General features: G+C 40.4%; 1 protein-coding gene across 2 annotated transcripts; it reads left to right on the top strand.

Moving 5' to 3' along the window:
* Positions 1–26707: 26707 nt before the first annotated feature.
* On the top strand, positions 26708–65433 carry CPT1A (carnitine palmitoyltransferase 1A). 2 transcript variants are annotated; one of them, XM_009102166.4, is made up of 20 exons: positions 26708–26824; positions 39686–39765; positions 39911–40065; positions 41058–41197; positions 41598–41769; positions 44867–44968; positions 45665–45802; positions 46682–46759; positions 47430–47537; positions 48370–48457; positions 50822–51017; positions 51569–51757; positions 52764–52869; positions 54456–54572; positions 55473–55637; positions 56371–56505; positions 57571–57723; positions 58807–58911; positions 60766–60858; positions 62319–65433. In XM_009102166.4, exons 3-20 carry the CDS (start codon positions 39925–39927, stop codon positions 62403–62405), a joined length of 2313 nt encoding a protein of 770 aa, XP_009100414.1. In that variant the 5' UTR covers positions 26708–26824; positions 39686–39765; positions 39911–39924; the 3' UTR covers positions 62406–65433. The 2 variants fall into 2 exon arrangements, with proteins under 2 accessions (XP_009100414.1, XP_018763346.1); XM_018907801.3 differs by lacking the exon at positions 26708–26824 and adding an exon at positions 27295–27423.
* Positions 65434–72089: the final 6656 nt, after the last annotated feature.

Here is a 72089-nt window from a genome sequence, read left to right as displayed (position 1 = left end):
ATACCTGGTGTGATTCACTTGAAGTTAATTTTGGATCACTCAGATTAATTGCTTCGATTTTTATTAAAGATTTGACTGTTATTTACTCTTCTTCCACTTTTTTTAAACAAACATACAAAAACTCCCAATACAAACCCCACAACACTGAAATTAAAATAATCCCTAGGGAACTTGTGATATCAGCAATTGCCAAAGGCAAAGCAGCCGAGCTGAGGCATTTTGACAGTTTCTAGCTTTACTGCAGACTCTTACTTGTTATCAGTGTAAGGTCTGTGATGCAGCAGCTGCACAGCTCTGACTTCATCTGGGTGAACAGTGGTGCAGCAGCTACACCCCAGAGAACATGCTAAATTGAATTCCCTGTATAGCTGAGTGTGAGCTCCCTGTGCTCTTAAGAGATGCAGCTTTACTCAACAATCAGGTCAGATGCCTCTTGCTAAGCAAAGATGAGCTGAGGAAATAATGAGTCTTCTCTGGCCAAGGAATGCTTCTTCCTCAACTTGTTTTCTGTTGCTCAGTTCCTGATGCTTTTAGGCTTTCTAGGAGTCCTTCACAGTTACAGTAATTTCTCTCCAGAAACAAATTTAAACCAACCTGGGATTTCCTTGTCATTTCCTCCACAGTAGCCTAGAAGTACATGCTGAGCACACACAGATAAAGGCACTTCAGCAGTGCCACCAGCATTGCACAGGCAGCCCTTGAACAGAAAAGTACTTTGCTGTGAAGCCAGAGAAGAATGTAGGTCAACATAATAACATTTGACCTACACTTTCCTCTGGTGACAGTAATAGGCTTAAGGACTGTGATCCTGATGCCTTTTGAAAACCTGTTTTGTGCTTGGTAGAAACAGAGTAGAAGCTTAATTAAAAGAGATGAAACTGTGGTAGCAAGACTGCCTAGAAATGACCAGAGGAAGATCACTGATTTACAGGCTATTGCTGAGCTCAGCTTCTCTTCTAGAAAGCACACTGCTATTTTAATGTATGAGCCCAAAGCCAGTTTCTAATATATTTTCTGCAAAAATGTGAAGTAGTTCTGGCACACCTCACCAGAGACAAGACCCTGGTTTAGAAGGACTGCCATCTGGGCCACTGCAGCCACCCCCCATGTTCCCATGGGATAAAACACAGGGTGAGTTTGCCTTTCTGTTCCTATGTTGGCAATTTTAATGCTTTTATTTTCTGGCAATCAGAATATATCAGCATTTATATTTGGGAGCATTTTTTTCTAATACAAAGAGTATGTTAAAGTTTGTGACACCAAAAATATTGTGTAGTTTTTAATTTCTTCTCTGTTTTCCAGCACTTGTTGAAAAGAGAAAAATCACCTTAAAAGGCTGGCACAGGAAAGGTCTGAATTCTGTTTTTTTCCTCCATCCTCAGCTATTCTCTATCATCCTGCCAGGTGTCTTTCCCCACTCACATCAAGCTGTGCTTTTAAGAACAGTTACATCACAAGGGGGTGTACTGGCTCTTATGTTCTTGCATGGTGGTATGACATTCTACCTGCACCATTTTTTTTCTCTAAAAAAAAACCCTGAAGTCTTTCATACACCCTTTGGCTGATCATTTCCCTCCTCAGTGGCATAATACCTTGATCAAGTTCATCATTTACAAGACAAAAAAGCTCCCTGAATTCTTTACTCTGATAAGCTGAAATGAGATATAAAATGTATGAGCACATGAGAAGGTGAGGTCTCAGTGTCAGCACCTTTAAAATGCTCATCAAACACAACAGTACTATAAGGAGCTGTGAAATATTTGAAAAGAATGATCTGAGTCTTTCCAAAACCAAAGCAAAGACAGAAACTGGACCAGATGAGTGCTGTTTCAGGAATGAAACATGTCATCTCCTTTTCATGACAATACAAATATTGCCAAAGATATTTATCAAAATCAGATCCAAGTGTCAAGCTCAATGGACAAAGTATTTCAGGGTTATTCACTATGCCTGTGGATTGGCAGAATAAATACTTCTGCTTTTCTTTCAGATTACCTTTAGATAGAAGAACAAGGAGCAATCTAACATTCTTGATAGAAAAGCAATGTCATGACCTTTTCACTTGGCTGCACATGGAAACACAGATACAGGGGAAGGGTCTGGACTGGCCTGTGGCAGTAGCTCACAGCAGCCCCTGAAACACTGGGCTGGATTCATGCCCAGCCCCACAGGGATGCTCATCTCCTCTAAATCTGTCTCATTGAGGATGTGATGATATTCTGGTTTTCCTGAGGGAGGCTGGAGGCTGTTGGCAGAGGATTAGAAAAAAAAGAAGAAAAAAGTATGCCTGGTTCAGAAAGGGATCAATTCAGCCTTCTGCTTTTCTTGAGCAGCCTCTAAAGTTCCTCTAGAGCTAAAGCCTTATTTTAAAGCTTTTTGGTTATTTCCCTTGGCAGAAGGCCTGTGAGCCTGCACTCCCAGCACTCCCCTTCTCCCCCACAGAAGCCCTCAGACCCTGACTAGCCAGGTGTGTTCAGTCTGCAGGGCTTGTAAAGCTGATCCAATGTCAAGCTCATCTGATTTTCCTTTTAAATAACGAGGTGAAAGAAATCTGTGATTCAAATATCCTCAAGGTATGGGTCTCAAAAGTCAGACCCAGAGCTTCTGCCCACTTCTTGGCCTTGCTACAATGTCACAGTAGCATCTCAGGGCTTAAAACACAGCATGGAGTATATTACATTAGTTCTGTATGTGCATACATATGAAGATATTTATAGCATGGGAATGATTCATGAAAGCAACCACAAATTCCTCTGTAAACATTTAGGAGTTGTAATTAAAGTAATTAGAAGTATTAATTACTTTACAGAAGCCATGTAGGATGCAAGATCCATATTACAGTTATTTTGTCACAATTTCAAGCCCTTTGAATTAATTTTACTCTGGAAATTCCTCCAGCCTATTTGCATCATTTTGCACTCTGAACTCGCTGTCTAGACAGACACTCTTCACTTGACTTGCAGTGCTATCATAAGCCATTTTAAATTACAATTCCATATAAGCAATGCCCAAAATCAAATTTTCTGGATTCAATTGGAACTTATGTAGTGAATAATAGATGACTGGACTAAGAAACTGTGAAATACAGGTCAAGAGAAGGATGCTGTGAGATGTGAAAATAACTGCATGTACTGTTTTCTTTAGACTACTTCCATTCACATCCTTCACAGCCTTTCTTTTGCTATTTACTGTTCTGCAACTGCCCCACTCAAGTGATACAATAAATATCACAGATAATGTATTCAAAATTAATTTAGAATCCTTAAAGATCCTAAAGCAATAATTCCTCAAGTCTTGGATTCCTGTAACTGCTTAAGAATCAAAACTGAGAGAAATTACTAGTTATCCTTAAAAAGCTAAAAATGCAATAACAAAGCCTGAGTTTTGATTCTAGGAACTAAAAAAAATAGTGCTTGTGTCACAAATTGCTTGTTAGCTGCAGTATTTATATCATACCTGGTCTATATTTTATACCAATAACAGTTAAAATATGGTTTTTTGGGGGGGACGTTTATTGCAAATATATACACATTTCTACCCATTTTCCTGGTAACTGCGTTGCTGAGAGAGAAGCTGTTAAAAAATTTGGAATTTGATTTGCTGTAATTTTCTGACAGGGTTACTTGGAAGCTCGTTGTCCAGTGATGTGTGTTGAGAGTAATGCATTTTTCATTTTCTAATCTAACAAAAAAAATATTCCCTATGATGACGTTAACATTATTTTAGATGAAATGAGAGAAAGAACTTGCTGGGATCTTATGAAAAATTGTATAAATTAATATAAGCTCTCTATCTGCCATAAAGTGTAGCTAGGTGGCTTTAACTGAGTACTTTCCCATCTAAGAGTCAAGTTATTTCAGGCTAGGAACACATCACTGCTTTTATTACAGAGTTCTAAATTCTCATAAATTCTCTTTTTTGACCTTTTAAAAAAATTTTCATTGCAGTTTTAAGAGAAAGTTCTTATTTCCAGGTGAAACACTTTCTCTTGAAATGTCTTGCACAAAATGAAGCACAAAAGGCTGTACAATAGAAATCAGAACACAGGGCTTGATGTGCTCTGCAGAAATAAAGAAGGAAGACTGCAGTCAGGAAAAAACAAAGGGATTCATTTTGCTTGAAATATGTGAATTTTTCATTGCACTTTTTCTTGTCAAATATGTTACAGATTCTAATTCTTTCTGGGCATCCACCCTCTCAAAATATTGGAGTGAGCACAGTGTCTGGGAGTGGTTGCAATTTTGCTGTGACTGGTGCAAACTAGTCAAATGCATTTCCTTTTCCCACTTTAATATCAATGACTTGTAATTATGCAACATGACCCAGGAACAGTTTGTGGATGCTGCAAACCTTTGTGGAGAATACTTGTATTTCATCTTACAGAATAGCAGGATGCATGGTTAGTGTTCCAGAAATCAAAGTCAAAACATAAAGCATTGCATTTTTGTATGAGTTTAACAAAAAATGTGGACTCTGCCTTCCTGAGCACTGAAAAAAGCAAAATATAGAGGCCACTTAGATACTACATGGGGAGAAAAAAGGCAAGCAGACAGCAGTCTCTGCAAGCTTTGGCCTCAATCACACACAGTCCAGGCTCATCTTTGCAAACCAGTCGGATTTCCAAAGGGACACAAGCTCTGCTCTCTCCTTTGGTTTTCTACTCAAAGGGGTCAACCTAAATGCTCCAAGGGAGGTTTGAATTCTGACAGGATCTAAAAGGATCCAACATGTTGTTATTCCTGTAACTTGAAGGAGTGATTGGTCTGCTTCTTAAAGAGTAGAGCAGAACTTTTGTTGGATGGTGTTATTGGGCTTACTGCACTGATAATCCACCCCATTAATAGTGTGCTTAATGATGCCCTTGAATGAAAACTCTTTCAATTTATTATTATCAGCCTTGTCTCAGAAGGCTGATAATAAGCTCACTTTTGCTTAAATGAGCTGAGATTCAAAAACTAAGCAATTGCTAGTTCAGTGTAAGTGAAGTAGAAGTGCAGTTGCTGCTGCAGATGCCCTTTCTTGCTCTTCACTCCTGCCAAAGATCAACTGGTGTGCATGCAAGGCTTTGGCAATTCTACCCAGCTCCATTGTGGTGACACGAACAAAGAGTTTCCACTAAGCAGGGAATTTCAGGAGGTCATTTCCCTGTGCCCTAGCAATGAGAATCTAAGAGCATTTTAGCTGCTCAAATCCCTCTGTGGCTCAAGCCTTCTCTGGCTTACAGGAGTATTTGACCAAACTGGAGTTTTATGACTGCTGGAAAAGGATTAAAGGCTTAGGCATGCAAGTCCTGGAGGATCTCGTGGGAGCTGACACTGCCAGTGGCTCCCAGTGGTGAGCACCTGCTTAGTCACAATGTGCTGGAATTTATCCATCCCTCACTGGTCCACTACCCACCTTTGAACTGCCCAGTGGGGAGTGGAGGCTGGCAAGGCAGAAAGAGCAGTAGAGGGTGACCTGGGTACAGGGTGAACAGGGAGGGGCAGGCTGAAGCTGAAACAGGATCACTGACAGACTGGAAAGACCAGAGGCAAAGCAGTAGGAAAATACATGGATAAGATTTATCAAAGTGCAGCAGGGCTGTGCAGCAACTGAGACTGCTGCCAATAGGCTGGGAAAGGTGAGCAAGACTAGAGAGTGTCACAAGAGCAAAACAACCCTGTGTTTAGGTTGGCACTGCTCTGCTGTGGGACTGACCGTCATCACTTTCTTCCACACAGTGTTCATATATCATGTCAGAGAGGCCATTCTGAAGGCAATTATTAAATGTAGGAGATAAGGAAGTTATTAAGGGAATTAAAGAATACAGAGCTGTGAAGAAAATCTCATTAAGAAAATTGACTTTTTATAGTCTGTAGAAAGATTGGACACTTGTCAGGAGACATACTACAGCAGCTCATGAATAACACAAGGCCTGTGAGGAAAGACAGTGATCCAGAATGCCAGACCTTACTGCAGCATAATCAGTGGGCCAAACCATGGCTGCAAAAGCAGGCTTAATTCTAGTTTTTCCCAGTTTTGTATGCCACACTCACAACCTGAGCTGAGTTCCTCAAATGCAGATTTGGATATGCAGGTGTTTACTTAGGTTTTGTGAATGTAATTACTCCTTTAAAAGGTGGTACTGGCCTAATAATGCAGGCAAGTTCCAGCCCTGTGAAGATCTGATTTCCAGCATTAGACATGATTTTACTTAGGGAAAGGAGAGAGGGAAGACTGCAGGAGTAGCTTTCAAGGCACGAGGAGCTGAATGAGAAAGAACTAACCTAACTGTAAAGAAAGGGAGAGAAACTGATATAGAGGATGGCAAAAATGAAGTGTCAAGGGACCACAGGGCAAAGAAACAAAACACATGAATCATAAGAATAGAGACATACAGACACAAAACAAAGGGCAAGAAAAATACCACAAAAGTATAAGAAACCCTAAAACACTGACATAATCCCCCCAGCTCCCAAGTTTTCAGGATAGTTATGAAAGTTATGTCAGGAAAATTATGAAAGAGTGGAAGTCCTGACATAGCTTTCATAACTATCCTGAAAACTTGGGATTTGGGGGAAATGATTGAGTGGTTATTTTCTTCATGTTTTTTTCTATAGGTCATGAGGTTCTACACTGGGAAGCATTAAATTCTGCACCATTTCATTGCTTTTCAAAAGGAATTCCTTAGGTACATTTCCCAGTTAGGTTCCTATACTTTGGTGTAACACAGAAAATTTTCTTTAATTTCATAAGAAAATGCTTTTTTGATCAATTATACCCTAAACTATTGCATTTCTCAGATCTGCTAGGATTCAGCATGTCATCCAAAATGAACAATTCCATCCTCTCTACTTGTCTGGATTGAATCTGTCCACTCAACCAAGTTAACAAAGAAAAAAAGACTATTCTGAATTATTTATCAAGGAGCTACCTTCTTTGCCTATTAATCTCATCTATTCAAATGTATCAGTCCATATATATGGGGTATATTTAGTTTTTTGAGTCAAAAAGCGTTTACTGCAATTATTTATCACTCTGTGTTGTAGTGGAGAGTTGTAATTGCTCACATGATATCAATTTTGTTACATGGCAGAATGAGTATAATTTTTATTACAAAGAATTTTCAGGGAAAATATTCACTTCACTGAAATCCAAGTTCACTTTCTACAACTTCTCATGCATTTAAGTTTGAATTTTCTTCTACTAACCCTTTTGAAGGTGGATTCAAGTCACCTTTGCATTTGGAAGAAGCAGTGCTGGAAAGGGTATAAGAATTTGCTGAAGTAGATTAATTTTGAAATGTAAATTATTATTTGTGGTAAAGTTTCTCTAGAACTTTTGCCCACATCTATGCAACCATAGTTTTAATTCTTCAAAGCAGTCTATGACACAGTTTTACATACAGCAGTAACAATTAATGTGCAGTAAGTGCTCTCAGCTGCCCCTACCTAAACTTCACAATAAGTAAATTGGTTCGAATGAAACATGATCTATGAAAATTCAGTTGTGTTTTTTGAAAGCATCAGAGCTGTTTGGTAGTTTTTATGGACCTGGTTTTTATATGCTACAAATTAAAGCAACAGCTGTAAATCCATCAACAATTTTAGGCTAACCACAGGTAGCTCTGGTCTTGCTTTCCAGTGGACTTCTTTGCAGCATGTTATTCCCCAAAACTTGTGTTCATTGTTGAGTTCCTTTGTTGTTTAGCCCTAAAAGTCTCATTCTTGAAAATCAGAAGACCATGGCCATGCCTGCAATAGCAGTTGTGTTTTACAGAAAGCATTTGGTTTAAGAACTGGAACTATCAAATCAGGTGCTGCTGCAGTGGCAGTTTAGGTTGGTACCATATTACACAGGCTTAGTGAGCAATGGCCAGCATGGCTCTCCCTGCCTGCGCACCTGCATCACAACCTGCCTTCATCCCTACCAACCAAATGTTACAAAACTCAGAGAAGTAAGGGGAATGGGGGCAGGAGGGAATGACCCTCTAATGTGTTCATCTCTTACCTTTAGTGACCCTTTCTGTGTGGATTTGAGAACCAAATGCCATCCCATGTACCCCATGGTCCCCTGAGTGCCCTTCCTCACAACCCAGGCACCCCATGGACACTTTTGTTCACTTTTCATCCCTCAGATCACTTTCTATGCAGACCTAGAGCCAGCAACACCTCTCTGTCCTGAAACCTTTTCTTTGTGGGGAGCAGTGGCTGGGAATTTTCCATTTTGGAGCTAGCTTGGGTTGGATTTGGTGCCAGGAGACATTTAGTTTCCTAGGCAGGAGCATTGCCCCATCTAGTGGTGCTGTGGAACAGGGACAGCAGGAATGTAAAGGCCAGCAAAATCTGTCACTCCTGACAAATTCTGTGTTGTAGCAGTGCCTGGGAGCTATCAGTTTTGAGCTGGGCTCTACAAGAGTAAATCCTGTGACATACATTTAGGTGAGAAGGAAAGCATAGAGTCCCAGTGCTGGTCATGCAGTTTATAAGCTGCAAGGGAAAGTGAAGGCAAAGTAACAGTTTTCTGTCCAGGCATTTTGTGTAGCAGTCACTGAAGGTTTTCAGGTTTGGAGCTATGCTTGTGGTGGTTTAGAGAGTGTCATTGTACGTTTAGTTGGCTGGGCAGCTAAATTTCATCTATTTCTGGAGTTATTTTCTGAAGTGTCCCACCAACACTGGGACTGTATGCTCCCTTCCCACCTCATACTCTCATTCTGGAGCCCAGCTCTAAAACTGTAAATGCTCATTTGTGACAATGTTCACAGGGGTCCCAGGATGAGGGAAGAGATGAGAAAGTTCTCTCCATGTTCAGAAGGCTTGGTTTATTATTTTATGATATACATTACATTAAAAGCTATACTAAAAGAATAGAAAAGAGGATTTCATCAGAAGGCTTCTAAGAATAGAAAAGGAGTGAATAACAAAGGTTTGTCTCTGGCCGAGACAGTCTGGACAGTGGACTGTGATTGGCCATTAATTAGAAACAACCAGATGAGACTAATCCCAGATCCACCTGCTGCATTCCACAGCAGCAGATAAGAATTGTTTACAGATTGTTCCTGAGGCCTCTCAGCTTCTCAGGAGGAAGAAATCCTAAGGAAAGGATTTTTCATAGAACATGTCGGTGACATTCAGTGGCTGCTCCCACAGTAAAGGTGACAGGACAGAGCTGTTGCTGACCTTCACTTCCCCTTGTAGTGCCCCCACAGCCCTTTCCCCCCCACACCAAGCCACACTCTGTGTGCCCCACCCTGCCCAGAGCAAATGCTTGACCCAGATATCTGGGGCTCTGCTATGGGAAACTGGGGTTTGATCCAGTAAGGGAGCCTGGTCAGACTGTGTGAGTGTGGGGAGTCAGGAGGGGCACCCAGGGATCACTGGAGCCACCCTTTGTGAAGGGGCCTCAGTCCCAGCAATCAAAGCATCCGGAGCTGGGAGTGTGACTGCCAGAGTAGCTGCTGGGTGGTCAGGCAGGAAAGTTTCCTAACAGTAGATTTGGGTGGGAAGGAGAGCACATAACCATAGTGCTTGTGGTGCAATTTATGGGCTGCAGGGCAGAGTGAAGTCCAGCAACAGCCTTCTGTCCTTTTGTGTGGGAGCCCTTGGTGAACATTTTCTGGTATGGATGGAGATGGTCTCTCTCCAGAGGGATCATGTGTGATGATTTAGCTGGCAGGGAAAGTGCATGGCCCCAGTATTGGTGGTGCAGTTGACAGTCTACAAGGAAAAGGTGCCAGCAACATCTTTCTGTCCTGGAATCTTCTCTATGCAAGCAGTCTCTGAATGTTTTCAATTTTTGAGCTGGAGTCTGCTGAGAGTAAATAACATGATGGCATATTTAGGTGGGAAGGAAAGCACACATCCCCAGAGTTGCTAGTGCAGCTTATGGACTCCATGCAGAAAGAAGGCGAGCATCAGATTTCTGTCCTGGCACTTTCCGTGTGGGAGCACTTGCTGGACTTCTTCAGTTGTGAGCTGGGCTTTTCCTGGAGTGGAAGCATGAGATGGCACATTTTTGGGGAAGGAGAGTGCATAGTCTCAGACTTGGTGGTACAGTTTAGAGGGTGAAATGGAAAAGTTCCGATGAGCGAGGGCTGGCTCTTCACCTTCCCGGATGCTGTTCCAAAGCACCACTAGATGGTGGTGTGCACCTGCCTGACAATCTGAACGGACCCGGACGCTCCTTCACCGAGCACTAGTGCCGCTCCAAAAATGAAAAGTCAGCCAAATGTTCCCTCACAAAAGGAGCCAGGAGAGAAAGATGTTGGTGGTCTTCAGTTTCCCATTGCAGCTCATAAGCTGCAGCACCAACATTGGAGACAAACATTTTCTTTCCCACCAGCAGTTCATCCTTCCAGATCTGCAGATCAGTGTGGCTCCTGATTTGAAAGCTGTGGACAGCCACATCCAAAGGAAGGGAGAGTCTGCTGGTTGAGGTACCATGCAAAGAGGACAAAACCCATGATAGAGATATAATAGATAATTTCTCAACATATTATGATCTTTCACATGCATTTGATCACCTTTTGTCACCACAGTATTAATTCAATGTGATCTGCCATACAGAATTTCAAAGGGGTTTACTCCCTCTTAGCATACGGAGTAATCTGGATTCTCAGTAAAGCAACAGATAATACATCTACCTAAAATTTGACAATTTGTCTTGACAGTCTGATTCAACCTTTCTACTTCTTCATTAGATTGTTTTCTCCAAGGGGTGTGCAAATGCCCCTTAAACCAAAGGAAATTAGACAATCCCTGAACCACCTCTTCAATGAAATGTGGTCCACTGTCTGAAGATAAACCCTCTGGAATTCCAAATCTAAGAATTGTTTCTGTTATTAAAATTTTTAACAACCTCCTTGGCTTAGCTGGTGCAGCAAAAAGCTTCTGCACATCCAGAGAAAGAATCAACCAGAACTAGCAGATCCCTATAACATCTACATTTAGATAACTCAGAGAAATCTATTTGCCAGTATTCTCCTGGAGCTATTCTCCCTTTTACCACTCCTACAGGGGTTTTAGGATTATTTGCATGGCGGATTGATTTTCTAGTGGTTGTGAGAATTTGTCAATTCATGGTTCCTGATTCAAAGTTCACAGGCAGCCAACCATAATCCCACAAACCCACAGTTAAAACCCTTAAAAAGAATAAATCTGTTTCTGTCGTCCTGCTAACTGGGGTATCCCCAAAGCAACGCCCAGGCACAGGCACACACAGGCTCTCTTGAACTTGTCCATGCTACAGCCTCACTGGCCTACTGTTCACTCTGCTTTATCAAGGATTATTCCCAGCTGCACAGTCACTTGAGCTATTGACAATGTTCCTTACCTTTAACCCCTTCCTCCCAACACAAGGTTATCCACCAAACTGCAAGAATTGTTTTTCTCTTTTGAGTGTCTCAATATTTCTGCCAATCGACCATCTTTCATTCACACATTGGCATGGAGTTGCCATCATTTCCTGACCATTGTTCCACTTCTTTTGCCAATACATTACCAAACAGAGTAGAGCTGTTCCTTAATCTCTCTCATAGTATTGTCCAGCATAGCAGCTATTTTTCCCATTGCTGGATTTCTGCTCATCCACCAGAATGCAAAAGAAAGCATCTTCTAAATCCAAAACAGTCAAATAAGAACTTGCCCATTATTTATTTGGATTATTGCTCTGAAATCCTGCACCAGCCTGTGCTCTTCAGAATGTGCCTTCTTTACTGGGAATATATTATATTCAGATTGACAGTCTAAGCAGCATTCAGGATCACATCCAGGATGTCATTCTCAGGTTCCTCCAAGGTCTAGTTCATTCATTAACAGGATTGAGTCTTCCATGCCTTTTCCTGTGGGATCTGCTACTATGCAGAATTTCCCAGCAATGTGAGCATTTAACTTGCATAGTAAATCACATCCTCTTTATCTCTCCCTGCCCCTATGTTATATAGGGGTGAAAAGGAGGGAACTGGCATTTTCCCATCTTCTGGCTCATGCCCTCTGCAACACACCACAACTCACCTTGATGGTTTTACTCCTCCTCCTCAACACATGGCATCAGCATAACTCCTCCAATTCACACCAGTGCCCTGCTTCTCCCCTGCCATCTACTCAGCCACCAATGCCATCATCAAAAGCTGCAGAACCCTGCTTCCTGCTCCCACACAATCACAACAGAGCCACCAGTGACCCTGCAAACACCTACCAAACCCAGGATTTCCATTCATACACAAGCAGCTATTGTGTTCAGCAAGGACATCACAGGCAGCTGCTCAGGGCATGGAAAGCACATACAGGCCCAGAGTCTGAAGTGCAGTTTATAGGCTCTACAGAGAGAGGAAGGCTAGCAACAGCTTTCTCTCCTGGCATCTGTTGGGGGTTTTTTGGTAGCAGATGCTGGCTGTTTTTAGGTTTTGTGCTGTAACCTGCTGCAAGTAAATAACAGCATGGTATATGGAGGTGCAAAAGAAAGCACAGGCTGTGTGGTTTGTGGGCTGCAATGCAAAATGGAAGGCCTGCAGCTGCTGTCTTTCCAGATACCTTTTTTGTGTGAAAAGTCACCAGACATATTCAGTTTTGGAGCTGCAGTTGTGGTAGGTTATATTGTGCCATGGGGCACTTAGTTTGCTGGGCAGCTGCTCATCCCCATCTAGTGGGTTTGTAGTAGGTAGAAGGTAGCAGCCAGCAGCAGCTTTCTGTCCTGGCACTTTTTGTATGGAAGCTGTGCTTGAAAGTTTTTAATTTTGGAGATGGTTTCTGTGGAATGTAAGATATTGTGATGGTTTATTTCCTTTGGAAGGAGAGTGCTTAGCCACAGTGGCAGTGCTGTGGTTAACAGGCTGCAAGGCTAAAGAGAAGGTGAGCAACACTCAGCATTTCCAAGGACAAGGCTGTTGAATAGAAAGCACCAGGAGACAGACCTGCTTGGGAAGACACACCAGCCATGCAGCAAGTAAATTACAACAGCTTGAGACTGGCTCTAGTGGTTTGTGGTGCATGCCAGTCTTGCTTTTCCCTCTTTTAAAGCTTGCCAGGCTTTGTTTGTAACCTGTTGACTTTGTTCAGTTAAAGTGAAATAAATGTTCCAGGCAACACTTAAATACTTCCAGGAAGTAGATAACTGCAGTTCCTGTAGTTCATAAACACACCTTAGTTTAATAAGTCATCAGTTACAGGGAATTCTTGCACAATTTTTTGCCTTTGGAGCTGAGTGTGCATGTCTCACAGCGACTTTTTCTGTACTTCACATTCTTTTGCTTCTTATCCCTGTATATTAACGAAAATTACTTCTGAAAATTAACTGGTGGTGTCACCTAGCAGAGAGGAAGGTATTTCAAATGCCAGACATGCACCAAAAGTACACATTCTTTGAATTTTGTCTTATTTGTCACTCCTATTAGTGACCAGTTAGGGACCTGTGGTCCTGTAGGGACCTGTGGTCCTGTAAGTTGAAGGCCAAGTTCCACTCTCTAATGTTGCAGAGCCCAATGAGAGGCTTCAGCATAAAAATCACTGCTGACAGTAGTTCTTTGAGCATGGAAGTCACTCAGATGGAAGGCCTGAAAATCTTAAAAGTGAGAAGTTCAAATACCATGTTTTGGTTTAGTGCTGCTCTTGTTGTTACACATCACCCAGCCTGTAAAGGACTTGTTCTCCTCTGCAGCAGCCCTCAAAATGCAAAAGCCCTTGGTTCCTCTCCAAGCACAGGAACACTGGCACAAAATGCACAGGTAAATTATTTGAATGCTTTGCTGGATTGGAGCCAGGGACTCAACACCTCACAGTATGGACTTCTCTTGGGAAGATGGAGGATCTGCAACTGATTTTGGTTCTGTCCTTGATAAGATCCCATCACCTCAAGTGGAAAGGGCCTGCCCCAAGAGTCAGACAGGACAATGGACAGGACTATTATTATGTAAATGTCACCAGGATGCAGGTGCACAATTTGATGAAGTGCTGTGATTCTTTAGGCTGTGTGTGCACTGCAGCCTAGAGGAGCATGAATGTGCTTGAATGGGCTGCTTGGCATTGTCAACACAATCAGCTGTCAGAGACAGGATCTTGGCAGGCCAAATTAACTATCTTGCAGTGTGGGTGTAAATCTTTCTACATAGAGTTTCTTCACCCAGCAAGTCTTTCAGTGTCTTTCATGGAGTGTCATGTGGGAAGTTCACCCTAGCCTCCCAAGAATTCCCACACTGTGTCTCTAGCTAAGAGAATTAAGTATACTGGGCTGGATTTCAAAGGAGACTCCCTCAAATTGCAGATATTTCTTGGGATGCCCTGTCATTTAAAGGAAGATAAAATGCAACTTTGCAATGAAGCAACTTTCTTGCTTCATTATGGTAAAATAATTTGCTTTAAAGCTGATGTTATGAATCACTTCCTTTTCTAATTAAATGTTTCATTATTTCAGTTGCTATATATCACAATGTCAGAAGGCACAAAAGACACCTGGTCAGAAGACCAAATCTGTAGCTCTAACCCCCACAGCAAAACACTTCTTTCACATTGGAAGAAATGGAGTTAAAAAGCAGTCATCAGTGAGAGCAGGCAGGCAGGCTGTATCTGGCCATAAATAAATATTACTGGACAAACTTATTTGAAGAGGAATCCATCTCACTTTGTTTTAGATGTCTAAGAATTAATTTTTAAGTGCAAGATAAGTGTTGTGGGCTCCTCTCCTGTCCTGGAGAGTCATTGCAATGCCTGTGGGGCATGTTCCAGCTGCCTGGAAAAGGATAGGCTGCCACTGCTCACAGAAGGACCTGGGATCAGATTTAGTGGATTAAGTATCAGAGAGCCACCATGAGGTAAGAAAACCTCTGCCATAATGAGACTGGGGTAAGTGCCTGAAAGTTGGCAAAGTTTCACTAAATTCAGTTCCTCAGCCTCAAAAACAGCACCTTGGCTTTATGTACCCTCCCTTTCTAAAGTGGGAGATTTCCCCCTTTAGCCCCCTGAATAAACTGTGCTTCCTCCTTCTGAGGCATAAATCATAAACTCCACATGAAAACAGGGTCTGGGGCCATGAGGAAAACCTGTGCCACCCTGGGGCTGCCCCTGAGAGCTGTGGCACCAGCAGTGATGCTTTCTCTAGTGATTTTCCCAGTCAAGCATGGAGCTTCATTGTCTTCTTTTAATTTGTGTGAACAACTTGATTGTTGTTAGGCCACTTCCACCATGACTGATTGGTATTTGGTGAGATTTTGCTGAACAAGATGTGATTGAGCCACACTTGTCCACCTTTTCTGTCAGCAGGCTGAAATGTAAACACCAGCATAGATGATAGTGTCCTAGCACCAGTATTTACAGAGAGAGAAATAAATAAGTTGCTAAACCTCAAAGCATGTATCTTGTCCAGTTCAAGAGTCCATTTTGGGCAAGGGTGCCAAGTGTTTTTGTGCCTGTGGCCTTCTTTTGAAATGACAAGCTGTTTGAGAAAGACTCCCTCTATTTGTCCTCAACACTTGTTTTTAAGGGATGATTCAAAGGTCTGTACTGTCTCTTGACTGCTGCAAGAATCCATGTGAGGGAGGGGCAGGACTGGAGAACATGTCTAAATTTTCCCAGTAAAGTCAGGGATATTTACCCTACAGGCACAGTGACATATGCATAGCCCATGTGCAGCCCATGGGTACATATATCACATGTATACAGCATGTGATATATATACAGCATATATCACATGCTGTAATATCCATTCCTTAACATGCCTGCTAAGGAGTAAGGCCAATGCCAGCATCCTACACGTGAGACTGCAGGCAAGGGCACCTCTGGTGGGTAGTGGCCCTTCATGCAATGCTGGAATCCCATGACACTGATGGGTGACATTCACTGGAGGACTGCAGGTGCAATGTGAAAGGTCAGGCGTGGGCTCACAGGGCTAACACTGTTATCAGTGTCATCACCAGCTATCAGAGGAAGATTATGAAGGTGTGCACCCTGTGGAAAAAAATTGAGATTTTGCAACCTCATCTCTGTTGCAGCATTGTTATTGTCATTGTAATTGTTATTGTTGATATTGCTTCTGAAAAGTAGTGATGCATATAGCCAGAATCCCCTCCACAGAAGGCTAGTGATGAAAGGGGGTGAGGGAAGTTAGCTGATATCTCCATAAGCCAAATCATATTTGCATCAATATTCATGCTGTTGGTACACTATCACAAATTGTCCAGCAAAACTGCACACCTCTATCTCTGGAAATCATATCCAGCTCAAATCCCAGGAGAGGGCTGAGAGTTGCAGATATCTGTGAGAAGCCAGCATTGTGCAGGGCTTTCTACCAAGATTAAAATGAACAAACAAGCAAGCATCTTTTGCTTTCAAGGGGCTTTGTAGAAGTACCCTCTGAAAAAGTATGAAAGCAGAATAACTCTAAGTTTGGCTAATTTCTTAAGTGCAGTGATCCAAAACTATTTAAACACATCTCATGCTGGGATTTAAGAATATTGACCTAGATGCAGGTAGACCTATGCTACTGAGAAAATGATGAAACAACAAAAGATCAGTCACAAAAATGATAGGATAAAAAAATGAATCCATCATTTCCTTCTTCTCTCCCAGCAGATGAGCTGAAATACCTCCTCAAATAGAGAAGAATCCAGGAAAAGGTAAAGGTCAGACAATGTAAGGTCAACGGTCATCTAGTCAAGTCCTGCTTGAAAGCAGCTGCTGGAAAGGCAAGAAGAAAAGTTTCACAATGAGAGAAATACTCAGTCTATGTTTTGTGAGTGCCTCTTCTTGGTAGTTATGTTGCATTAAACCCTGAAGCATGCATTTTCCAAGGCTTTTGTTTATCGTTTCTTTTAGCAGCAGCCACATGAAGGCACTATGACCTATTTTCTACTTAACATGTTGCACAAAGTGCTTGTTCAATAACATATGCCTTGATACCTGCACTCTAAAGACTTAATGTGACACAGTGCAGTACCTCACCAAGTTTTCAAAGTGAGGATCACTTTGAAATCTTGAATTAAATTCAGGATTCATGAAGATAAGTACATTTAGGGACATGGTATTATGGCCTTTTTAAAATACCTTTCTTTTAGAGCACGTATCTTTCCCCCATGCATCATTTCCAAAGTAATTTTCATGCAATTATTTCTAAAAGAAAAATCTGCCTGCATGAAATTCATTATTCAAATCATATTTTCTTCCTAGAAGCCACAAAAAATCAGTCATTGGCGGAGTCATTCTCCCTTTTTTACAAATACTAGGCCTGCATAAGATATCCTAAGGAATAGCACTCTACTATTTTTATGAGCTTTGGTAGAAAGCACTCTTTCCTTGCATCCAGTCATATTTCACAATATTGATTTTCTCCACTATTCTTCATTTTAAATCATTTAAAAAGTACAGTCTTTGAAAGGGAGATGCAACTGCTGTCCCTCCTCTGACCAGTTGATTTTCTTTTATATTGTCTTCTATGCAGAAGACAACAAACTTCTCAGCCTTTGCTGTTAATAATTCCACATACCCATGCCTTTTTTTATCTTAGCTATTCTCCTCTGACCCTAAACTGCAGGTGTCATTCTAGTCATCCAGCAATTCATCTGTGTGATTGCTAAATTCATTAGCTTTCCAGGCACAAATGCCAACTAGGCTTGTTCTCACACACAGAGAGAGTGTGAAGCTCCAGCAGGGAGAACAGGGCCCTTGCAATAGTCACTCCCTGGCTGACAGTATTTTGACCAGTAGCCTGGCAGACATGGATTACCTGGGAAGCTGATCTGCCCTCAGGTTCCTAAACAGCCCACAGAGTCGGGCATATTGTAACTGTATAAGTCCTGAAAATGTGGTTTGCGAAACATGCTAAAGGTCTGTGCTTCCAGTCACTTTTACTTATCTGTTCTCAGCTCTTTATGTGGTTACACTACGTGTTTTAGATGCATGTAGGAAGAGTTTGTGCTTTGTGTGTGACCACAGGACTGAGCAGAACTACACAGACTAGAACTGTTCAGTCACAAACATGAACAAAGTCCACTGGATGCTTCAGGTCACTCCACAGAGCACCCAAACAGCAGGAAAGGACTTGTGCCCTTGGTTTGCTTTCTGCTGCCCAGCTTGCTACGACCTGAACTTAATTTTGGTAAATACGTTAGTCAAACATTTTGCTTTCTGTAATAATTTTTATTACTCCTTGGGATGGTTTCATAAACACGGGGTCATTAAATGTGACTAAATAATTCAATTTCTCCAGAAACTGAAAAATATTATGGTGCACTTCTTAGCTGTTTACTCACAGTGCCAATCTTTCACCTGCACCTGTTCAGGTGAAGTGCACCCAAAATTCACTACTTCTGCACCCAGTACAAAACAGCTTTTCCAGACTTGATTTACTTTTCATATATGTAGATACATCAATGTTCTCCAGAAATTTTAAATTACAAAAATATGAAAGCAATACATTTTACCTATTAAGTGAGGAAGGAAGACCAATATGACAAATTGTTTACTCTGAGAATTGCTCAAGCAGGGCTAATAAATAAAAACAGCAGAACAGACAACTGTAGAGCAAAAAAAAAAAACCAACACCCAAAGTAACTCTTGAACCAATTCTTTGCCTTTAAACAATTTTGCTCTCTAATGAGGCGTTGGTGGTAAAACTAGCCATTGATGTTGCTGGTGTTAGTGTCAGTTAAATGAAAAAAAAAAAAAACCATCTTGCTTGATGTCAAATATTTCATGGCAGATATAAGGAAGATTTGGGCCTTTAAGTTAAACATTCACAAGCAGTAACCAAGATCCTGGTTTGGAAACAACACGGTTCTTCCTGGTAAGGATGTAAGAGGTTTCAACATGTCATCAGGGACATCAAAGGCAACAGAACACAACAGAAGGGGAGGAATGCTTTCTAATGTCCTGCCCCAATTTCTGAAGGATTTTTCCCTCTTCTTACCCATTCAGTGCTCTGCTTTGCTTGAGTTGAAAGTGCTGTAGAAGCTAAAGGAAACACATCACAAATAAATTATGCTTTATTATGGCTGCAAATATAAAAAGATAAGGAAATTCAACAGAAAAGGTACAAAGGTGGAGTTTAATCATATGTGTACACTCAGCTTTGACTGAAGATGAGACTTGCATACACTGCAAATCTACAGGGCCTTAAGAGCTGTTGGTTGTGCAGTATACACCTGAAACAAAGTCTAAGGAATTGAGTTCATATTGCAGCTTATTTATGGAAATTAATGGTGTGATCTGAGAGAAACCACAGCACTGAGAGTTTTTACTTTAGGATTGTAATGAAAATGAACCCTCTTTCAGGACTAACGTTAAAATACTTTACCTTTCCTGAAAGAGTGGTTGAGGAACAGTCTTCATAAACAGTAGCACTGTGGATTTTAGTTTGATTGCTGTGACCATGGTGTTCCATACCAGATATTTTATCTGACTTAGTTTGGAAATAGTTCTGGCACAGAGGCTAGATGCCAAGAGAAGCTGGATGGGGACAGAGTTGGTGTGATTCAAATTTCCTGTATTTTCTGGGAAGTATTCTGAAATGTAGAGGAAAAAAACCAGAAAGTTCTAGACAGGATGGAAGAGTATGTCCTCACACTGCTGTACTCCACACTAAAGAAGGCATATCTGAGTGAGGAGGAAATTTAGTAAGGAAGATGAGTGGATGTGCTTCAGTCGGGCAGGCAGAGACGAATTCTGAGGTTTGAAGGGAAACACTGGGCTACAGTGACACAGCAACAATATGTAACCAACAGCAGTCCTAGTGCTGCAAGGCTTGGAGGCTTTATTTCATTAAAAACTATGAGGAAGGAGGAATAATCTTTTAGTCCATTTCAAATCTTTTAATCTACTCAGCATGTAGTATTATCCTGTGCATTTCTCATTGTCTGAGAGACAATGGCAAAACCAGGTGAAACAAAAGGACCTTTCTCCTCCTTACTCCCCACCTGCACAGATGAGGTTTTGTGCAACCTTCCCATGTCCTCTGCTTAACTTGGACTACAGGAGGGAGTCAGCTGATACTCTTTGACTGTAAATTAGAGTAGCAAGGAATTGAACTCCCTTCATTTAAAGTTTTGTCTCTAAACAGCAGTTCAATCTATTTCTGAAACCAGTCTGAGAACTACTGTAAGGCACATAAATGGTACACTAGAAATCAAGCAAATAGTCAGAAATAATTAATATCATTGTCATTGCAGACCTAGGTGAGTAACTAACAGTTCTGCTTCCATCCAGGAATCTGTAGTAGAAAATAGTGCATACAGTATCTGTGGCCCAAAAAGCAAAAACAATCTGCAATGCAAACCCCTTCAGTTTTGGCTGGCATTTGAAACTGTTAAGGAAAACTGTGCTATCAGTTTTAGAGTGACTGTTAGTCTGCATTACAGATTTTCTACTGACAGTAGATTATTTTAAATATTTTAGGAGTGGACATAACAGTATCTTTCCAAAAGTATCTGCCAGATCCACCAATCTGAAAACCAAACCTCTAAACAACTTTTAAAATAGTTAAAAGTTATAAATATGCCTCTAGTCTTTGCTAGAAATGATGATGTGTATTTTCAGGCCACAGAGTTTTCTTTCTCAAAATTTTGCAGCGTTCAGGGAGTGTCACAAACACAACCACCATTAGGTTGCAACATTCACTGTGGCTTTTTCTAATATAGCAACCTTTAATACAGTAACCTTTCTAATAGAGTAACCTTTAGTATTGAATTTTTGACTTGTTCCCTTACCCTAGAAAGCTTCCAACTACATAATTTCTTTTCAAAGCTTGGCCAGGCTCCATTTTGCTACTGTTAACATAACCTTAGGCACATGCTGTGAGGCTTGTCTGTAATACCCTTTGGACCTGGGATGCCATCTATCTTCTCACATGCAGGATGGTGCTAGAAGATCTGCATTCTTCCCCTAATGTGACTGTGAAGGACAAAGTCAGGAGCCATAAATACGCAAAGCAACAGATAAGAAGTGAAACATCAGAAGGAGAGAAATGAAAACCATGAGATGTAAAAGTCTGCATGTGATGCAGTTCTGTCACTTGCTGCAGGTGTTCCCACCAAATGGCCCCTTGGTCCATTTTTCTGAGTGGAGGATCCCTATTAACTTGCCCAGCAAGGCTCTCTCTTCTGTGTGCACAGGAGTGCTTTCATTCTGGTCTTACTGGTCAATACGTATTAAAAATAATGTGGAGAGACAGTGAATTGCTTGGAACACTGAGTATGCAGATTCACTTAATTTCTTTTGCACTCTTCTGCCAAAGATGCTCAGGCACTTTTAGGAAATCCCAATGGGGTCTACTCATGGTTAGTTAATTAAAACTTAACACTTTCCTTAAAAAACTTAGGTATCTGCTCAGTTTATGGACATTTTGGTCAATAGTGTATTAGACCTATACTTGCCCACTTCCCAGTGAATATTGATTAGTGCTTGTGTTCACTTGGTTCCCTGGTCATCTCTTTGGAAGTATTGTTACACATCTCAGCTGTTCCACACAATAATACCAGAGACTGGGGACATAACCCTAGCCATGGAGAGTTACTAGAGAGGATTTAATTTCTAAAGTAATAATGTGTTGCTTAGTGGTTAAATGGCACCTGCATTTGGCAGACAAACTGTAAAGCCTATTTAGTTTGACAGAGCACTGTACACTTGTTTTATTTGCATTTAAACTCCCATCAAAAGTTGCGACACATTTTGAGTGATCATTTTGCCATTCCTTAAAATCAAAACGCCTATCTCACTGAAGAAAATGAATAAACTAAAGCTGTTCTAAAAAGGATCCAGGTCAGAAAAGGGGCATATTTATTTTCCCAAAACATCTTTCTGTTGTTGCAATCACAGATGCATGCCACATGTTCTGTGCCAGATCAGGGTAGTCTGATAATCCTGTTGACAATTCAGTCAAGTGAGGTTAGTTCTGGTTAAAAAAAGCAGTGGAAGACATGGCAAGACATTCTGATCTGCTTAAATATCTCTTGAATTGTTACTGCATCTTCATGAGAAAGTATTTTAGAATGGAAAAAGACTAAGCCAGCTCAAAGACATTAGTGTTCTGGCAGAGTTTGGTGTTACTCAGTATAACAACAGTGGATGAGATGGCTGATTCATACCAATGAGGGCTTGGGAGACATGATTGGTCTGGAACATGTAAAGAGAAGGAGGATGTGGCAAGGCATGGGCAGTTTTTGTGGTATATGAAATCACTAAATGATTTTCATTGGCCAGTAATGTGCACTACACGGTTTTGCAATATTTTGATCCTGACAAAACATCTTACCCCTCCTGGATACTGGATTTTGTAAAGACTTTCACAGAAGCCTCTTTCATAGAAGCACAGAGTTGAAAGAGACCTATCAGGATCATCCAGTCCAACTCCTGGCCCTGTGCAGGACACCCCAATCCCACCTGGTACCAGAAAGTATTGTCCAAACACATCTTGAATTCTGTCAGGTTTGGTGCTGTAGCCACTTCCCTGGGGAGCCTGTTCCAGTGCCCAGCCACCCTCTGGATGAAAAACCTTTTCCAAAAATCTAACCTAAAGTTCCCCCAACCCAGCTTCATCTGTTTTCTCAAGTCCTGTCACTGGTCATGAGAGTGAAGAGATCAGTGTCTGCCCCTCCTCTTCCCTTCAGGAGGAAGCTGTAACTGCAGTGAGGTCTCCCTCAGTCACCTCCATGCTGAACAGACCAAGTGACCTCAGCTGCTCCTCATGCAGCTTCCCCTCAAGTTCTTCACCATCCTCATGGCCCTCCTTTGGACACTCTCTAATAGCTTTATGTCATTTTTATATTGTGGCACCCAGAGCTGCCCCCAGCAGTCGAGGTGAGGCTGCTCCAGTGCAGAGCAGAGGGGACAGTCCCCTCCCTTGCCTGGCTGGTGATGCTGTCCCTGATGCCCCCAGGACAGGGTTGGCTCTTTTGGGGGGGCCAGGGCCCTGCTGGCTCAGATCCAACTTCCCATAAACAGGGACCCCAGGGCCCTTTCCTGTGGCACTGCTCTACAGCCTCTCAGTTCCTGATCTATACACACAGCCAGGGTTGTTGCCTGTCCCAGGTGCAGAATCCAGCACCTGTCCTTCTTAGACTGCATACAGTTGAGAGTGTGAGTGATTAGAGACTGATTGACCTCTAATTTGACAAGGTCGCAGCAGGGCCTCTCTGCCCTCCAGGAAGTTGACAGTTCTTCCAATCTGCACAATTATTTGGAGTACAAATAAATTAATACTTTTCCTGCATCATCTCATGCAAGGTAAATGTGGCCATTTAGTGAGACCACACTCATGCATATGTGTGCATTGTCAGGGCCCTGAGGATATTCTCCCTTCCCCTCTCCCAGGCTTTTGGCTGCCAGACCTCTGGGCCTCCTTAGGAAAGGATGCAGGTGTCTGGTTTTTAAAGGAGCTGTTGGGAGAGTCTGCTCTGCAGGGTCCCAGTGGGGCTCCCTGCTTAGCTCAGGAGTGGCTTTTAAGCACCCAGTCTCATTCTCAGTGCCTTCCTGCAGCTGACTTGCATCTGGCTGTTTTCCACCTTGACAGCCTCGGGCTGGCCCCATTGCTGAAGACTCGTCTGATGATCCAGCCAGCCCAGTTTGCTGTCAGAGGACCTGTCCTGCTCATCTTCCTCAGATGCCAGGAGAAGATGTCTTGTCCTGTCTGGCCTGCTTTGCCCTCAGCCTTGCCTCCTGGCATACAAACATGCAGACGCTTATCTTTTTATGCAAAGTTACAAAGTTACATTTTTGAGCTGTTCTTCATTTCATTTTCTACCGCCTTGTGTTGCCACTCAGGATATCAGTGACTGTGGAACATCGACTTACTGTGCTTACACTCTAACTATGAACACCTTCATCTTTAGATGCCATGGGAGATAACATGAAAGGAAAAAAAAACAAAAAAACAAAAAAACCAAGTAGTCTTGGCCCTGTTTAAATGAAACTACAGTGGTGTTTTCACTAACAAGCAAACTGGAAAAACACCTGCTCAAGAGACTGCATCCAGTAAATTTGTGCTCTGAACAATTCAGTTCCAATGAGCAGACTAACTCTGTTATCGATATTAACCTGCTTGACATAAGCAACTTGAGAATCTGAAGTATTTGTTTTTTAAAAATTCACCAAAACAGAGAAACCCAAAATTGCACTCGAGATAGCCGCGCTTCCAGACCAGATCCAGGTTTAGGGTAAAATACTTTGCCACATCTTAAAAATAGACAAAGGAAAAAATAATGAAATATAGGTACACTGAGTAAGAAAAGCTGCTACAAAGAAGTCATGCTGCATGTACAGAAACCAGAAAGTCTTGAAGGCCAAATATATTTAGGTCAAGAACTACATAACCTTCATTGTTCATAACTGATATTATTTCAGTCTGACAAAACACAGATTATCATGACCTGTCATTGATTACTTGATTTCTTTGGATTACAAGGATCACAGTAAATTACAGTAAGTCTTACAGCACCCAGCACATGTGCTCTGTGCTGAGGATATTCATCACTTTTTAGACATTAAAAATAGGCCGATTAAAGGGAAAAAATTGAGTTAACTTTGCTGAGCAGCGCAAGGTTGCTACAGAAACATGGGCCATGCTGCAGGCATGCAGAAAATTGCAGTTGCAGCCGTGGATGTCAGAATCACCTTGTTTCTTATCACCTTCTTAGCCAAAGAAACACAGCAGAGGAGATAGAGCATTTCAGCAGTGCCTACTGCCACAATAAATGGCACAAATTGTTCTGGTTAGGTTCTTCTTATAGAACTACCAACCTGACTTCTGTGGGTTAATGGGTGAATACAGCCTGACCTAGATGCCAGTGTCAGGACCAGTGGGAATTACTGGCGGGATTATCTGTGATGTTTACACTTGCCAGCTAAACAGAGCCAAGTTTAGCTAAGGTTTAGCTAAGTTGCAATCATCACAGCTTTACGTAAGGCAATAGTTTTCATGTTTCTACTAAGGTTATCTGCAGGGGGCTTAATCATGTTAAAGTAAGCACTCTGTCTTGATGCTTCCTAATTCATGACAGTAGTTATTTGGAGAACAACATAATTAACATTGACATATGTTCTCAGCTGACTGATACTCTCCTGATTTCATGTGTAGATGAAAACAAGGACTGGAGACTAAGACATATATACAGGTGCTGGTAGAATGAAAAAGACAGATTTGTTATTTTTTGTTCTTTTCTTTTTATACCAATATCTTGATAGTAAAACACCCCTGCAAGATACAATAAATAAATAAATGCCTGACAAGGCATTTTTGGTTGCCTTTGTGCCTAATGAAAAACTCACATGATTTTTCCCACCCAATTACCTTCTTGTGACTGTCCATCTTACATTCCTATCCACTACTCCTATAGTATGTATGTAGATATGAGTGCTGTTGATGGGTGTAGCTGATGATTTATTCTTTTGTTTTCTTTCTCCACCTGCTGATATTAATAGGTCTAAATTCCCCTACTTTTTCATCTCCTCACTTTGCTTTTTTCTAGGCTTTATGTTTCCTTCTGAAAGAATAACACCTTAAAATTGCATCATTAGGTATACAACACTAGAAGGGAAAATTCTGACCAGAAGTGGGGATTTCTTTTCGTTGACATTGCATGATCTTTACAGTAAGGGAAAGATTTGGTCTGTAGTGTCCATGCTTCTGGATTTGGCCCCATTTGCGTAAGCTTTGAGCCTCACATCCTGGAAATTGCAGCAGGAAGGATTGCATGTCTGGGTGGATGTGCCCACATGGGACAAATGTAGGAATCTCAGCTCTTCACAGTTCAAAGGAGAGATTCCATGCTGATGCCACTGTAGTCAAACAGGCCATGACCTCCTTTTGGGACAGAGCAGTCTTCCAGCTTGTTATCATGCTAAAATCAAACAAAACATCTGATATCCAAGCTCTTGAAAGCGGCAAGTTCATTATAAATTCAAAAACTAGTGACTTTCAAACTGACTGCCATTCTGCCCTGAGACTGGTACTTTGCATTTTAATAACTTTCATGAATTTGCATTTTTAAAAGAATGTAGTCACTTTTACTGAGATGTATTGAGTGCACTTATTTTGCTCCAATCCCTGGAGGGATTTGCTGGAGCACAGTGGCTGGTCCTTCCCGTGGGGGGCTACCTTGGCTCCGTGCTGGGTCTCCCACACCAAGGGACCAGGACTGGAAGCTCTTGTTGATGCTCACCGGGGCTCTGCCCTTGCGCTGCCTTGCAAGGATATCGCTCACCTAATGCCTTGCGCCAGTCAGAACCCAGGCTCCAAAGAGAAAACTCAAATGAAAGACCCTCCAGCCAGGGCTCCCGAGCAAAAGGAACCAGGAGGGAGAGCTGTTGCTGTCCTGCGCCTTCCTTTGGAAGCTCCTTCACATCCCCATCTGCACTGGCTCTAAGATCTGACCCCGTTCTTGCCAGAGCCCAGGAAAGCAGTTTCCTTGGGCTCACAGAAGGGCTGGGGGGATCGAAATCTCAACTTTCCTTGGCAGTCTCTTCACCACCAAACAGGTGCCCCACGCGCAATCCTCCTCCAAGGAGCACGTTTCTCCCCGCCTCGTTTCTCCCCGGCCCCGGATCCTCTCCTCGCAGTCCCCGAAGCTTCTTTCCCGCGGACGGTGGCGAGACCACAAGGACCGCGTTTCCCGGGTCCTGTCGCAACCCCAGGACAGCCACGCCCGCCACTTCCCCGCGGATCTTCCTTCCTGAGTCCCGGCTCCCCGCCGACCGCCCAGGCCAGGCCAGGCCACGCCAGGCCACCCCATCCCTCCCTCGGCACCTCCCCGCCCATCTCTGCTCCGCCTCCGCGGGGCGTGCAGGGGAGCGGCCGCCGTCCCACCACTGCTTCCCGAGCGGCCGCCGCGGTACTCGGCCCGCTCACCGCCCGTCGCCGCCGGTCTCTGCAGGTGAGCGGCACGGGGCCCGGGCTCCGGGGCGGGCAGCGGGGGCCGTGTGCCCGCCGTGTCCGGCTGATTCACCGCGGGCTGCCGCTCCCCTCCCCCTTCAGCCGGGACGCTCCCGCAGCGCGCCGCCGTCCGCCTTCCTTGGGGCTGAGGAAGGGCAGCATCGGGGACAGGCGGACGGGCTCGCTTGGTCCGGTTTTAGCCTAATTATTGTTTCCATTAGGTCGAGCACGAAGTTCCGTCGTGCATGTGCGAGTGCGCCGGGTGCTGCTTCCTAAGCGGGGCTCTTCTTTGCTGGAGAGAAGGATGGAAACGCAGGGCAGGGTGGGTGGGCGCGGTGCAGGCGGGCGCCGGAGAGTCCTGGAAAGGCGCGGTGTCCTTGGCATGGTGTGCCCCGGTGTGAGGGATCGTGCCTCCGTGCTGCAGATAAGGGCGGGGATGGGGGCAGGGGAGCGGTGTGACACAGGTACACCGGGAGACTCGCTGAATCTGTGCCGCCGCCGAACAAAGGTGACACGGGTGACCCGCAGCTTCGTGGCTCTGACTCGTAGCCGGGAGGAATTTCACGTCTGTGGAAGTGTGCATGCGGCGTGGCATCGCTGGTGGGTTTTCCAGTGCGGAAATGAATTTATTGTGTGTGTATGAGAGAGAGAGAGACTAGTCTATATGTCCGTATGATTGCAGCCTGTAAAACATAAAAACCGCAGTCACTACAAACTGCTGGAGCTACAAACACAGGAAATGTAGTATCTTGTTCAAGGCGTGACAGGTTTACTGCATGAGAATGCTAATTAGACTTCTTGTAAAGAGGTAGACCAAGATTCTCGCAGCATCACATTTTCTCACCTCGTATTCCCACAGCTTTGGTCTTTTCTCTATGTTCTCTGGTCTCAAATAGAAAATTGAACTTAAAATATTACTTGGGCTGTGATCCAGTTATAATAGATGTGTACTAGTGTTGATGACACTGTAACAGGAAGCACCTTTTTTGGAAAGAGAAAAGTGCAAAGTAGGACCAAGACAAACGTCTCATTCTTCCTCTTAACCTGGCAGTTTGTCAGCACTTAGAGGACAATCTGCAGTCTAAAGGAAATTACAGTACAGAAAACTGCTCATTTCCTTTTCACGTGTGTGTAGGGCAGTAGCACTTAAAATGGAGATCTGATTCCTCCGTTCTTCTGTCGTGATGTTTTCCCGCGTGTCTGTCGTATTCAGTTTCCAGATCTGCTAACCCCTTTATGCTTTTTCTAACCATCAGGACTGGATGCTACATAAAACAAGTGTTGTGGGCTTCCGTGGTAACTAGCAGGTTCTTTTCCTCTTGTGAGCGTATCGATATAAACTAATGACTGCCAGTTTACAACAGCACAGGTGGTGTTGTGCGGATCTTTGTTAGCGCAGGAAATGTTAACTGCTCATGGTTACACAGGTATCGGGCTCTGTCACAGCCGTGACTTAGTGTGAAAGTTACCTTGACCTGAGTGCTTTTTAAAATTTTGGGGTGTTTCAGCCCTGACTGAAGAGCCTCTTCCAGGAAGAAATCACTATTCCTTATTGAAGAAAAGCACAACCTTGAACTACTGAGGCTTCTCAGCGCTGAGAACCGGACTGGAACTCGCTCGGCCGCCCGAGCTGAGCACCCCCTTTCCCCCCTGCTCGCTGAGAGGTGCGCTCGGCTCCTTTCGCCGCTCGCCGTGCTTTTCTCTGGGAACTTTTGTTTGGCAGCGCCTTCCCGGCGCGCGTGGAAAGGCCTGGAGCGGCCGGGGACGCGCGGGCGGCGCGGGGCGGGGCCGCGGCGGCGCGACCTTTCACCCACTTCTCGGGAGCGGTCACGTGGGCGCGCCCGGGAGCGCGCCGGGGGCGGGGGCGCGCCCGCAGCCCGGTCCGCGCTGGGAAGCGGCGGGAGGCTGGAGCCGGAGCGACCAGAGGGGTCCCGTAACCCCCGGGCGGCGGTGGTGGTGGTGGATCCCGAGTCTCCTCTCAAAAGTCTGGGATGAAAGGCGATTTGAGCAAATGTTTGTACTAAAAAGACAAACAAAAAACACGCCCCGAAAAAATCCACATATAAAACCCCAGCCAGTCAACTAAACTCCTAAACTATGTTTTTGGGGTTTTTTTAGCATTCCAAACCCATTGTCTTTGCTCTGCAGCATGCTTGTACCGTAGTTGTGAACTCCACGTTTGGAAAAACATGATCCAGAGACTGAATCCTCTTTCTTCAAGTCTGGGTTAACTTTAATGTGAATGTCAATTTAAATATTTTTGCAAATTTTGGAACGGGTTCTTCAGTCTTAGAGCCTCATGCAAGCTGAAAGATCTTATTCAGGTCTTTCAATCTTGTGCAGTAACTGGTCATTGAACTACTGTGAGAGCAGTTAACTCAGTTTGCTTTCTCATCACCACACGTTGTTGTCTATCTTCCAGCATCTCTTAAGTCCTAAAATGTGACATCTTTTATGTCTCGTAAAAGTCCTGTCACTCCAGAAACATTTGTTGTCATAGGGAAGATAATAATTCTTTTTTACTGCAGGAGCACAGAAGCTCATTAAGTTCAAAGAGAGAGAAGGGTTCAGCTTGTATATTCCAAATGTCTGGGTATGTATTTTATAGCAGTTAAAAAGAGATACTCAGGTCTAGAGCCTAGTTTTTATTAGGTGGGGGAGGTTTCTGCATGGTATGATAACTGCACAGTGTTTTAGCAGAGTATGCTTCTCTCTTAGTGAGATTATTCCAGATTTCTAGAAGGTCAGAGGATGTAGTTTGCCGGCATGTGGACAATATAACATGTATTGCAATAGAGGCTAGAATGATCTAAGAGGCCTAGGAACAATATAGTATGTCCAGTATAAGGAAAAAAAAAACCCTAGAAATAATTCAACAAGTGTAAAAGTTTCTGGTTTGATTTTGGAGAATGTTGGTGGTTTGTGTTGGGGTTTTGGGGGGGTTGTTTGTTTATTTGTTGAAGTGTACGTTGTGGAACCATCTTCTACAGGAGCATGCTATTGAGAAGAGGAGAGAGATCATGTGATCCAGAAACTAGAGATTATTATTCCTTAGAGTTAGCCTAGTAATTAATTAACTGATTGTTTGCAAATCTCCTCTGCTTTGCCTCTTTCCAGATCAAGTGAGAAGACAACTTACTAACTGTGGCTTTTCTCCTTGAAGTGCTGGTGAAAACAGTCTGCACTCTGAGAAATCTTGATGGCATCTGTGCTGAGTAGTCTAATGGAGGTTTAAAGCCTGCAGTCAAGTACTTGGTTAGATTAAACCAAGATGTTAGGCTCCGTATCTTAAGCTGGATACTGAGCCTAACATTGGAGTCTGGCCCCTGAAATTAACTTGCTTGTCACAGGGGCCGGCAGTCACTACTGGAGCCCTCAGAAATAACTGAGTAGGGAGCACATGAACGTTCTGTCACTCCACAGTTCCTCACCATCTTGGACATGTTCAGTGTAAACAGTGTCATTCAGTGTAATGGAAAATAGTGTTTCAGAACCACGGTCTGTGACTATTTTCTCCATTGGCATCGGTTTTTCTGAAATGGTTCCAATCTGATCCAGCCCCTCTGAGCAGTTGAAAGCTGTGTGTGAATCAAAGCTCACAGTGTTGCTCTTGACTTTCTGTTTGAGAGCTACAGCTGAGCTATTCCATTGCTGCAGTGTAGTGTCTGTCTGGAGCTAGGAGCACTGGAATGAGTCTGCCTCGTGCTGTGTCCTCACTTACTCAGGATCCCAGGGCCAGTGATCTTCTGGGATGGAAGGCTTGTGTGTGGCAAATAGATCTCAAGCCTGCTTTTAAGGAAGAAAGCTGTTGGGGTGTGTTTATGTTGCATTCATTGGCCGTTGTCATGATCTCCTTCCATCCATGTAGATCTGTTGCTCCAGTTTACTACTGAGGAAGGGAATAGGAAAATTGGCCCAAGATTCCAAAAGAGATATCTGCAGAGGGTAATGAATACATTCACCCACAGGTGATCTTGGAAAACTCCTGAGGGCAGGACATAAACTGTCTGTGGGGCCACAAGTTACTGAAGGCTTCTTAGCTGTTCTGATTTCAAACTCCCCTGTGGGTGAGGTTTGTGTGGGCCCCAGTGCTGCTGTAGCTGGGAAGATACATGTGTTCAGTTCTCTACCATGGCTTGAGCCACAGCATTTGTTCTTCTCTTAGTTGTGAGAAATCCTTAAAGACATTTGCAGTTCCAAGAGACCGCACCTGTCAGGTGTAGGTGAGGGTGGGAAGGATTGGAGCCAATGATTAGCAACAATCAAATATGAGAACTTGTCCCAGCTTAAGTGTCATGAGAACACCTGCCAGGCTAATTTTGTTTTCATCAGTGCTATGTTAATTCAGCTTTTAAAGGAGAGTGACTCTTTGGTTTCTATTTGTATGCCATAGTCATTAGGTTCACCTGAGAATCCTTGAGTAAACTTAATCCTTGTGGCTAATTTTTGCACAGATATGATTTGGCTTCACTCCCCTCATATTTCTCTTCAAGACAATTTTGTGTAAAATGTGATTAGTCATTGTAAGATAGCTGAGTTATTGGTAAGACTTGAAAGCAGTGAGTATCTGTGTCATCCTGTATACTGAAGCATGATTAGACATTATTGAAGGTTACTAGGCAAAGAAGCGATTTAGAAATAGAAATTCTCAAGCGAATCACTGTGTCTGGTTAATCTTTATAGTAAGTTCAGAAGTGAGCACCTTGTGGAATGTCACATGAGCTAAGTATAAACTCAATAAACTGCTCAGTTTGAGCCTTTGGTATCTTGATACCATTTTGCATAAGTGCAATGTACAGGAAGGTGCCACTACCTAAGACAATACCAAAGAAACAGATATGAGAGACCAGACAGTCTTTTTGTTCATGTGTTTCAATGTTTCACCTGCATATTTTATACTGTTTACTGAAGATTCTATAGAACAAGACCTGAATTTCCTTTGAAAGACATAGAACTCTAGACAAATTTGCCATTTGTTTAGACTTCTCTTAAACTGAATGCTTTTTCTATAGGTTTAATTTTGTTCAACTATGCGTCAAAGGAGCACCACATGCACACACGTGAAAGCATTTTTGGCATCCTTTTGGCATTCCCTGGTCAGCTGCATTACCTTATTGATCCTCTTGCAGTAGGGCAGAATTTTGGCATTTATGTGAGTGACTGCCTCCCCAGCACTATCTGACCCAAGAGTGGATGGGACCTTGAGTTACTGGATGCTGTGGTATGGTGTATACTTCAGTGCCTGAAATTATTGTACTTAGAGCAAACCCCATTAAAAACCTCCATATACTTTACTAGCGTCACATCCGTTTTATTATTGATAATACAGTCATTTTTAATTTGATAGGAGCAGTGTTTTCTCTAGATAGGTGTAGATACACGTAACATTGAATTTCAAGCTTAATTTTTTATTAGGAGCTTTTATAGTTTCACATCAAACCACTGCAAAATATGGGGCACTCAAAGTCAATTCAGAAAATCTACCTTCTGCCTTAAAACTGGCAGACTTTCCCTGGGCACAGTAGTGGTGTTTGAAATACCAATATGCATTGGAAAACCTTGTATAATAAAACTTTGGTGCTTTTCAGCGAAGGCAGAGTTACTGGAGTAACGCTGAAAAAGTGAAATGAATCGTTTTCTAAAGAGTTCATTCTTCAAAGTCCAGCTTCTTTTATCCTCCAAACTACTGGCATATTTTTGTCAGTTGCAGAAAACTTGCTCTTTTCTAATATTTGGCTGCTACTACCCATTTGAATTTCAAGGTATGCTGTTCATTTAAAGCAATTGAAGAACAAGATTTCTTGTTCAGGCCTTAGTGCTCTATAAGTTTATTTTTTACAGCAGATGTCTTAAGAAAACTCCTACATTAAATTTCTTAAAACATCTCTGCAGGTTTGATTGTTCAAGCCCTTAATCCTCTTACTGGCTCTTCACTGGACTCTCTCCAGTAGTTTCATTTCTCTCATTGGGGAGCCCAGAATTGCACAGCGTTTTTGAGATGGGACCTCACCAGCACTGAGTAGAAGGGCAGAGTCACTTCCTCAGCTTGGTGGCAGCAGTGCCCCTGGTGCCCCCAGGGTTCTGTCAGCATCCTCTGCAGCCTCGCTGCAAGGGCACCTTCATGCCACCTGAGCTTTGCTCTCCGGCCACTCCATCTCTGCTGTGTGGGGTTAGCCCTGCCCACCTGCAGGACTTTGCACTTCTCCTTATTGAACTTCACAAGGTTTCAGCCTGCCTGTTGCTCCAGCCTGTCAAGGTCCATCTGGATGGCAGTGAAAACCTTTAATTTATCAGCCACTGCTCCCAGTTTCATTCCTTGTACTTGTGAATCCATCAGCAGTTTCAGGCCAGTTTCTTCCTCTGGTTGGTGGGGGTTTTTGTTGGTTCTATTTTTTAGGTTTTTTGCATCCACTTCTGGGATGGCTGTATAGGTCAATTAAACTGTAGCAGGTGGCAAAGTGTGGAAATAAACAAACAGGCTAGGGAAGTTATTTGAGGATGTTGGCACTCGCTTTGTTGTGCTTCACTATGTATAATTTCATTGCAAACACACTGTCTGGGCAAAGTCAGCTGCCATAGTTTCGTCTGAATACTTTGTGTAGGTGGTACTGAAGGCTTGGACTGACAGGACCATCAATAACAGAAATCCAAGGGAAACCTGTAATAATGCATGAGGAGATTGGATAAACATCTCAGTGTTTGGAATTCTCTTTTTTTGATTTAATGCCTGGTATGAAATCAACAGATTTGAGCATACAAAGTTCTTTAGTGATCTGTGAAAAACAAAATACATTCATAGTTTTGGCTTTCTGGGAGATAGAAAATGCAAATTTCCATAGTAAGGGCTTACACAACTGAGAGAGAATACTTGGTCACCGTCTCAGCACAAACTCAGTGCTGCTGTTCAAATGTTCAAATACTGGCTTTAATTTCATTGAGTCTGTCCTCAGACTCTTAAAATTCAGTGGCCTACCCTAAAGCGTCAAAATGCATTATCACTAAACATGCAAAATAAATCTTTTGGGTGTCCATTTTCTTTTAAAAGCTGTAGCAAGCTCACCTCCTGAAGGGAGATCTGCTGTGTGGGCAGCAAAATACGGGATAAATTTCTTCAATATTTTCAATATTTAAAGAGGTTTCAGACTTCAAGTCTTTTACAAGAACTTTTGGGAGCTCCAGAATTATTTTCTGGTTTTCTGTGGCTGCTTTTAACATTCAAACAGTAACTCTTACTGATTTGCATGTTAATAGAAATACATTCCCTCCCCCTCACTTTTCTCTTTTAAATAAACTGGTTTTGGGTCAGACTAAGACTTCAAGGTACTTGGCTTGGTTTTCCAAAACCATTCTTCATTCAAGGTGTCTAGCTTTAAATGGAAATTTTAATATAGTTTTAGGTATGTTTACTAATTAAAACTGGGTTCAATGTACTTTCATCTGATGTTGCTCTCCACTTCTCATCTTGAAAGCTTCCTTAAACAATGTAATTTTAAATAGTGTGGTATCACACTTTTCTCCTCACCAGCCTCTATTGGAAACTAGAGTGCCAAGCTAAAATTTGATGTTGTAAGAAATGACTGAAGAATTCTTCAGGGTCAAGTTTCTGTTGTGGTTTGTTGGGCTTTTTGTTTTGTTCTGGGTTGTTGGTTTGTTGTTTGTTTTTTTGTTTGTTTTTTTTTACTTCTAAACTTGCCTAGTAGGAATTTGGCAGGAGTCAGTTTTGTTGTATGACAAAAGCCTTTGCCATAAAATGCTTCTCATTGCTTGACTGGTGGTGCCTTGTACCTGCCTGAAGTTATGAGGGTTTCTGGGTAATTTTGAATTCAGAAATGCCATGATACAGGTAATTCTGATTTCAGAACTGCCAGCATACCTACAAGTAATGCTGCAAGTCTGCCCCCCATCTATGAGCACTCTGTGCCTTGGGTGCCAAGGATGTCTGTCTGAGAGCTCTGAGAGTATCAAACCTGTGTGTGGTGCTACTTAGCAATGTTCTCAGAGAAACTATATGCAGCAGCCATTGCTTTTTGTGGAAAAATGTCAATTTTTGATTATCCAAATAGAATAATTGGAGAGAATTGTTTTGTGAGCTTGGTTTGGTTACTGAGAGTCATATGCCCTGCATATTAAAGCTAATGTATAAATAGGTGTCAGAGACCTGTGAGGAGAAACTCAAGCTAAATTATCAATGTACCTGAAAGTGAGAGTCATAGAATCATGACTTTCATCAAAGCTCTTTGGGATCAAGTGAATGAGGCTCTTCAGTTTTCCTCTGCATTTGTTAACTTTCTTTGCAGGAAAAGAAGTACTGATGTGAAAACTGGGTTTAAGTAATATGTGTCTTTCTGTTAGACGTTTAGAATCCTGGCAAGGAGAAAGGACAGGGGTTTTTCTGTTCAAGAGGAAGAGGAAATGGGGGAAAAGTGAATTGCATGAGCCAAGCAATGTATGGGAAGCAAGTGACATCCTCTTAAAGCCTAGGATTTGCATTTGTTGTGAGGTATAGGTGTGACTTTATTCTTTCTAGCACTGTCACTTTATCCGTGTAAAGTGTATGAAATCCACAGAAAGATAGAAAAGATTCATGCTCAGTAGCGTTTTCAGGAGTAACTGCTTTAAGAATTACTACCTTGTTTTGTGCAGTGTGCTGTAATGCAATTAGCTTTTGCATCATGGCTTGCTGCTATTTTAAAGTGCACATGGCAGCTCTTTAGCTGTGCTTCAGAGAGACATTGCCAGCCACTGGTAACTTCTTGCATGCCTGACTTCAATGGAAGCATCCTGCACATAGGACCTCTCCTAGCCTCAGATTTTCCAGAGCTGAAGCCCTTCTCTCCTCCTGTGATTGTAGCAACATACGAGTCCCAACACTGACTGTTGAGTGTCTGCAGCCTGAAATCATTAGGTCTGTGAGTTAAACCTCAGTCTTTGTGGTGTAAATGTCCTGAAACTGCAGAAATAACAGCGTGAGGATGCTTTTTGCATAGCAGATGTAGCTGCATAGTTTTGCAGACCATCAGCACGTAAGCTTTCTAGTGTGTAATGTGTTTTCTTGACTTAAAAGCGACATCCAGCTTTGCAGTGCTTGTTTATAACAATGAGGAAAAAAATTGTGCTTAGTTTGCTTTGGCTCAAGCAGAGGTATGAAAGAGGAAGAGGAGAAACATCTGCCACTGTTACAGCATGTTTGAATTTAAATAAAGCCAGATAAGAGCAAGGAACAGGCAGCTTTCTTCTTTAAATAAAAGGAAAAAAAAAACAAAGAATCAATAAACCAAATTTTAAGGGGCAAGTCTGTTTTAAGGTATGTTAATATTATAAGAGAACACCGAAAGGAACGAAAATAGCAATTTCAGATGAGTTGTAGAAATTATTGTGCTGGTGGGGGGGGGGGGGGGTTGTTACTCAAAGGGGTTTTTTTTTCCCCCTTTGAGTAAGACTCTGCCAAGCTGCTAGGAAAAGTCCAAAGCTGTTGTTTACGGCTCTCTGTTGGGAGCGAGGTTAATTATCCTGTGCCGTGCAGAAATCCGCTGCAGCCCCGAGTGCCCGCGGCGAGAAGACGCTCTGGTTGCCGCGCTGGCCCGGGTGCTCGGTGTGGGCGCTGCCTCGGCAGCCGTGGCAAGGCAAGTTGAAAAGTCCAAGGCTCCGCCCGTGCCCTTTCCCCCAGTTCGCTGGCGAGCACGTGGCAGCGCAGGAATGCGGCGAGGGGAAGTGCGCGGCGGCTCGGGATTAACTTGGCCTTCCAGGAGGAAAACAAGGGTGCGGGGAGGCGCGCTTCGGGAAGCCTTTGGTGTTCCGCCATCATCATTCAGGGCGGTTTTAAAGGCTTATGGTTTTTTTAAGTAAAGGAAAAGAATATAAAAAGACATTAGAGTGTCAGGTTGAGTGTTAATGCTTGACGCTATTTAGAATATTTTTCTGCCTTGGGCAGTAAAAAAAAGCATGTGCTTTGAAATGAAAGGGTTCCTGAAATTCTTTCCATTCAGAAACAAAGAGGAGGTTAATTAAAAATTTCTAGGCTGAGAAGTCACAGTGGAGTTGAAGGGTAGGGGAAACTAGCTGATCTCGTACTTAAGACACTGGCATTCCAAAATACAAAATTCCCTGAGTGAACTGAGCAGAGCCTGTTGGCCCTTCTTGAGACAAATCCAGGTGCCTGATTCTCTGTATGCAAATACAGTTGAGCTCTTTTCTATGTGTTTGTTGGACTTCTATCATCCCACTCTTAATAGAGCCACTAAACATATGATAGATTCTTAATTTGGAAAGCTTTTGCAAACCCTGTTGAGTTCAGGTATACCCTCTATTGCTGCTTCCTCTCCCTGCTTTATTGCTCTCCTGTCAGCTGGTGATAACCAGTTTAAATGAATGAATGGACAGCTGACTTTGACTTCCTCATACTTGCCTGCAGCAGAGCCCATATAAGTAGCTGTTACTGACACAGTCATTAAGTACTACAAGTTGCAGTTGTTACTCGGCACACAGGGCTTGTGTTAAAGCTTTTGAAACTGCTGTTCAAAGCTGGTTTATGTTCTTCTAATTTGTTCTTCTTTGTTATTCTAATCAGACACTACACAGACATAAATCAATTGGATACCATCTCTAGGATGCTGTGGGCTTTAGGTGCCTTCATTCACCCAGCACCCAGCTTCTCAAACCTGAGCAGTGGCTCAGATGGATTTGTGAGATCTGTGAATTATATTAGGCACTGTGGCAGTAGTTGTATTGCAGAGGTGGATACTGAAGGCTGGTCCAGGGACAGGCACGTTAAATATTGCAAAGAATCCGTGCCTGTTGGTCAGCAACCTGAATAGATGATGTGCAACAGCACTTTCCTCATTCATCTCTGCCGAGTGTTCCTTCTCTTCCTATATTGTGTATTTTTTCCTAAGCCTACTGTTATTGCTGCATTCCAAGTGCCTGTTTGTTCATACACATTGGCACCCGTTCTTTGTGTTTCAGTTGACTTTGGTTAAGTAGAATATTTACAGACCAGAGGAGCAGCACTCTGGTGGTAATGAACTGCTTTTGAAATGCCCATCTAAATTGCACTGGTTAGTCCTCATGTGCTGTTCCACAGGCATGACACTCTACCAGAATTTAATTATGAGCTTTAGGTTTGCAAACAAAAGGGGAGTTTTGGCTCTCAGGATTTAAAAAGAGTAAAGTAGTTGTACTTTTTATGACTTTGTTTACATAGAAATGCCAGTGCAACCTTAAAACACTTGGTATTGGAAATGTGTTTTGTACCAGTCTCAATCTAAAACTTGCCCTTGAATCCTGACCTACAGATAGGGCAATAAATTCCACTACTATTTAGTCATACTTCTAGGAGGATATTGGTTTTGGAGCTATGCATGAAAGTTTTGGTAAGTTAATAAAGACAAGAGACTCACTTTGGAATCATGATGGTGTCCTCAGGAATACATAGTTTTGACCATTTCAATATTATACATAGAGTCTGTCTGCAAAAATCTACTTTCTAATTGTAAGTGCTCAAAAAACATTTGTCTGAATCAGTAATTAGTAGGGGTAACTTCCAGGGTTTTTATGTATAAATGCTAGTTACAGGGACTAAGGAAAGCTATGGAATTACCCACAAGTTTAACAAGGACAATGCCAGATTCTGCATTTGTGTTGGGGCAACCCAGGTCGTGTGTATAGATCAGGAACTGAGAGGCTGTAGAGCAGTGCCACAGGAAAGGGCCCTGGGGTCCCTGTTTATGGGAAGCTGGATCTGACTCAGCAGGGCCCTGGCAGCCAGGAGGGCCAGCCCTGTCCTGGGGGCATCAGGGACAGCATCACCAGCCAGGCAAGGGAGGGGACTGTCCCCTCTGCTCTGCACTGGGGCAGCCTCACCTCGACTGCTGGGGGCAGCTCTGGGTGCCACAGTATAAAATATGACATAAAGCTATTAGAGAGTGTCCAAAGGAGGGCCATGAGGATGGTGAAGGGTGTAGAGGGGAGGGAGGGTACAAGGAGCAGGTGAGATCACTCTCTCTGCTGAGCCTGGAGAAGAGGGGACTGAGGGAAATCCTTACTGCAGTTACAACTTCCTTGTGAGGGAAAGAGGAGAGGCAGGGACAGGTCTTTTCTCTCTGGTGACCAGTGATAGAACCCGAGGGAATGGCCTGAAGCTGTGTTGGGGAAGTTTAGGCTAGATATTGGGAGAAGGTTTTTCACCCAGAGGATGGTTGAGCACTGGGAGTGGTTGCAGCCCCAGGCCTGACAGAATTCAGGACGTGTTTGCACGACACTCTCAGGCACATGGTGGCATTTTTGGGGCTGCATTGAGTTTACATTTCTGTTTCAGCTTCCAGTGGTTTCAATTTGAGTCTTTTGTGGCTGTTCTGTCTATATTGGCACGGTTGTTGATATTTGTTTGAGCAGTTAAGCTGAGCTGTAATTCCATGAAATTTCATCATAGTTTCAGATTTCTTTGGGGAGGTAATTTTTCTGGCAGTTGTGATTTGATTTCCTCAACTCTGCATAATTTTGATTTTTGCAGTTATTTGCCAGTCACAGCACAGAGCCACAGGGACTATAGTCTCTTATTGTTTTGAGTAATCATATTGAAATTAGGATATGAAAAAGATTTTGGGAGAAGATATGGCCAGAAGCAGCTTTGTTTTTCTAGCTGAGGTCAAAATTTTATATACCTTTTGTTTCAAATAAAACATTTTCTAAATATTCTTTGAAATGTAAGATGCTCTGTACCTGTGATACACTTTTTCTGAATGTTTTGGCTTTCACTTTCTATCCTGCTCTGATTTTTTTATGTATTGTGTGTATAGGTGATACACAGCCATTGTGATGCTTCCCAAATGCCTGAGTTTCACAAATGTTTTGTTTCCACTTGCAGCTGTTTTGGTTAAAAGACGTGCCTTAAATTAACCTTCAGGACACCCAGACTGAAGTGCAAGCAGAGCCTGTAAGGAAAAGGCAAGTACTGGATATAAATTTCTCATACTTGGAAATCTTTGCCAAAATGATGGCAAAGATTTGCCATATCTTGCTAGAGGTGGACTAGGTCCTAGTTCCTCTGAACAAGAAGGAAATGCTCTTCCTAAACTTTGTTTTTTGACAGATCTCTCTCTGAAGATGGCAGAAGCTCACCAGGCAGTAGCTTTTCAGTTTACAGTAACTCCAGATGGGATTGACCTGCGGATGAGCCATGAGGCACTCAAACAGATTTACCTGTCCGGTGTCTACTCATGGAAGAAGAAGTTCATCAGATTCAAGGTATGCTAAACTAGTCCAGTCCAAGCTTCTGGGTTATCTAATGATTTATGAATTTATTGAAGCTCTTTTATGAAAAACTGATTTTTTTTTTTTCCTTTATGGTAAATAAGGTTCCTCACTGTGAAAGACTTGGGGGGTTTTATATAAGCCAGGGGGTGCTGAAGAAGGTGGCACAGGGTGAGACTGTAAAGACTGAAAGGGTACACATTTTTTATTTATTCTGTGGAAGCCAGATGAAGCAGGTGTAGAAATTAAGTGACTTCATTCTCTTCCTGATGCACCACATAATAATGTAATCTTTTAGCAGAAGTCAAGAGTACAACTAGTTGTGATCTTTAGTGTCATATGTCTTAGAGGCACAAGGCACTCTTTATTATAACTAAATAGTATTATTTCTGATGACGTATTTGATAAAGATTGTTTTGTTCATGGGATTATAATTGTAACTATCTTGTTTCATTAGTAGCAATCTACATAAACTACAGGTTATCTTCAACATCTCTTTCAAAAACATAAACATATTAACAAAAATCTTACTAAAATTTTCTTATAAAGCCAATAGAAGAACTGTTTAAATTGCATTTAAACAGTTAATTCTGGTTCTCAGTGTCTTGCTTGGTAGGATATTTTTGCCATGTATTCATGTAGGAGGGTCTAACTCAGTGTAAGTTGAAATTATTGAAGTGTCATTTGTTTTAGAGTTGTTAGTTTCACTATTTTTAGTAAGATTTCTAGCAGGATCAGTGGTGTCTACAAGAGAATGTAAAAGTTCCTTTTGTTGTTGATATCATTGTTACATTTTCTGTAGTAATCAAACTTAAGTAAATCCGTTCCCTCCTGCTTAGATAATCTAATGTAAGAAAACCTTGGATAATCTTAACTGCTTGTTTATAACTAAATGACTTCAATATGTTGACTTTTGTTTCTTTCCATGGTAATATGAAGTCAGTCACTTTGGTATGAAAAAATTATGTGAAGGCTTTTCTTTCCAGAACGGAATTATCACCGGTGTTTACCCTGCTAGCCCATCTAGCTGGCTCATTGTAGTTGTGGGGGTGATGTCAACCATGTATGCTAAAATTGATCCTTCCTTAGGAATAATAGCCAAGATCAACCGAACACTTGATACAACGTAAGTAGACTGAAATGTTAATGTTTCTCTAAAGGGAAATCAGTTTTGTTTGTAGCTGCTCTTAGAGCTATTCCTGTTAAAATGTATCAGTTTTGGAACAGTATATTTGTGACCCCATAAACCAAATAAATGGCTGTATGAGGGTATGAAATAGGGAGGCTGTACCAGTATTGCTGCACAGTTCTGGGTATTTGGGAGGCACATTTGGGAACTTTTGTGGCCTTTGATGTTGCTGCATGAAGAGGTCTTTGGAAGGGAATTTATGAAAGCAGGGTAAGCAGGCACAAAGCCTTGTGTAAGGCCTGTCTGTACTACTATAAGACTTATGTTTGCAATTCCAGCTTCTCTTTGGAACTTAAATGGACACTAACTGGCACATGCTGGCTTTTGTTTTAAATAGTGGCTATATGTCAAACCAAACACAGAACATTGTGAGTGGAGTACTCTTTGGCACAGGGCTTTGGGTTGCCCTTATCGTCACAATGCGCTACTCCCTGAAAATGCTGCTCTCCTACCATGGCTGGATGTTCTCTGAACATGGCAAGCTTAGTGCTGGCACCAAGTTTTGGATGGTAAGGATATGTTGGTTTCATTGCATCTTAACTTCTAACTGATCAGTATTCAAAGCCTTAAAGGAAAATTTTGTAGTTTTATTTTTTTCTTGTGGTTTTTGTGTCATGGGACAGGAGGATGTTAGGTAGGTACTTCTGCTGTCACCCTTCTAATGCTGTAATGAAACTCTTCATCGTGGCCTTTTAAAAGGAAGAGTAAACACTTCAAGAGAAACTTTTAAGTTGTCCAACACCTTGGGGCTCTGTGACTCAGTACCTGCTTTTTCTCTCTGTGCAAGTGCAGTTAAAGATCTTCAGCTGCAGCACCAAAGAACCTTGTCCTCACGGAAAGTGCTCCCCTAATTCTTTGTTGTAATGTTAGGATTTCTGGTCATCCATTATAAAATTATTCTTATGCTTGAAGGAAATAGTACTGAGTGTCCTTTCAACTGATTTATTGGCATGTCTCCAAAATGAGTTAGGGAAGAAGCATAACGTGTAGGTAGCATGTTAGGCAGTTTTCAGATAAGGTGAGAGTGGTATGTCTCCTGTGGATTGATTGTTGTGGTGCTTTGGAAAAGGATTCCTAAAGGATATGATAGGTATAAAGTGAGGAAACGTAGATGTCGGTGCTACAAGAGATGAAGTGAGGTTTTGCTACTTGGACTGGGTTATTTCAACTCACTTTTGCCTGTGTTGTGGTAGGAATAGCTCAGTTTCTGAACTGTGATAAAATTAGTCTCTGCAGCCTCAAAAATTAACAGATGTGTGTTAAATTAAGCACAGGTCATGATTTACTATGGGAGCTATTCAAGGATAGGTATCCAGAAGGGTGTTCACTAAAACAGAGTTTAATGTTTGTCTGGTACAAGTGAAATTTCTAATTGATGGTTTCTTCTGGAAGCAGTAGCAGCCTCATGACCCAAACTGGTACAGTCCAGAGGCTCTGAATGGTAAGGCTTTTGTCAATTGCTTGGAGCTGTAGCTGCCTTGGTTTTCAGCATGTCCTACCAGATGAATTTTTCAAAGCTCTTAATATTGCCTTATCAAGCTTAAAACAGTATGAACTGTAATGCTACTTACCATGCTTTGGTGCATATTGTATTTATCAATCTTTGTCTACCATATATGTCGCATATGTATTTTGTTGTTGATTGTATGTGTTTAAAAGTGCAGAGCACTGAAGGTGTATGCCCAACAGTGTCTCATCTATACCTACTATGAAGGGCTATTTAACTAGACCCAGCAAAACTAGTGAAACAGCTCCAACTACCCTAACTTTATCAATTTTTATAATACTGTTTTCTCTTCCAATGATCATGCAGATCAAAAACCTGAACTCTAATTTCAGTCACAATACAAAGTGATTTTTCAGACCAGTTGGAAGTCTGGTAGCACTTCTAATCAGCATATTTCACCTTGTAAAATCAAATTTCCTTTATCAGTGTTAGGGGAAAATCCAGATATTAGTTGCCATTTTAAAAAACAAATGAAGAAGTGGTAATTGTATGTGAAGAGATGAAACATATGTTAGAATGACATTATTTTCTGTGTCTGCATATGAAGTCAGTGATGTAATGATGATATGTCTGTCAGAGCACTTTATTGTTCTCAAGCTATTATAAATTCGCTATTACAAGTTTATTTTAGAGATAAGTACTGTGAAATGTGTTTGCTGGGTTTTGTCAGTTGAGCAGGTGCTCTCTCAAAATAATTTTAGCCTTTTCTGGCTTAAGAGTTTTGGAATAAAATTGTCTCCAAGTATGAAATTAGATTCCCAGCTGAAAAGCTGAGCTTTCTCTTTCCCACATGTTTCCAAAATTATCTTGTCCTGAGGCACAACTGGATATGATTGGCAGACCACTGTGGTGCATCCCATGTACAGCTGATGGCTGTGATACAGATCCATTTGCAGGGAGGTCTCTGTTGCTGGTAATACTCTGCAATTGTTAGTTGTTTTGTGCTGCCTAAAATTGTCTCCTCCAGCTGTGCTGACCCAGGAAGATGAGAGGGAGGAAAAGCTCTACATTCCAACAGTTTTGTTAGGAGAAGTTTTCAGAATTTAGTAGTGAAATGGCATCCTCTGTTTTATTCTGTCTTGTCTGCTGGCTTATATATACTGTCCTGTGTATTGGACCAAGATTACACTTTGACAGTAAAAGTTCCACTGGGTTGTTGGAAAATCAAGTCCCTTCACTTGACTTTCATGCTGATGTAGGGTGGCAGTGTCAAAATCCTTTCATGAGTACCCTGGAAGTTGCATGGTCTAGAATTTCAGCTTAGTGTGTGCTGCAACTGAAAGCAGTGCTGGACAGAAAAGCTGCTTCTGTTTTCACTCTCCTGGGGAGCACAGGAGATTCTGCAATATCTGAAGCTGAGTTCTCTCTGGCTTTTTTGTTTCATTGCTGGGGGGTTTTTTTGTAACACAGGCACTGGGTGTAACACTGGCATGCTTGCACAATTTGGTGTGTTCAAATCATGCAGTAGACTACCTGAGATTGATTCATGCTTGAATTAACTCCCTGTAACATCGATCCTGTTACTGATGCTGAGCTGTGACTTTGGAAAACATGAAACCACGGTACAAAAGCATAATTATTATTTTTAAAGATCACTGTAGTTATCTAGAAACCTTAGCTGAGTCACAGGCTTGATAATGATTGTGCTTTGAAGCACAATTTAGGTATGTTTCTGGTATCTACTGTGTAATACAGTAAAAGGTCGCGTGGTAGACGTGAGTTTTTTAATCTTTCCAGAGGGGAATGTATGAAGAGAAGAAGTGCTAAGTAACTGTATTTATATTGAGATCAAGGTGTACCCTGCATGAGCAGCAATATTGTCTGTGACTGGATGATAACTGGGAAGTCAGGAATGACCATGCCTATCTTGCTCTTCCACTGCCATGTTGTTTAACCTTTGGGAAGTTAGTTTCTGTCAAGGCATTTTTTTTTACACGTGAAACCCTGATAAATGGGGTAGCTTCCTAAATCTAGTGCAGTGTAATTTACCAGTGAAAAGGACTGTGAGTTACTTTACACATTTACTCTGTTATTTTTCTTCCATTGAACCTAATAATTTGGTGTGTGTGTGTGTGTATTTTGTTTTTGCTTTCCTCCAGACCCTTGTAAAACTTTTCTCAGGGCGCAAACCCATGTTGTACAGTTTCCAGACATCTTTACCACGATTGCCAGTTCCAGCTGTTAAAGACACAGTTAATAGGGTATGTACATTCACCAGTTTATTCTCTTCAGTGACACAGAACCCATACCTAGATGCCTTTTGGGGTGTTTTTGCCATGCCTCATGAAAAACTGCATAGTGGTATTAATACGGTGTAATAGATTCAAACTTCTGCATGGAAATGGAAATAAAGGCTGTGACAAACCAGGGAAACTGGTGACAGTTTGAAGCCAGTGTGATTCACCCTGGATGACTTGATGCCTGTTGTAAGGCTGTGCCACAAGTGTGATTTCCAGGGTGTTTGAAGCACACTTTTGTTATCTTCCCCAGTTGTACAGTGTTAAGTGTGTGTGTTATAACACAAAATCTTGTGGCAAAGTGGGTAAATATGCCAGTATGTCACAGAAACTGAAGGTTTGATTTTTAGAGGAGAAAAAAAAAAATCTGTCTGCTACTGAAGAAGCAGCATGCCTTACCCTTTGGCGTGGAAAATATTTAGAAAAGTTACCTCCTCCACTTGTGTTTTGCTTAGAAACGTCTGAAAAAGTATTTTATTTTTTGAAGTTTGCAGCAGGCATTTAGAAGAGCATATACTCTTATTTCAAAAACATGGTATTTGCAGCCTTATGGGTTGAGACTGGATAATCTTTATTTACTGTTAAAGTGCTTTATTTTGGAATGGTGAGAAGCTGTGTATTAGTTCCTGTACTGATGTTAATTCTTTTCTTCTGTTCTAGTATCTGGAGTCAGTTCGACCCCTTATGGATGATGAAAAGTTCAAGAGAATGGAGGGTCTTGCCAAAGATTTTGCTTTTAATTTGGGACCAAGGCTTCAGTGGTATTTGAAGCTAAAATCCTGGTGGGCCACCAATTATGTAAGTAGATAAATAGGAGGCTCAGTTGTACAAATTAAGTTATTTGTTCCCTGTTGCTCTTTTTGGCTTAAACTGCATTATTTCTTAAATGTAAAAGAAGGAAGTTGAAACTGCTTTTAAAGTACATGTGACTTTTCCTGTAAATAATTTGTGTAATTTGGTGAACAGTATGGTGAGCCAACGTGAATGAAACTCGAAAAAATGAATCCTTATCTTGTTTTTTGTTATTCTGGAGAATTTTGCTGTTAGGATTGCTTTTGGGGTTTGTTTATTTGCTTGTTGAGCTTGATACCTTAATAATGGGCCTGCCTACCCAGGTAGTTTAGAAGAAGGATTTAGAACAATTTTTTAACATAGAGCAGCTGAGGCATATATAAGAAAAATAAAGAACTGTATCAATTGAGTTGTTGAGCTATCTTTTCTTTTTTCTTTTTTTTTCCTTACCAAAAAAAAAAAAAAAAAAAAAAAAAAAAAAAAAAAAAAAATCAGCCCTCAACATCATAGTAAGAACTGTAATGTTTTCCTTCTTCATATATTATCTGACATACTTGTACCCAGGTAGTCTAATCTGTCCTAGCAAAAGCTGTAAAGCATTCAGGAGATCTGATACATTTTAAATATTATGTGGAGAGCATGACTTCTTTGAAACCTTATCAGAGAGATATAGCTGAATTTGATTTAGTTTTCTCACTCTTTTTTTCCCTGTTTCCCCTGAAGTCTGATAGAAATCAGCAGGGTGGGGATTATTGTCTTTTCAAGTGCTAGCAGTTTCCTTCCCACTCCTGGATGGACTGTTGTCTTGTGGAGCCATCAGCATAGAAGACATAAACTGTGAAAATGATGAGATTTTACTGCTTCTGTTTCTCCTTCCTGCTGCAGGTTAGCGATTGGTGGGAGGAATATATCTACCTTAGAGGACGTGGACCAATCATGGTTAACAGCAACTATTTTGCAATGGTAGGTAAATCCTATAAGCACCTTGTGTTGTATAGAAACTGTAACATTTCTGGCAGGCATCTTACTTCATGCTGTCTTTCTGCTTAGAAATCTGTTGCCACTGAGGATGTAATCTTTGTTTTTTCTTTCTTCTGGGATAACCTGCAGCCAGTGTCTTCAGGTACCTTCAAGTACCTCACATACTTAAGTATGTGACACATGCACCTATCTCAACAGCCCTAGCACAGCTGCCACTTTGGCAAACTCGTGCAGTAATCACTTCAGCAGTTTTGTCCTTACTGTAAAGAGAAATCTTCCAAAAGCTCCATGTAAAACTTCATGGGTAACACAGCTGAAGGAGGCGTGTGCTCACGCTAGCAAATGTACGTACCAGAAGAAAAACTGTAAAAGATTGAAAATAAAAAGGAAGAAAGAAATATGATGGTCTTGGATCAAGTTTTATGTAGCACGGTCTTTTCTACTCGAATGATTAATAATGTTTAAGGAGATTGTAACTGCTGAAGAAGAGTTTCATCAGCTCACTGCACTTGTGCATTTCATAAATTTTAAAGCCTTTTCTACATTGTCCAGAATAAACATTCAAGTACATGGATAAGAAGTGCTATAAGATTTGGGTTTTTTTTAATGTAGCCTGGTAATCATTAACTTATGATTCTTATCTGCTTTACAGGACTTCCTTTCTTTATATCCCACAACCCTGCAGGCAGCTAGAGCTGGTAATGTTATCCATGCCATCCTGCTCTATCGGAAAAAACTGGACAGACAAGAAATCAAGCCAGTATGTATATCAGTTTAAATGGCTTTTGGTCTTTTTCCAGCACAACCTGTGAGAAGCTGACCAGCTTTCAGAATGGGAGAGGAGAGGAATGTCTTATTGTTACAAATTCTTATGGTCCAAATCATCTTGGCTATCACTTGAATTGCACATGGGCAGAAACTAGCAACTGTCAAAAATACAGAATTGCATGGATACAGCATGGTTGGGATAAAGGTCTGGAGGCCACTTTGCACCAAGATTGGGCCAGCTTAATATGATGATAACATCCTGTGTTGCACTAATTTCTAGGTAGCAAAGATAGGCAAATCCCATTTGAGTTTCTCTACTATCCAGTGGCTGTGTATTGTAGTAAACCAAGACTGTGGAAACAATTACGTAGTTTTTTCCAAGATCATTGAAGGGATGTGATTAATTGTATGGAACTACAAGTCTGAGAAATGTGAACTTTTGTTCCTACACAGCCATAAATAGCTTAAAAGAATGAATTAAAGGGTAATGCATGCTGCATGTGTTAGGTTTTGCATCCAGACCACCCATGGAGAAGTCTTTGGATTTCAGGTGCTAGCTAGCTTCACTCTTCCCTCATGGAGGGTGAGTTTTTGGTAAAAGGGGAAAAAATAATGGTTCTGGAATGTCCATGGAATATTCCATGTGTAGTTTAAGGAAAGACCATGAACAGGGAGGAAAAAAAACTCAACACTGCATTAATGTATTATAAATCTTACTCTTCTTAAGCCTTTGCTTAACAAGATCTTGGGGTTTTTCCTTTACTTTTATTAAATTTTCTGATTGTAAATGCAAAATGACATTTTAATGTACATTTGCTTCACAGATCCTTTTGATGGGATCCACTGTCCCACTCTGCTCAGCTCAGTGGGAAAGGATGTTTAATACTTCCCGTATCCCGGGAGAGGAATCAGGTAAGCAAGGCCAGCCAAGGAGAATGAGCATCTTGATGGAATTCAGGGCTTGGTGTCTTTTCTACTAAAAATCTGGTTTTGCAGATAAAGATCTAACTCTGGCACAAGTGTACATCAATACTGTGTTCCAAGACTGAGGTTGTAATGGTTTGCTGTAGAGTTCCTAAATGTTTTTCATTTTAGGGAGAATTTGAAGCTTTTTTAGTGGTTTTTCTCCTTTACTTAAATTAAAAAACCAACTTCAAGATAATATTGTCTGTCCAGTTTTTGAATTTATAAATAATCTTTACTTTTATTGTTCCAAGATCAAGATGATTTTTGAGGTCTTAACATTAAAAGTGACATTTTTTTTTTGTTGCCTTTTATTGTTTTTCCTAAGTTTTGACACTGTAAGTGGAGTCAGATTGGATCTAGAAGAACTTACCATTTGGAATCAGCAGGTGGAGGAAAACATTGCCATTCATTTCCTTTCTCTTTGAGAGCTTCACAGCTGATTTTAGTGGAGACTTGTGCTGGTGTGTTTTTCTACAAAAGCTGAAGCTTTATCTAGGTTTCTCTGATCATGTCATATGCTGAAGAGCCTCTAAGAGCTGCTTTCACCTGTTTACCCAACAGTGCATCATTGTGGCAGCACCACAGTGAAACACAAGCAGGAGTTATTGTTTAGTCACCTCCGTTGGGAATGCACGAGTGGGCTGCCACGTGAAGACAGGATGTGTTTCTTTTTGCTTTCTGTGAGACCTGTAACTCACTCTAATGTTTCACACTGCCTTCAGACTTGTTACTCCCACTCAACTACAGAATTCTAAGCAAAGAGTTTCTAGACAGATGCAGGGATCTGTCCCCTCTTCCCTGCTGGAGGCTGGCATTTGCTGTAAGAGGTTGGATAAGGGGGAGAAGTGGCATTGGATGGTGGATAAAGCAGTAGGTGCATGTGTCAGATAAGCACTTTGCTTTCACTTCTGCTGCTGGCCTTTGCTAGATTGTTGAGGAATTTTTTTTCAAGCTATGCCTCAGAGACTTTTATCTGCAAACTGAAGGAAAGGACATCCCTGGTGTCATTACTCCGTGTCATAACCAGTAGCTTAAACAGACAAGCAGGTTTTAAATCTCTTTTGGACAGCTTTAGTCTATGAGCTGCTATTATTTAGAATGCTGCAATGCTTCAAGTACTGAGAGTGCAGCCCTTGCCCCTTCCCTGTTTTCAATAAAATAAAAGGGGTTTTTCTCCTTTACTTAAATTAAATGAGTGGTTTTAAGTGGTTTTATACCTTTAATAAGGTATAAACAGTTTGCATTTAGCATTAGTTTTCTTTCAGTCTAAAATGAGTTTTGAACAGAAGTGTAGAAGTGGCTCATTCTAACTAGCACCTGATTAAAATACATCCTGTATATCTTAGTGGTTCTCCTCAGTTTCTCCTGTTTAAAGTCTTTCAAATTAAACTACAGTCAATACTATAATTATTGTATTTTTCTCCTAGGCTTTTCACATTTCCTGTTACACTTTTTCCATTTTGCTTTGTTTCTGGTTTTCCTAAAGGAAAAACAATTGTGTCATTCTGTATATGTCTGAGTGAGTTCCAAAAACATTTTTCACACGTTCTCATGAGCAGCTTGACTCCTTGTCCCATGATTTCAATTGCTTTATGTACATTACATTCCTAAAGAAAAAAAAGGAAAAAAATTGTTTTCCTATTAATTGGTGATAAAATCTTGATAAACATTGTATCCTGTCCCTTGAGCTGTTTTTAAACAGTCCTGATTTTTGACAAAACATGCTATGGAGTGACCAAATTCACCTGTGGTTTGATACAATGTCTTCATGACTAAATTAAGGATTATCCCAGTTAGGCCAAGTAGATAGTAAAATGAGGGAAAAAATGTGGCCTAGTTTTCTGCTTCACATAACATTACACATTTTGGCCATGTATGGAATATTCACTCTGCATCTGCCAAGACAAATGTAAACAAAAGCTGATGGCATAAATTCTGAGTTTCTTAAGACTCTGCATGAGTTGTCTAGGACCTGAGTGCAAATGATTTAAAAATACCTTTCCTGATACTCATCTAGCATGTTCTTTGCTGACTGCTTCACCAGGCTACACGACTAGTGCTCGTTTTTCAGATACAGAAATACAGATTTAGTTGCTTCATAGTGGCCTGCAGTGTGGAAAGTGGTGATGCTATATATGGAAATGATTGTCACATCTGGGTATTTGACTGTTTCATGTGGGCATCTTTGTGATGAAATACCATGGAGTGCTGAAATAACTTGTAGTGCATGCAATAGGCATCTGATGTTATTTAGTGCATTTGTGTTTTGGGACTTCAGCTTTGTGTTCACCTGAGTGATTGCAATTCTAGATACTCTCCAGCACGTGAAAGACAGCAAACACATTGTTGTGTACCACAAGGGCCGTTACTTCAAGGTGTGGCTGTACCATGATGGCAGATTGTTGAGACCCCGAGAAATTGAACAGCAGATACAGAGAATTCTTGAGGATGATTCAGAACCTCAGCCAGGTGAAGAGAAACTTGCAGCTCTTACTGCAGGAGATAGGTATGGTGGTTATTACTTTTTAAATAAGTTTAGTATTTAGAAATCATTGCATAACATAATCATTGAATATTGGCTTTAGATTTTTTTAATAGTCTGCAATCAGTTGTTTATACCTTGGTCACTGATTTTGTATATTGATGATGTGTAACAGTGCTTCAGTCACTTGTAATTGTGTGGGGTTAAAAAAATTTTGCAGTGGCAATCCTATATGCACATAATTATTTTTACTGTTGTCTCCTTCCTTATAATAGACACTTTCTGTTGTTCAGTTTTAAGTGAAGATGATCTATGCTGTAGGTATTGCGTGTGCAGAAATGTTGAATTTCTGAGGATGAAGTTTTGCATGATGAGTTGAATGGGTTCCTAGGATTCCACTGTACAAGTATTGTCAGAGCTTTTCACAGCTCTCTCAGTTTAAATGCAAAGAAAGTAGTTGTGTCAAATTCCACAGAAGTAGGAGGAATGGCTCATAGTGATTTTAAAGGTAATCAGACATTGACAAATGTATGTAATGTGGCTATAAACCAATTTTTTTTTTTTTTTTTTTACAGAGTACCATGGGCTAAGGCTCGTCAGGCTTATTTTAGCCGTGGAAAGAACAAGCAGTCCTTGGATGCTGTTGAGAAAGCAGCATTTTTTGTGACATTGGATGACGAGGAGCAGGGCTACAGGAAGGAGGACCCAGTGAGGTCCCTGGATGCATATGCAAAGTCATTGATACATGGCAAATGTTATGACAGGTGCAGTATTGATGCTGTGGAAAATGCCTTCCTTTTTTTTAGAATTTCACTAATACACATGAATTAATGATGACTTTGAAGTTGATAAATTCCATAGCATCACAGAAGGGTTTGGGTTAGTAGGGACCTTCATCTAGTTCCAGCCCCCTTTGCAACAGAAAGGGACAACTTTCACTACATCAGATTGCTCAAAGCCCAGTACAACCTGACCTTGAACATTTGCAATGACAAGGCATCCCCAGCTTCTCTGGACAATCTGTTCCAGTGTCTCACCAGCCTACTGTAAAAAATATTTTTCCATTATAACATATCTAAATTTACCCTCTTTCAATTTATATCTCTTGCCCCCTGTCCTGTCACTAGGAGCCATGATAAAAAGTCTTTCTCAGCTTTCCTTATGAGCTCTCTTTATGTATTGAAGGGCTGTGAGAGGTGTTCCCAGAGCCTTTTCCAGACTGAACAGCAAGGCCAGCTCTCACCCTTTCTTCATGGGAGAATTATTCCAGCACTCCTGCTCTTTTCATGACTCTCCTCTGACCCAGCTTAACAGTTCCATGTCCTCCTTGTGCTGAGAACTCCAGAGGTGGACACAGCTCTCTACATGGGATCTCACCAAAGATCAGGAGGCAGCATCCCCTCCCTCACCCTTCTGGCCATGGTGCTTCTTAAGCAGCCCAAGATATGATTTGTTTTCTGAGCTGCAGGAGCACGTTGCCAGCTCATTATGAACTTTTCCTCCCCAAGTCCTTCTCTGCAGAGCTGCCAAATCCTTCCATCCATCAGTCTGTTGAACTGGGCATTGTCTTGACCCAGATGCAGGGCCTTGTAGTTAGCCTTTTTGAACTTCACAAGGTTCAAACTTCTGTCTATTTATTTAAATGTTCTTATATAAAAAAGGATAAGTTCTAGTGCATTTGAATGTGAATTTTAAAGAGGCAGGAAGTTACAATACAAAAATGTTTCTGAAATGTACAAAACCAAAAAGAAATCTTGATTTCTTTTGTAGGTGGTTTGACAAGACATTCACTCTTATAATATTCAAAAATTGCAGAATGGGTCTGAATGCAGAGCACTCCTGGGCAGATGCTCCCATTGTTGGACACCTGTGGGAGGTAGGTGCTTGGCACACAGAGCTGGTGCAGGAGGTGATGTGCAGGGGCTTGAAGCAGCCCTGAAGGTCAGCAGTGACTTTCAGTCCCTTGCATTCACATTGCTGATGGGTGACCTGGGGCCTGTGTCTCCAGCAACTGTGGAATTTGAAAAAGATCCCAAAGCCTTGCTTAAGGAGCTGCTATGTTTTGAAGAACAGCATGTCAGTGAGCTTAGATGTCTTAACACAAAAGTGATACAGCTCCCCAGCTACCTTTTCTCTAATGTTTTAAATCCACAGATTATTGCCTCCTTGATATGGCATTGTATTTTTTGCATGTGCATCCTCCTAAAGCTCTTAAGTTTTCTTGTGCTATAAAACTCCCATGCTTACTTTTAAAATTTAAAAAATTATACACAATTTAACTTTTTGTCTAAGCATTGTTTGCTAAGATGCAGACTGATATGCTTTTGACATTCTCTTGTATTTATTTGCAATAAATGCAATAAATCCACTTTGTTTTGCATTCATCATATGCTTAGTTTAATCCTTGAAACCCTATTTGATTTTTTTCCTTTTTTTCATTTTGAAGCTTAAAGCTACAAACAGTACATGACTCAAATCAATTATAAAACTATTTCAAAAATGTCATTTCATTTTGATTTTGTATGTATTTGTGCAAATGGGTCTTGAGTCTAACTGGTCCCCCAAGTAATTTCTGAGTTTTGATATAGAAATATTTCCAATTAAGATTACTGAAACAAGATTTCTCTCTCTAGAAAGTTGCCTGTTTTTAGCTCTTTACAGATTGTCTATTTTTAGAATTGAATGGATTAAGCTTTCTTTCACAGTTGTCATGTTCTGACCAGTAAGTGAAATGAGAAAATGAAGAGAAAATGAAATTAAAATAAGACATTAGAAATAAATCATTGACAATCAACAAGCTTTTTCTTTCCATACTGAGTAGATTCAAATCTTTTGGTAGTTCTTTGTGTTCACATGTGGGTTCGTTGTTTCTTGATTTTTTTTTTAATATTGAGGATGCTTGATATCTTATAAGACAGGGCCTTTATGTCTGTTCAAGCTGTGTGGTTCATCTTGGAAACATGCTCTTTTCCTACCCAGGGGCTCTAGTGCACATGTAAAATAAACTGCAAGTTTGAAAGGGATACAAATCTTAAAAATAATTGAGTTCTTGCAGGATTTGCACTTACTCTGAAATAAATTACTCCTTGATGAATAAGTTTGGACAAATAACAAACTTGAAGAAATTCTCTGGAATCTAAATTGAACAAAGATGGTGAAGTCTGAGTTCAGTTTTTTGCTTCTCCTTCGTTTGAGGTGGGTTTGGAATTGAGAAGGTTTTTACTAAATCAGTAGCATCTAAAAAAATGCACCAGTGTAATTGAATAAGTGTTTGGTGCACATCTGGTGTTCTCCTTGTAAAACTGGGGGCTTCACTTGCAGTTGTTTTCAGTATTTGGAAATGGATTGTCTATTTTATTTCGCTGTGTAGTGAAAATAGATTATATTGCTTTCCCAATGAAATCCTGATTCCATGGCAGTAAGTAATGTGTTGCAGTTCTGAAGAAGTGTCATTCTTTGCAGAATGTGATGGCAACTGAGTATCTTGAACTGGGCTATTCAGTAGATGGACATTGCAGAGGAGATCCCAATCCCAATATTCCCAATCCTACCAAACTGCAATGGGAAATTCCAGAAGAAGTAAGTGCAGAAGATTTAATGGTCTGAGGAAGAAACGTCTCTTTTCCCCAGTGGTCAAATAATTAATGTAATTATTGATAACTGTATAAATCAGATCTAAAGTCCTTTGAGTCTTGTAGGTTGTGTGCTTCATGTGTAGCCATTACTCAGTTTGCTTAGAAAATCTGGGGGTTTTGATACCAATCTTTAAAAATTCTGACTGGGAAATGCCAACATTTTACTAGAAGCCTTCTTGGTTGGTAGTATGTCAAAAATAAGTGGCCACCTCATTTATATAGTGACTGTATTAAACATTTACTTTCTGAGGTTTCATTACTGTTGTCACAACATACTCTTGTCTAATAATTCCTTTAGAATAGCTGTCTTTTTTTTTTTTTGTGCTCATAGTTCATCTAATAAGATTTGATTTTTCTAAGGGTTTTTTTTTGTTGTTGTTGTTTTTGTTTTTTTTTTTTTTTTTTGCCTGAGTTTCTAGAAAAACTGTCACCACCTATTTGGATTTTAATTTTGAATAAAAAGCTAATGGTTGGTGATTTATTTAATTAAGCATGTATGGGAACTTGGAAGCCACACTACTAATGTCATTAAGTAACTTTAGGCCATTCTTTTCTATTCTGATCTGAACAGTTTTAATGCTGGTGGGTTTTATAAGAGTTAATTTTGGATGTCTGCTGGCTTTAAACATTTTTATTAGCTTTTTGAATTTTAACTTTCTAGCAAAGATAGCTTCTTTTCTTTCTCTAAAGGGAAATTATTTAGGTAATGATGTTCCTGACATGCATAAAGGCAAACATTTCCTGTTTAACAGTTAAAAATACTTGTGCTTTTTCAGTAGTTCTCTCAAATACCAGGAATGCATGTTTGTATACATACAGGTGTTTGTTTGTTTGTTTGTTTAAGTGCCAAGAAGTGATTGAGAAGTCTCTGAGCACTGCCGTAGCTCTAGCAGATGATGTGGACTTCTGTTCATTTTATTTTGATACTTTTGGGAAAGGACTAATAAAGAAAGTGAAGACCAGCCCTGATGCCTTTGTGCAGCTTGCCCTGCAGCTCGCTCACTACCGGGTAAGAGCAGACTGTTTGTGCCTTACAGAACCTCCTTGGGCTGGCTGTAACATCTCTGTGGCTAAAACATCTCACTGTGTGGGGTCATCTTGCACTGCTTGTGCAAGGGTGTTAAAGATATTCAATGCAAATTGATACTCACCCTAAGCAGATTACTAGCTGGAAATCAATTCTACAATGGTTCACATATTGACACATCTCTGAATTTTTCTCTTCTGCTCAGTTGGTCTACCCCTAGGCATTTTGGACTAGGAAGAAGATATGAAACTTCTAGTAGCTGTGTTCATAAACACATAAACAATGTCAAACTTAGCTCTTACATTAGAGTCACACAGGATGCAGTAGTCATGGACGCTCCCTAAGAGGATTAACAGAAATGCCTACCTGTATTTTTTTCCATTAGTTCTCATTTTCTGTAATGTGCTGTCAGAAAAGACCAGTGTAGCAGCATTCAGCCTCTCTTGTAAACAGAAGAGGGTTGAATATGATATGCAAAGAGTAGTACTTGCTAGTCTGGTTGTTCTGTTAGTGTTTATCAAATCCTGCTACTAATCTTATTTTTGCCTTTATTATCTTTGGGTAAGGGGGGCTAATGATGGGCTACTGTGAACTTAAATGTTGAGTTTAACCTGTGGAGTGATTCATAGCCTGTGTGCTTAGCTTGTACTGTTGATTAAGAAAGAGAGGCCAAGTCTATCTAAACCTTTAAGTTCTTCTTTTTCCCTTTTCCAAGGATATGGGAAAGTTTTGTTTAACGTACGAAGCGTCCATGACTCGTCTGTTCCGAGAGGGCAGGACCGAAACGGTTCGTTCGTGCACGGTTGAGTCCTGCCGTTTTGTCCAGGCCATGGAGGACCCCACTGAAAGTGTGAGTTCATGGTGTTGGTGCCCTGTACAGTTGGGAGAGTGGGTTTGGATTGGGTGTTAGGAATAAATTCTTTGCTGTGATCGTGGTGAGGCTCTGGGACAGGCTGCCCAGAGAAGCTGTGGATGCCCCATTCCTGTCATTGTCCATCCAGGCTGGATGGAGCTCTGTGCAGCCTGGTCTGGTGGAACATGTCCCTGCCATTCCAACCATGGCAGGGAGGTTGGAATGAGATGATCTTAAAGGTCCCTTCCAACCCAGCCAACCTATGATTCTGTAATAATTCATAAGGCACAGGAGTTACCACTAGACAACCATGTAAATCCACAAATAGTTTTTAAGCATTTAGAGTGATGGAAAGAAGAGCTGCTTAAGGTAATTGTCTGTTTTCTGTCAATAAAGCAGAAATTCTGGGCCATACCAAAAAAGAATGCAGAACTTAACCAAATATACCCTTATTTACCTGCTTCCAAACTCCAGGAAACTGTGATTATGTGTGAAATTTTTATGACTTGTCAAACTCAAAAATAGATTTATAGAACAACTAATCTCACACCAGTTAAGCTTTCCTTTCTGACAAGGAAGCAAGAATAATTTACAGGAAGGAAGTTGTTTGCTCTTATATGTTGATTTTGATGACCAGCATTTATAAACCTCTGTACCTTCAGTGTTGGCAGCTTGCCTTCTAAAATAGCTCTTGTAGTTTGTTTTCTTAAATCACATTGAGATTTGCTCTCTATAACTCTTTAAGCCCAGTATTTATAGAAACTATAAATAATGCAGTAAACTTGAGTTGTAATCATGTTTAATTGTAGGGTTAGGTAACACTTAAAATACAAATTAGTTTTCATTATGCAGTTTACAGCAGGTAGCAGCAGACACTTGCTAATACCTGAAATTAAATACCTGGTGTTGAAAAGCCAGGGGATGCTATTTGAGGTCAGTTGTCTCCTACTTGGCCTTGTAGTGCTCAAGGCTTGAGAGTCATTGCTGTAACTTAGTTTCTGCACCTTCATCCTTAATGCAGTTCACTGAACTGAGCTTTCCTAATCTTTTTTTGTTTGTTAGAGAGAGAATATTCTGAAGTTCTTCCGGCAGGCAGCTGACAAGCACCAGCACCTGTATCGCCTTGCCATGACTGGGGCGGGCATTGACCGCCACCTCTTCTGCCTGTACGTCGTGTCCAAGTACCTCGCTGTCGACTCTCCTTTCCTCAAGGAAGTAGGTGACTTTCATTGGAAACTCTTCATTACTGTCATTAGTCCCTTGGTGAGTTAGTGTTTTGTGGTATCTGCTCAAGGGACTTGTGCAGCTCTGGTTTTCCCAGGAAAAAAGGTAAAATTGCAGGTAGTGCTGTTTAACATCTGCCGATAAATTGTTGAGTTAGTTTCATTTTCCTTTATGTATACATTTGTTGGTAGACCTAGAAGATTGCTTTCAGTGAGCTTTTTAGCATAATATATGTTATTTAGAATTGCAGGAAATATATAGTCAGTATTGAAAAAATTTTTTTTTGCTTTGTGTATTTTAAGGGAGTGCAGCAGAGGTGTGTGTTTTCTCTGAGAATTTTCTTATGAAACTGACAAATTCAATTCCTTTGAAGTTACTAAGAGTTAAAGGAGCTGTATATGGCATTAATGTCATTATATATTACTCTGACAAAATTATTAATTAAACTAGATTTTAAGGTTGGATTTTATAAAAGTAATTACACTGCACTTGTTCATTTTTTCTGGTTAATAAAAAAAATGTGTTCCACCTTGCCTCAAAATTAAGCTACTCACGTTTGTCTGCTTGCTCTCCTAAATGTGGCTGAGTCAAGAATAAAACAACTTTCTACACTTTCCACAAACTTTCAAGATGTGTTGTTAGAGATCTTACAAGCTTCTATCTTGATGTAGGGTCTTCCTGTGATTTGAATATGACTAATAATGGTCTTGTTAAAACAAGACCTTTTGTGTGTAAGTTACAAGGCTGTAGACCAGGTAATCTTGTTTGAACTAGCATAACTAGCATTTCTATTGAAGTTCTATTTTATCCTCTTTGAGGAATTGACATCGCTTCCTCATATGATAATGGTTTCCATATCAGAACAAGTTTAAATGTTTCATTTATGCTTCTTAGCTTTTCATTCCATTGAAATGGGAGTTATCCTTAATATTGCTATATAATGTGTTTTCTAACAGTTCTTAAAGCAATATTGCACTTGTTACAACACTTGCTATCCTGACTAATTTTTGAGAAAATTGCCTGTTCTTAAACAGTGCTTTCTATTTGTTTGTATCTCTTTCATGTCTAATACAGGTTTTGTCAGAACCTTGGAGGCTGTCAACGAGTCAGACACCCCAGCAGCACATTGATCTGAAGAAGAACCCGGAGATGTTGTCCTCTGGTGGAGGGTTTGGACCGGTAAGTGTCCTAAATACAAGTACCTACTGAAAAAGACTTTTACATTCAAGACACCAGTCAAAAGATTTCAGATCTGTAATTCCTCATTGCTGCATATCAAAGGTGCAGTTCATGCTTTTAAATGCATGTACTTAATGCTTTCCCATGATGTGGCTGTGCTCAGAAAAATCTGCATCATCCTTTTCTGGTGTCCCACTACAAGAAGGGGTTATTCTTAAGGAAATGCACAGTTATGAAATGTGGTACAGGGCTCCATGGCAGAGATCTTATGAAGTTGGGGTTCTCATCACATTGCCTGTGCCCAGATCTTCTTTACATCAGGCTGTTATTACAGTAACAAATGCCTTATTACTTAAACTGGATTTTAAGGTTGGGATTTGTAGAAGTACTTATACTTCACTTGTTCTTATATTTCCTGCTTGATGAATAAACGTGTTCATACATTCCTCCAAATTAAGCTGCTCACATTTCTCTGCTTGCCCTCCTAAGTGTGAATAATGGCCAAGTCAAGATTACAGCCATGTTCTGTGGCTTCTGTAGACTTCCAAGAAGCTGCTTACTTGCTGTGGTATTTTATTGGTATTTGAGCTTGGCCATTGATGAGAATATTGGTGTCAACAAGAGCTCTCAAGCAGCCTTTATGGGGCTATTATAATAGATTAATCTGTTTTCATAATGCATTTCTATTGAAGGAACAATGAGAGGTTTCACAGGACTGCTCTTTGCCCCACAGATATTAGGGTGACAAGTCCAGTGTATTTTGGCTGGAAGATGGGGAATGGGAGGTGGGGTGTGTTAAATTGTTGATGTTAATTTACTCATGCTTCTGATACAGCTTTCTGTAGTTTTTGAAGTTGGAATTAGACTTGCAGTATCAAGGAGGCCTAGCTATGGCTCATTCTTGAGAAACTGACTTCCTCAAGCCATTGTGAAGTCAGTATTCTGAATGCCCAAAGGCAACAGAAAAGGGTTTTGGCTGCAGGAATTTCTAACAATGTTTTCCTTTCGTTTTTGTTCACAAAAAATGTGCTTTGGTTTGCTGAATTAGCCCAGAGATTCAGTACATCAGCTTTCCATGCATGTGATTTTTTGATGGTTTTGAAGGGGTTTTTTAAGCATTCAGTAAAGTTTATCTCTGTAGCACTAACAGTGAGAAGACTGTCAGGCTGCTTAGCAGCAGTGGAAGCAAGGACATGGAAGGTTGTGATCCTTTGAGTTAGGAAAGCCATGAAGAGGGGTGACATCAAGATAATCTGTGTTTACCAGGCATAGTTGGAATATAACATCAGACTGAAACTTGGCACAGTTAATGCTGCTAATGTTGAAATTGGACCAGACCTCTGCTCGTGATACAGGTGTTCAGAATTGCATGTTTGCTGTAGAGTCAGAAAAAAACTTGCATTTGGCAGGTTTTCATAATGCAAGGCTTTTACACTGTGTTTGTTTACATCTCCAGAATGACCCCAGGAGGCTGATTGTGTAGGTATACAACTGAACTAATTTATTCCTTGCTGCTCAATCACTGAAGCTCTATAGCTGCTTAGGACCAGGACTTTCTATTGCCCTTCTATTTCCAAAACATACCTGAATAAGTACTTTAGTTCAAACTATTAAAGCTGGGAAATATTACAGATAAGTATTCAGAAAGTGGTTATTCCATGCAATTCAGATGAGACTAGAACTATTCCTTAAGTGGAGCCAGTCTTCAAAAATCATGCATTAAATGTAGAAGTTGAAATTTTACTTGAGGAAATTAGAACTGATTTAAAAATCTGCAACAGCTTCTTAACTGTACAAAAGTTGACTGAGAAAGAAAAAGTTTAGAAGGTGTTTTTCTCTTCTTTCTTCCCCTAGGTGGCTGATGATGGTTATGGTGTTTCTTACATTATCTTGGGTGAAAATATGATCCATTTCCATGTCTCCAGCAAAATATCTTGTTCTGAGACGGTAAGAGTCAGTCCTTTCCTATGGTTTAATAAATCTGTCCTACTGTGTGCTTATAGAGCTGTTCTACTCATTGTCTCAAATATAAATAATGTGTTTTATTTTCTCAATATATGCTGCTTTGTTGGAGTTTACACCTGTTGTCCAGGTGTATAAATTTAATAGTTTTATGAACCAAGGATACCATATTCTATTTCACTTACGCTTTCAAGAATAAAGAAAATACGTGGCCCAGGATCATCTTTACACATGTGTAGTTCCCTGCAACTCATGTGAAATGATCCCATGTGTCCCCTAAAGAGAAAGATTGGCATATCTTGTTCTTTCTTATTTTGGTTTGCCTCAGGCTGCAGCTGTAAAGACAGAATAAAATGTATGCTGTCTATTGAAGCCTTCCTGGTTTAAATATTGCTGAAAAAAACTGACCCATAAGTTATAAACTGTGCTTAAAAAACATAACTAACCAAAAATTTATTAAAATAACACCCATTGTTGGAGGATAGTAGGTGTCATATGTTGTGGAAGACTGCTTTGAGTTCAATTCATCCTTCTCCTTTATATTTTTATAGCCTCACTAAATATGCTGAGTTCATTCAGGGTGACATAGCTGACCTAGTTTTCCTCTTTTGACCTTAACATGTCCAGGAGATCATGGTGCTTCTGGTTAATCATTAAACATTAGGAAATACAACTTTGGTTTTTTTTCATAGTTGAAATTGTTCTTCAGATGCCTGTTAGCTTGTCCTTTAAGTTTCACTCTGTTCTTTTTACTTATCAGTCAAGTCAAAGGTCCATACAGAAAAGGCAGCCATTTCGTGTGTGTGGCCTTGATATTAGTAGGGTCATTGCAGTAGATTCTGTGATGTAGCTAATAATTTACATTTGTAATCCTAATTTCTTTCATGTACCCTTCATCTAATGTTAGAAAAAACAGAACAAGTTCATGTTTTGTTTACACTTAGAAAGTTGTCATTTTCATTTAAGTTCTTTTTTCAATAGCAAATGATTCATCATTTGTGATAGTAACTCAAATAAGAATAATTTTTCTGCTCTTTCAGTACTTCTTGGTCATTAGTCATCCACTCACTGAACACTCCTTTGTTTTCTGAAAATGAGCTCTTGCAAAATCTTGTAGGAAAAGCAGTATCAAAACCCAGCAATTTTAAAGTAGCAGAAAGCTATGCATGCATCTGATTTCAAGGGGATATGATCTCATTGCTGACTGTAGGAAAGTAAATGCATAGTGAAGAACTCATTGGTCAGGGCTAGCACAAACCTGGATTAATCTGTATAGCATTAAAAGTGCTGTTAACAAAATCCCCATTGTATGGTAAAATAGATGCCTGAATTCCAGAAGCTCCAAAACTACAAAATATTAGAAAGTTTCTTCTTTTGCCTTAAAAACATCTGTTGATGGACAGTACAAGTATTTGGTTTTGGTTTTTGTTTGTGTGTTGTTAAAGGATTCTCACCGCTTTGGAAAGAACATCGAGAGAGCAATGGCTGACATCATGGGTTTATTTAACCTCAGCAAGAACTGTACCAAGTGATCTGCTGCCTTGGTGCCCAGCAACCTCCTCCTGGTGGGATAAGAACTCTGCTGCACAGTGAACAAGAGCAAGGTTTGTTGAAGAGTAGCTGGAGAAGAAACTGAGTCAGCACCTTCTTGATCATCTATTAAAACCTTAGCAGTATATTAAATGTGTCTTTTTTGTTGTGGTTTGTTTTGGGGTTTTTTTTTGTCAGTAGTATGGAAGAGCTTATTTGGACAAAAGATGACTTCTAAAATCTTCTGTGTTTCTAGGGAGGAAGCATAGGATCATTGCATGAAGTCATGTATATTCCAACTTCTGCAGTTTTCTCTTAAATTGTATACACTTTCTCTTTTTTTTTTTTTTTTTTAAACTTTAAATTTGTTCACTTGCTTCCAGAATCAAAGGGATAAAACCCACCAACTTAAATACTAGAAAAAGTTAGATTTGCTATGTATTAATAGCAGAATGTTCTTCAATGTGTCTGCTGCTTTATGTAAATGAGTGACAAAACTTGTGGCCATTTGCCTTCCTTGGTTTCTTTTTAGGGGTAAATTCTGTTAAACATACCAAAAAATCCCTGCTGTAACCCACCTTAACACACTAAATTGTAGAAATGCTATTGTTTTTTAAAAGAAGGAAAAAAAAAAGAAAAGAGATACCCAGCCATTGGATAGTACAATGTGTCCCCTCATTAGCAGGTATCACATTTTTCTTACTGCTTGCAAGCCTGTTTGTGACATTGATTTTATTTCTGTATAAATAAATGGACCTGTGTGCTTGTTCATGCAAGTGCCTTACAAAAACAAAGATCCTTAGCCCAGGAATAAGGCATATGCTGGGAGTTGTTTCAGTGGTGAAAGAGGGAAGGTTGTAGTAGTGCAGATCTGGTTTTCAAGTTACAAATTAGGATGAAGTGGCATGAGCAGATGTGAATATGTTGCCAAATGGTGCAGTCAGGTGTAAAATGCCAATGAAATGCTCCTGTCTTAAATAGCAAAGGTTGGTCCTTAGGAAGGGCAGGCAGGACTAACATTGTTTGGGATTAACAGATGTTCATGTGTTTGTTTTGGTGAGTGGAATTGGTGGTCACTGGGGTTTCTGGGTCCTGGGAGATGTTAACTGAGTTGAATGCAACCTGTTGGAGAGTCTGCAAAGCAAGGGGGCCCGTGTGGGCTGATGGATTTTGCAGTTTGCCTGGAAGGACCACTGCTGCCTTGCCAGCCACCTGCCTGAGAAGGGCAAACTGCTGAAGCCATGGGAAATAGCTCCAGAGTGGGAAAGTCATGGTCTTCTCAACCCCTCCTGGGAGATGCTCCTGGTCAGGCAGTTTCTAAAGGATACAGGGAGGGAGGGAGGGGAAGCTTTTTCACTCAGAAAGGAGCGTGGTGTTTCTGAAGGCAGAAATGAAACAGCTGCTACCAAATGGAGTAACTTTTGCATGATGCTTCTCTTCCCTGGGCTTTATAGGTGTGGTACCTTTTTTACATCCTGCAGTGCAGCAAAGTGTACTTGTTTATTATTATTATTTTATATAAGGTACAGGATGGTTACTAATACAGTGAATGATGCTCCTGAGCTCTGCAGAGTTTAAAAGACCCTTGGGGTGTATATAAAACTTCTCATTAGACTTTGAATGTTTTCTGGCCAGTATTTCTAACTTTCTATGCCTCTTCATGCTTATTTTTACTCTGTTCTAGCTATGAAAACACCTATGTATGTATGCTTGGGATGGGAACCCTCAGAAATCCAAGATGCATCCTTAAGTGATTGCATGCTTACATAAGTGTGGGAATCCTCCCAGGAGCTGATCAAAGGCACTCATGATCTGATTAGGGCACAGTGTGTGGGGAAAGGACACTTGGAAATAAGCCTTACTGCATCTGGCAGGCCTGGCACTTATCAAGCTACTGCAACAATTTTATAGTGATCTATTTTTGGAGCTGCAGAAATAATGCACTGGGGGTTTTGGGGGTTGTTTTTGGTGTTGGCTTTTTTTTTTTTAATTGACCACTGACCAGTCTGTGTTTAAATTAACACATTAGTGTTTAGGATTTTATTTAAAAAAAAAAAAGGTTTAGATTTGACTCTCAGGTCTTAAGTGTTTCTAGTCTAATTGTAGTTGGTGCAATTTTGCATTCTTGGAGAGTAAGTATGATTGGCACAGAAAGCTGGTTTTTATTGTAAATGTTTAAAATGTTTTGTGGTGTTAAATGTATCTTTTTAAATTTTGGAATAGATATAGTTTCAGAAGAGATAATATTTTATTTCTTTTCTTTAAAATGTCAGCAGCATGTAAATAAAATATGCTTTTTGGATGTAAATCTTAGAAATCCACGGTGAATGTAGGTTATTAATAAATAATTTAAATCTTGATGTTCAATATTGTGTACATACAGTAAAACTGCTTGGATTTTTTTTGCTCAAAGCCATAGGAATGTAACTGAAATTACCTAGATTTGAATGAACCTTCTAGTACATTGTATTTTATTGTAAAGTTAAATGTTCATATTCCAGTAAAACTGCTAATTTGATACTAAAACCTTGAATCATTGATTCTCAATTAATTTTTAAGAGATCAAACTTAGGGTTGAGGAGGTGGCTAAAAGCCAGGTTGGATGATAATAATTTCTTCTGTTTATGAAATGGCAGTGTGGAATTGGTGGGATATACCTTGAGTGAGCATTTTTCAAATTTATTATTTCAGCTGCTTCATGGCAGAAGTTAGGGAAGCATGGAGTCCATTTACAGGGTACCATTGTTTGGGATTAATACTGTTCCCAGCTCAATATTCTTTTAAGGCTTGAGGCTTTGGGGGGGCTAGGGAAGTGCGTGCCTGACCTTTGAAAACCATGGTTCTAATTCAGCCTTTGTACCAATTGTTTTCTCATGTAAAATGTATTAATTTAAAGTAGCAGATTTTTTTTTTTGTCTTGTTTGGTTACTTTACATCTGTTGTTGGTTATTTACATCCAACACTTTGTCTCTATTTTCTACTTTCTTCTGTGACTTCAAAAAATGAAATAAAATTTCACAATTACCACTACTTAGAACAATGTTTAATATTTTTTGTATCTTCTTCCCAGCTCCCTTGCTGTAGTTGCTTGAAATTCAGGACTTGTGAAACCATTGCTGTTAAATCCAGTTAGGAACAGCAGCAGTGAACTGTTCAGCTTATTTTAGCAGTGATTTAAACATGTCTTCTGTTTAATAGGGAATGTGTTAATGAGCAATGAAAACTACAAGGAATTAAATCTCCCAAAAGAAGCTGAACATGTGGATTCACCCTTGTCTGCCATCAAATTGTATCCACTTTCTTTTTTCTGTGGTGATGCCACATAAAAATTTCAGTGTTCCAACTTCAAGCATTCTCCCTCCAGAAGGAGCATTCATACAGATAATAAAGATGTGATCAGCTGGAACAGTTGCTTTCTTGAAAGTTGAAGATAATGAAAGTTTGTTAGCCTCTGTACCAGAAGCTAAAAGTTATATTTAAAAAAATCTTTCTGTCCAGCTTGCTTCCTTACAGTTGATCACACTATATGGGAATGTTTCCTTCCTTTGCCCTTTTTCTTGAAGGTATTACAGCAAAATTCTGATCAGGTTAAAAATAATTGTATTGAAATAAAACTGACTGCTTGTTTCTTTGCTGCTTGCTTACCTCCCTAAACTGCTCTCTATGTGAGGAAGCACAGCACACACAGGTGGAGAGCAAATTGTCAAGTTCAAACAAATTCCAGTTTGAAACTAGAAAACCCAGCTGTAGTTGGTTTCTGTCTTTGTTCCATTTTCTGTTTGGTTTATTTTTGAACACACAAATGTAGGTATTAAGTGTGATGCTATTATAATTGTAAATGCATCTGAACCAGAACTGTGCACTGGATAGAAAAACCAGAAATAATATTCAAAATATGTAACAATATCTGGTAATGCTGAATGGGCCACAGCATTTTATATGCCTTGTTATGTTATGAAATTTTAGTTAACTTCCCATTTTAATATCACTAAGTCATGGTTTTTGTTTGGTCATTTGGCTTTTTAAAAATGAATTATTTAATACATAAAGTAGCTATAAGTAAAAGTTTCTTTTCTACAGGTGCTCATAGCTTTCCTATCTCCAGTTGCAGGTAGGAATAAATGTTTTTGTTTCAAAGACATCAAACACCCAAACTCTTTCTCCCAGCAATTCTTTTACAAAAGAATAGTAATATTTCTTTCACAAGAATGTAATGTTGCAGTGACAACAAAATCTTTTATTGTTGCTGCAAGGGAGTTGTTGGTTAAAACACTCATCTTGTTTATAAACAAGACATGCATTATTTTATGTACTAGAATTCCCTCACTGATATCTGTGGTTTACCTCACACTTGTGCTTCTGGGTATGATTGAGCAGGCAAGTTTTTATGCTAATTGGAAGAATCTGTCCAACCACTGACTGTCTAAAATGGGCTTTACTCTAAGTGCCAGAGGGTAAGAGGTGCTTTCAAACACTGTCCTGGCTGATCTGCTCACAAATGAGAGGCAAAAAAAAATGTTGCTCTACGGTTTCCTACATTGTGGAGCAAGGCAAGATAGCATCTGGAATTTTTGCCTGTTTCTGGTCCTCAGGGGTCAAGGCTAATTGGCTCCTGCCTTTCCCTTGCACATTCTGTTCCCAGCTCAGGACAGTTAGGAATGGGTCTCCTCCTAAGGCCACCTGAACCAAGCAGCCAAGTGGGACTGCACCAAATAACCCTGGGCAGCTGATTCATTGGAATTTGGGCTTCTTTCCCATTTGCAGTGTGTGTAAAGAAATAGGGCTGAGGATTCAAATCTGCCTCTTAACACCACCAACCCCTACCTATGCAGAGATGTTCTTTACAAATTAATTGTTCTCGTAAAATTCTTGATCAAATATGAAATTCTTATTCAAATATAAATTCCAAGGTATGTGCAAGACAAGTTATAGAAATTTGGGCTTTTCATGAAAGGTGTCTATGAAAGGTAGTGGTATTTAGTAAAGAGGATTTTTATGGTTTTCTATTCAGGGGTCAAAGTGTGTACTGAGATCAGCAAGGCTTAGTCTAGAAGTGTGACTTTGGGAAGGGGACACTGTAACCATAGATCATAGAGCATGCTGAATTGGAAGGGATCCAGCAGGATCATTAAGTTCAACTCCTGGCACAGGAGTTATATTGTGGCACCCAAAACTGCCCCCAGGCAGTCGAGGTGACGCTGCCCCAGTGCAGAGCAGAGCGGACAGTCCCCTCCCTTACCTGGCTGGTGATGCTGTCCCTGATGGCCCCAGGACAGGGCTGGCCCTCCTGGCTGCTGACTCAGATTTAATTTCCATTAATGAGTTGGTGGATTGGCAAGGGAGGTGAAAGATTGGTTTCCAGTAAGTGTGAGTGGCACCACACCTGTGATGAAATGCCACAGCCCACAGCTGATCATTTTGGAACAATTGATTTATGGTACAGCTGAATTTGTAGTCCAGGTTCAGATGTCCATTCCTTACTTAGACTAAATCCCAATTATCCTCAGTCCATTTATATAGTTCAAATTTAAGTCTTTCTTTACATGCTTGGTTGTGACCATTGCCTCACTCCTTCAGGGCCCTTTAGAAATAAGAGAATTCTTCCTGGTGTTGAACCAGTGAATGCCATTGTTACTGTGAAGTGTGTTACTGTTCATTGTCATTCTTTAGGAATATTTTTACTTGAAATACAAACAAAAATCATTCTGCCATTGACAATTAAATTGACTATTCACAGTGCTACACTTGAATACAATCCATGCTTTAAAAAACATGATTTATGCAGAAAAATTATAAAATGTGTTTGTTTGGGAGTTAAAGTAGGTTTTAAAGCACACCTGTTAAGATTTAAAACTTTATGTTCCAGGTTGAAGTAAGAGAGGCAGTCACTATTGTTACTGAGGCAGCAATTCTTCAGATTACAAATGTTTACAAGTCTGGCTGCAAGTTATTAGCATGGCACAGTGTAGCAATCCAGATGTTCAACAGGAATCATTCCAGCCCTGTGGTAATTACATGCTGTAACTGACAGCAAAATTATATGCTAGAGAAAATTGACTAATTTGTACTGTGCTAGCATGGAAAGTCACACTTAGCAAGTGCCATATCAAGAGTAATAAGGTTGTTCCTTGAACTTGCAATCTAAGTTTTATCTAGCTATGCTGATGCATATATATAAATATATATATACAGAGAGAGAGAGAGAGTGCTATTTTATATATATAAAACATTTTACTTTATATTCAGCAGATGTTTAACAAACAGAAAAACCTATGTGAATATTGCTTTATCCGAAGGAAAACTCTTGATTTATCAACCACAACTAAATAAATTAAATGAAGAGTTACAATAGCATGTTAAGGTGCTGCAGTTTCAGATCTTAATAGGTGCTTCCAGAAATTAAGGGTGAAAAAGCAAACATCTTAATGCACAGTGATCTGTTTGTTTGAGAGATTCCAGTCTGTGATTCTGAGGCTTTCTTAGGAAAATCTTTGTGCTTGGAATTACATCTCCTAAGATTTAAACTAACAATCAGTTTTTCATTCCAGGTTATCCACCAGTTGGAAGTAGATACTCAAACACAGTTCATATTAACAGTTGTGGCACACAGAAGCTAAAATTAGTTCATCTCATTCCTCACTATCACGTCCAAAATAATTATCTTCAGTCAGGTACAATAAAATCCAAAATTATCTCTAGATAACTTGGTGTTATATAGATAGAGATTTCTGTGTTTGTCTAGATAACATACTGTCAGGTAGTATATCACAGACTGTTGATTTGCAACTGCTTGTGTTTGTGTTCTTAAGCAATAACAGGGCAGATGAGCCAAAGGTAATGCAGACACCACCACTTAGTATTTTAATTTATTTTTTAACTGAGAAATTTCTAGGCACTCCAGGGACATAAGAGTGATGGATATGCTAAAATTATTGGGAGTTTTAATATAGATTACTTTCCATATAAATCACATTTAGCACAAGCCCCTGAATAGTTCTGCATTTACCCTCGTTTGCCACCAAGGGACACTGTTTCTCTATAAATGAGAAGCCTTGAGGGCTGTGGGATTTTCTTTACTCTTGGGATTTGGAGTGTCTCAGTAATGTTGAGATAATTATGTGAACTTGAAATGCCATCAAGTTGTTAAAAAACCCTGGTTTTGAGGTCCTAAAGTTAGTGCTATTTAGATGGAGTAGCACGTTTTCATTTAAGCAGCAACAAAATACTTGAGTTTCAATTTTAATGTGCATGTATTTCTTTACCTAAATATAGCTCCCTCAAAATATTTTATATGCTTTATTTCGTTATTTATTGTTATAATTTTATGTAGTCTTTTATTTTGACAGAAGTTGAAACACAAAGCCTTTTTCCAGTGAGCACCACCCAAGCTCAGATACTGCTCCATCAGCAGCAGGTGCTGAGTGTGGACATCTCCCAGCAGATGCTCCAGGGCTGGAGCCTCTCTGCTTTTATTTGTCAGAGGCCATCAGAAGGGTAAAACGGACCCATCCAAGTTAAAGGTCATGTTCCCCTTTAAAATTCAAATTGTCATTGATTTGCTGTAATGGTAGGGAAGAAGAACCTGAGGGGGAGCATGAGGGAATATGTTCTTTAGCTTTTATTTCCTTGAGCTTTTCTCTGTTCTACTCATCTTCACAGCAAGTACAAGAATTAAGACAAGGAACTGAAAGTTTCTTGGGATTATTCTCTTCAGCTTTTGAGTGGTCCTTTGGTTTCCTTTTTTTCATTTTCCTCTTTCCTTAGATGGGAAGGAATTAAATACAAGTTCAAGATTCATCTTGTATGCTTACAATAGAAAGTACAACAAACATTCCTCTTCCTCCTTCTTGGGTGGGTTGTTCAGGCTTGGTTTTTAACAATGGTCTGGACTCTCTAGTCCACACAGGAGTTTTGCTCTGCTTTCTGCATATAATGGTGTCTGGTTTCAAAGTGTGCTAAAAGTAACGCCAGAATTAAAAATACAGTTTTCAGTGAGAAAAATACACTTTATTTCACTTGTGTATCTTTAAATTTGGTATTAGATAGATTAGGCTGTTTCTGAGAACCCTTTTATGACTCTTTTGAGGTGAACAAAAGCACAATGACTTTTACCAAAAAAGGAGAATATTTTCTTCCATTAGGATTTTTTGAATATTTTTCTTTTAATTCAGGTTTCTTAATATCAATGCAATTGTGCAGTTCATTTGCCTCAAGAACATTTCATTATCTTGCTTAATTGAGATGTTTCTAAATCTAATTAGCATGTATCTAGCCTGTATTTTTAACACTAATTATTTCCTTTAATATTTAATTGCAGATCCTTTTTAAGTAAGAGGCAGACTTGTTAGGTAGCAGCAATTTAAAAAAAGATAAAAACAGTACTTACCATTTCAGAACTAAGGAGTAATTTCCTTGTAGTTGTGGATGTTTTTCCTCTTTTTTTTTTTTAACCTGTGTAGCTTACCTTTTGTTTTAGGGGTTAAAAATCCAAGAAAGCACAAAACTGCACAAAATCTCAGTGCCTTTAATAAGTGTAAGTAAAAATGTTCCAGCAGTTAAGGGTTACTAATTGCAGTGTGTAGGTGAAAGGGCAAACACACAGGACATGTGCTGTAAGGCAAACATTATGTTTGTGTTAAAAATTACTCATCTGAATCTGAGATAGAAAGACCCACAATTGATGTAGATTTGTGCCACAGAAACTCAGAATTTCGTGCAGGGCTGGACATGACTTCATACAATCCATAGCTTGATAAATAAGAGTGACTCTGGAAGCATGTTTGGAAAGTCTTATGTAGAATGTAAATGTTGTGTACAAATATGAATTTTCTCTGTCTTGCTGATGCTTTTATACATGAATAATATCCAGAGAGATGTATACACAACAATGAGATTTCATTCTTTGATGGATTAGGTGTATTTTACAAAATGTAAATTTGATAGAGAGAAGCTGTGTCTATATTTGGATGTGACAAAATTGCACAGAAATGAGCCTTTTTCTTTAGTAGACACTGAACATTCTGCCTAAAAGTAGAGCTTAAATTTCAAAATTTAAACCAGTTAAAATATTTTCATTATTTTGCATGGTTAATCATAAATACTGTGATTTCTTTCCCAATGGTGGTTTTTACTGCAACTGCAGTAATTGTTACAGCAACTGAGTTCATGAAACTGAGTGATTAAAAGCCACTAAGATTTAAGAAAAAGGAAAAAGAAAAATGTAGAGTACACACTGGTATCAGCTTCATGTATAAAAATATAGGGTTTTTTTCCATTAGTTACAGTATTTAAAAGACATTATTATTATTAGCCTAAACAAGGCTGAGTGTTGCCTCTGTATTATATTTACATAAAGAAATGTCTCATTCCCTTCACAGAATGTTGCATTAAAACTAGTCATATGTTAACTGAATGATAAATTTTGTTCTTTCAAGGAAGCATTTTACCCCAAAATTAATTTCAGAAAGTTTTTAACTTGAATGAAAATATATTGTATCCCAAAGTCTGACAATAATTAAAGGATGTGAGGCAGGATCTGACTGTTGCATGCAGGTGGAGTAAGAGACTTTTTGTTTCACCTTTCCCTGTCTGCACCCATTCAGCAGAATTGATATAGCTTGATTATGTAGAGAACACAGTCTTCCATATGATAAATCAGGAAAAATTCAGAGGCAATCTGTTGAAAG

The sequence above is a fragment of the Serinus canaria genome, chromosome 5 (assembly GCF_022539315.1).
Source record: "Serinus canaria isolate serCan28SL12 chromosome 5, serCan2020, whole genome shotgun sequence".
NCBI classification, from domain to species: domain Eukaryota; kingdom Metazoa; phylum Chordata; class Aves; order Passeriformes; family Fringillidae; genus Serinus; species Serinus canaria.
Note: the sequence above shows the minus strand (reverse complement) of the source record. Positions and strands in the feature narration are given on the sequence as shown.

Coding starts and splice junctions, on each gene's coding strand:
- CPT1A (XM_009102166.4), top strand. CDS start 39,925: ATGGCAGAAGCTCACCAGGCAGTAGCTTTTCAGTTTACAGTAACTCCA. Junction 40,066..41,057: donor AGAAGTTCATCAGATTCAAG/GTATGCTAAACT, acceptor TTTTCTTTCCAG/AACGGAATTATCACCGGTGT. Junction 51,758..52,763: donor CATGGCAAATGTTATGACAG/GTGCAGTATTGA, acceptor TTTCTTTTGTAG/GTGGTTTGACAAGACATTCA.